The sequence below is a fragment of the Eschscholzia californica genome, unplaced genomic scaffold (genome assembly GCF_041429995.1).
Source record: "Eschscholzia californica isolate CP2 unplaced genomic scaffold, dmEscCali1.0.p SCAF_2, whole genome shotgun sequence".
In the NCBI taxonomy this organism is placed as follows: Eukaryota; Viridiplantae; Streptophyta; class Magnoliopsida; order Ranunculales; family Papaveraceae; genus Eschscholzia; species Eschscholzia californica.
The window spans coordinates 53,120,606-53,191,498 of NW_028238309.1; the positions used below are offsets into that span (position 1 = coordinate 53,120,606).

Below are 70,893 nucleotides of genomic sequence, written 5' to 3' on the forward strand. Positions count from 1 at the left end.
TGTGACCATTAATTTTGGTACACAGAACTCTTATCCACAACTTTTAGAAATCACATTTTGGTAGAGATGTTTAGGTCAATGTTTCAGTATGGGACAGATCATGAAGTTATCGTTGTACCTGCTTTAGACATCCAGATCCAAGTGCACGGATATAGAGTTTTGTTCCTAGCGACTGAACACGAGCACGAACCCATAGTCCAGATTCTGAATGGTCCCACAAACTGAGCTTTGTCTTCGCTTTGATATCAACTTCATTTTTGCAAAATTGTGAAGTTAACATTTTTCGGGTAATTTGTCAAACAAACTGTTTATACAATACAATCATCAGAAAAGTAGTTTGTCCCACTTGGAGATTATCTTACTAGAAGCAGTATATAATAACGTATGGTTTAATGGATAGGTCAGTATCGAGATACAGAAACTAGGTACATTCTAAAAATAACTAGTATTCTTTGTTCAACCAGCTAGATTCAGTCTGCCGAGGGACAAGCCCCCACGCAAATATTGAAGAGCCCAACAAACGTCGTTCAAATGTGTCCCATTAGAGACCTAGTTTTACTTGTACAAGCAATTTAATCCGAGAAACTTTAAATATCTAGGTTTACTTGTATAAGCCACATCCACTTGGCCTGTCCTTGTTTCCTGGCACGTTCTATGTTTCAATAGAGCTCAAGAGAGCGGATCATGGAAGATTTACTATTTGACAACTAACATTTGAGGAATTGATTCAAAAGACATGCGTTTGAACTTTTACGACATAAAATACGGAATCCTCCTAAACTTTTAGGGTTCAATTACACTAATCAGGCATGAAATACAAGACCTCACTAACAATTCTCTTCCTCACCCAGACAAAAAGCATCAGTACCACCACCCCACAGGCGCCAGTTTCCGCAACCCGGCCACATGTTAGCTCTATATAAAAGAGAAAGCATCAACTGGAGGAGGGGAGAAATGAGATAACGAAGTTTACAGTTATGCCAAAATCGAGGAAAGTTAATATAATCAATCTTAACTCTTCACCCTCCCCCATCAATAGAAACTTCCCCCGTAGTAGGCCGAAGCAGCCCCCACCTGAGGAGGAGCTACTGGAGGCTGCTGCTGCTGAGTGATAGGAGCAGTGGCTACTTGACCAAAAAGCTGCTGCTGGTGCTGCTGCGTAAATGGTTCCCAAAAGAAACAATTAGTCTCCTCTTAGTAAATAGAGACATAGCTAAGGTGATTTTAAGGCATGGAAGGTTTCTCTATGGACACAGAAGCTGATTAATCCGCCCAATCGACCTTCTTTCGTTAGAGGGGTGCCTAATTTTGTGGACCTAAAAATAAAGTTTATATCCTTTGCCTTCCTCTCTCTCCTCTCGACCCTTCTGTCTCTCCCCTCTTTCTGCCGTTGGCAGCTCCTTCACAGGTGACGAGGGGAGGGTTTCAGGCAAAACTCTCCAACCTCCCACGAGGTTTTCGACTGAAACCCTCATCAAGGGCTTGAAATCCGTGTTACATTATTTAAGAGCGCCGTCAAGGGCTTGAAACCCATGTTACATTATTTAAGAACGCCGTCAAGGGCTTGAAACCCATGTTACATTATTTAAGAACGCTATAGGAAACTAAACACATTACGGTGTTTCAAAATGAGGGCCCCACTAAATATTTGTGTCCACAAAATCTGACAGCTACACAACTGATGTCTACTGTGCTCATAGCAATTACTATAATTATGTCTAATGATTAATATAATGATACCTGAGTGGCATGTGGAGGATAGGCACCATAGGCCGCTCCAGCACTTGGTTGTTGAGCTGAAGCAACATACCCACCATAAGCAGCCTGTAAACAGAAGAACCCTCACCATTTTATTTAAATATAAAAAAGGAAATCAAGTACCATTTCTACTATCTACTTGAAGAACAAAGAATTCTCAGCTTCACTTCGAGATGATAACAACTAAAAAATGACGAACCTGTTGCGCGTAGCCTGAGGTCCAAGGTTGTCCTTGTGGCTGTGGAGTCTGCACCCAAGCCTGAGGCTGTGCTCCATAACCTGCAACCCATGTGCTCTGAGTAGTTGGATACGCGCCCATTACTGACGGAGCTTGAGGAGCACCTGCATATGACTTGGACACCTTTGTTTTCTCTGAAGCTAAGAAATCTTCGGCACTTCTTTTTCTCATTTGGGATGTGCTCCTGTGGCATAAGAATAGCTTGGCATGCCGATCCTCAGCCTTCTTGATAGACTGCGTGTCTCCAAAGAGACCCAAAAACTACATATAGAGAAGAAAAAAAGAACACATTATTTGAACATCGAAAACATCTTCCATGAAAAAGAGAATTCTTGACAGTTTAATATTTGGTAGTGGGATGCCTAGTCAGATCAGATTTACTAGGCCTTACCTCCAAATATATGCTAGACAGTTCTTCTCTATCTGTGGTACTTGCTGTGCTGGAGTTATCTGGACTAGGCATTATGAATTTCTCCACTAATGAATCTAGGTAATCAATTCTCTTTGGCACTGACTGAACTGACTCTAGATGTATTATAGCCTGCACATTTGAGAGAAGCAACTTAGAGAAGATAAATAAGGAAGTATAGATAAGTAAATTCTGAGAAGATTTGAATATAGACCTCAAGGATTGATTTTGACAACTGGACATGTTCAAGTGCTCCAACTAGAACTTCCCTAGATCTCTCCACATTGCCAGCGACCTACATCAGATGGTTCATGACTCATGAGGCATAATATTTGATGACAAAAAGCATGTGTTTTTTTTTTTTGCTGCACGATAAACAAAATATGATCGCGTATTCTAACATAATAATAATAATAATAATAAGATAGTAATACAAAAAATTAGCCAATACTGTACTAAAAGAAATACAAAGATGATAAAAGTAGTTGCCAATATATACTACTATTTCTATAGCCATATTTAACTTCATATGAGGGATCACTTCAATATGTTTGCAAAGTAAAAGTAAAACATTTACCAAGAATAAAAATCGGGAGTACTGAACAAACAGCATTGGTAATATTTGTGACTGCTCTTTTCCCTTTTCAGTTGCAATAGACTGTTCGTACAATGAAAAGGCTTCCTCGGTATTGCCCTATAAAATCAACAATAACACGTAAACAATGAAGTTACAACATATGATCCAAAGACCATCATTGGAATCTGAAGCAGGGTATCAAGTAGTCTCACCAGTCGATATTCCATGTTGGCATGCTTTGTAATAGCTTCTAGTAAACCAGGAGAAATTCCAGAATGCACAAGTTGATATGCTGCACGAGCTTCTTCAATATCTCCATTCTGCTCTCTAAGTCTAGCAGCAAAAAGGTGAATCTCGGGTTGTCTCTGTAGAAGTGATGACATTAATGAGAAAATAAATACGCATTGTAAAATATGTACTTATCATATAATAATTACAGTGTAAGAAAGAGAAAGACAAAAATATCAAGATTGCAAATTCATGACTCTGTTGCAACCTATTGGAAAGTGGTTCAACTTCAAGGCTTAAAACCACCAAAGCTTGTATGTATACGGAAATTAAATGAATATTATGGTAACAAGTACAATCTCGCCACTAGGTAGTTTATTAATTTTCCAACTTATGGTTCACAAAGGACCCACATCTTGATATATATATCACTATATCAGCAAAATAAAAGAGAACATGATGTCTAAGCTGCTACATAATTTTATTCAGGTAAAGAGACTAAGAGAGGCATGTAATTGCTGATCCGTATCAACAAAACCATCTTTGGTTACACTAATTGCACATATTCTGCTAGTATAGATCTCACAATAACACATGCTCAGCAATAAAGAGAAAATGCATAAGCATATTGATTTGAATTCAAGTGATTGTTGTTATCTTTTTAGTACTACATCAAAGTGAAAAGTGGACCAAAAATCATTGACCAACCTCCAAACAAGTTTAACAAATTATGCAATACCTTGACAAAGACTTGTGTAGCACGAGCAAGAGCATTGTTCGCAAGATCCATACTTCCACTGACTTCCATGCATAAAATATACCTTATCCAGAACTCAGGGTAGTTGGCGCAGGCAATTAGGCATCTTTCATATAATTTGACAACCTTCAATAGCATTAAGAAAATTATATTGATTCGAACTATATCAATGTACTCAATTCATACAAATAAGAGACAAAGAGATATGCATAAGGAGTACTCCGTTGGCTGTACATGGAGGCCCCTCAAATACGGGAGGAGGGACCGTCCTTTCTTGATAGACAGATGGTTAGGAAGATAAAGATACCTGCAGGTATGAGACTAGAATTTTTAAAGAGCAATATTCACTATAGAATATATATGTATCAGGAACCTTGAACATCCACTAACAAATGAGGGTTTGAAGTACTTAGCCTCATAGAAACCAAATGGCAGGCCCATGCTTTAACATCAGTTCAAATTCCCATTTTAAAAGTTGCTTCATCCGATGCTATAACCAATAAAGCATATAACGCAGCAAAATATGACTTAGCTGTAAGTCCATATCCATTGGAAGCAGTACCACAACATATAGTTAACAAGCAGAACTAAAAGTTACGAAAGGAATGTGATTGCCCCAGCTCCTAAAATGAACTTAAGCATACCTTGTTGATATCATATCCCCCTTCTATGAAATCAAGATAGTTATGCCAATTTTCAAGCTCCGACTCGTTGAGTGGCCGCACATGGAAATAAGGCCTCCTAATAGCTGTTTCAAAACCAATGATCTTGGAATCGAACTCCTTTGCTTTCTTATACATCTCTTCTCGAACGGCAACATACTTCTCCAACTCCTCCGGTTCTGTTAATCCAGCACTTACGGATTTAAGGGAATGCTCTGGACCATCAGGATGAACCTCGCCTTCGAGTCCTCGGCTACTAGTATCCACTGCAGAAGCCTCCTCAGCTGTCCTTAATTCCGACAGAGGCCTACTTCCAGCCAATTCCTTGAAGCTATAACAAATACAAACACCGTGAATAGTTTTTAGAGAAACTAGGTTTTGTTGTCAAAACACTCAAGAGGGAAAATCAAGTGATAAATTTCAAAGTACAAGAACTGGGAATTCATTCGCAGTTTAGAAAACAGGAAAAAGAAAAGTATCACTGTTGGAACTATACGTTGGTGTTCAGTCACCAAATGACTATATTCTATATATACTACCTGGACACTCGTCTGCTGATTTGATTAACTAATTTCTTATGCATAATGTATACCAAATAGCCGTACAGCCATACTATTATAAGTAATGTAACAATGTCTATGTTTGGCCTCGCTCCAAAGTCCAAACAATCCTTCCACAGTTTCCGGACTGGCAACATTTGAAACTTAGCCACTAGAAAAATAAATAAAGCAAGACAAATCCGCTAAATAGTATGCTGTACAAACACATTTCAAAGTGCTAACAAAGCAGTATTACCTGTTTAAGTAGCGATCCAGTTGTTGATTAGGACTCTCCAGTATTCTCGTGTAAATGACAGCAAGGCGGCCCCACTCTTGCTGTGAGTATTCGTACTCTATAAATTTGTCCCAAAGAGGATAAGATAGATAATCTGTACCAACATAAGCCAATCCACGTTCGAAAATCCTGAAACATCATGAGAACATTGGATCATTATCTACTTGTGGAAACCACCAACAAAGTAGGGTGCAACCATGAAGGTATATCTGGAATGCTTCTGTTAAACAGTAAAAGAATTTCACTTTAAAAGGGTATCAGACTTCTAAACACCTGGATTTACCTTCCCCAAAAAAATCATATTATGTCTGCACAAAGCGGAGATAGTGGCCATCTTAACCCTTAACTGAACATGATCTTCCAATCAGCTTTTTGATTATCAGCTACCCATGGTTGCCCAAAGTGTCGAAGTTAAGAGAGAAGTAACTCATTGAGAACTAGATAACTACTTTGGACACCTTTGAAGAAAAGTACAATAAGCGAATGCATATAAAGAGTCCACGATATTGCAATTACATCCTAACACAAGGAATTGAACTAAGCTATATGGTCCCAGGATGATGGTATTGTAACTTAGAAATATTTTTCTAAACCGCAATCCCATCAAACCTTTCTGCCATAAATGTGACTACTCGCTGTTGCAGCACACGGAATAGGGTCAGACAGCAACAAAAATAATCAGAAATGGTGGCCCTCGTATTAGCAAAAAATCATTTGAGGAGCACTTGATCCCGCAACAAGTATGTGTCCACAGCCCACCAATAAGGACAAAAAAGGTATTACCTTCGAACAGTGTCTGGATCTCCATAGGTCGACATGGCAAATACACAATAGTGAAGCCAAATGTCCACAGAATAGGTCACTGACTCAACTGCCCGTTCATACACCTCCACAACTTTATCGATAGCGCCCAGACGTGCTTCATGGTCTGCGTACTTCTTCCAGTAACCATAACACAACGGGAACTCTGCTAAAAAGGCATCATACACTTTTCGGATTTTTAATATGTTGACCTGCCAACAAGAAATATGTAGATGGTCAAGTAATTGAAAATAACTACCATGAAACTCTTGTGCATGATATCACCAGGTTAGCCTAGAAAAAGAGCAGTGAGTTTCTATGAGATGTTTCTGGCCCATCATTCCATGAACTAATTAACATAATGAGTTGACAAATGATCATTCTGAGCAACAAAACACTTTCAACCTCCATCTTACACAACTGACAAAATTCAAACGAGGAAGATGGTTATGGTAGGCACTACAATATTACAGATCAGGACGGATGTTTTCAAGCTTATGCCCTATTTCAACGATGATTAGTTACATGTGTCCTCAAAATTTTGGATGCAAATATGCAATATATCCTAAAGCTCGTTCAAAATCCCCACTCGGTAGTCGTTGCGATAAGTGTCTTTTTTAACTAAAAAGTACTATATTAACTGAAGATGAATGACACCAATTCCCAAACTGTGAAATGACAACACTACAGAGTTATTTAAAGTGACAAATTCAGCTCAAGGTTTAGATTCCAAGACAGAAGAAGGAATGTTTGAAATGACTAAGCAATGTCAACCAGATGTTATTACTCAACAGACATAAACAGTAAGCAGTTGATCTCTTGGAACAGCCTAAGAAGAAAAAGATGCTTCATCACATTATTAGGAACTCTGAGTTTACATGATGCCATTTTTAAGTTATGGTGAGGGATGCTTTCTTATTCCTCTCCCTCATCCTCAATTTTTATTCGGGAGTAGCACTTCTCTACTAGTTCTTGTAGAAACAGTGAGAAAAAGAAAAAGATAATACAATTTGTTTTTCTTTTCACCAGAAGTTTGACAAGGGCTGGTCTTAGATAGGAATTAACATTTTCCTGATGCGTTGTGAGATATAGACATGAACAATGAAGCAGGGTGATTCACAGTGAATTTGGCCTTTAGTGTATATAATACATCACAAATGCATCTTGAATGTTCTTTTGTTCTTGCATTTGCTTATTAAGACTTTTAATCCAATCATTTCAAGTTTAGCTCATGCACAATGTAAATATTCATTTAAAGAACGGTCAGGTCTATCAAACAACAAAAAAAATACCTCTGCTGCCTTTTCGGACTCTTCAATAAGTGCAGTCCATGCATTAAAATCCAAGGAATTTGCCTTCACTATGCTCCACAATCGCTCTTCTTCAGTAGAAACTGCCGAATAATTGCCAATAATAAAAGTTAAAATCATCGCTCATCAGATCCCAACAGGGCAAAGAAAGACTTTCATATAGGAACACACATATTTTTCAGCCTACTATCAGAAAAGAAAAGTCATACCGGAATCAGCCCCAAATTGTTGTTCCTCAGAAGCAGCACCACCAGTTGCATTTAGAGAATCTCCATTCACATTGCTACCCATTGGACCATTCCCATTGGCAGAAGAATCATAGACTCCGGCTTGAGATGACTCTGACACTAAGTTTTCCTGGCTAGCATTGTTCTCGCTAGTATCAACCACTCCATCTGTTGCTTTAATGTTATCAGCTGGGGGAGCAGGAGCTTCTATGCTAGAACCATCGGCAGTTGGAACTCCAGTGGGCTCAGTGGCAAAAGAGCTACCATCAGCAACCGGATTGCCTGTCGATGCATACTCCAAAACAGTAGATGTTTGGGCAACCACCATTTCGCTGTCCCCCATTTAACTTTACAAATACTAATTCAACACGTTGAATAGTCGAAGCTGAAATATTGCAACAAAAAAACAAAAACTCTCTCAAATCACTGTTAGATATTTCCATAAGAAAATACAAGTAAAACATCAAAATGCAAAAGAGAAGTAGAGCAAAGAGTGAGAAAATTCAGTTCCTTGGTATTTTCCAACTAAGAGTAAGAACCCAGATATATAAATGAAGCAGAAATCTTACTGAGGTAACCTAGTTCAAGGCATCTATTAATCAATACTCAACCCCTAAACCATCCACCAGAAACGAAAAACAGAAACAGTTTAATCTGAAAAAACAAATGAAGTACTGATTTCATCAAGTAAGCATGAATCAGGTAAAGAGACTATGAAGAATATTGCAGTCTCAAACATTGAGCTCTAAGGCAAAAAAAATATGAAAAAAGAACCTGAAACTGTGAGTTTCCTTGTCCTGTTACTAGGAGATTCTATAGAAGATTAAAACTAATAAGCAGGTTCAGATTCAAATGTTGGAAGGAAAGAACCGGCGGGGTATAAAGGAGGAAACCCTAACATAGTGATTCATAAAGCAAAATGTCAAGTGTTTAAAACCCTATATTTTTGTTAACGACATACTTAGGGTTTTTAAAAGCATGCTAAGAAGTAAAGTGCAGAAAATAAAGAGAGAGGAAGATTAGGGTTTGCTTACAGGTACACTGAAGGATGATGGCGAAGAAAGAAATGAGGAGATAACTGAACAGAAGCGGAGAAGGTTCAAGTTTCTCTCGAGTAGAAGAACTAGTTTCAGACTAGGGCACGGCACACCCAACTTACCCTTTACTACTGCCTGTTTCCGTAATTTACCCGTGTCAATGTATTTTTCTTTAAACAGGAAAATAGAGTTTTTATGCTTACATATTGAAAATGTAAACTATTTAAGCACATAGAGTGTTTTCAAGGAACTATAAACCAAGCGGAATAATCCTGCTAATTGATGATGAAACAATTGATCAGATCATAATCAGACACCGAGAAAATCCTTACTAGTTTTGGCACAGATAGCGTGTTTCAGCTAAGTAGGCACCAAAAGCAAAAGCTCTGCTAGTTTGCCGATAGAACAGTTAGACTACAATCACGCATCGAAAAAAAATTCTGCTAACTTAAAATGGAGAATGCTTTCAGCTAAACAGACACCAATAGCAAAAGTCATGTCAGTTTGACGAATAAACTGTCAAGCTAGAAACCAAGCTAAGAAAAACCCTACTAGTCTGACGATGGAACTGTCAGGCCATAACCAGGCACGAATAAAGTCCCGCTTTGCCAGACAAAAAAACTTGTCCTGCTAGATAAGGAAAACATACTCTACTAAGGATGAAAAGCCTGGTGAGAACAAACCCCAACCCTGAATTATTATGGACGACAAACAATCAACACAAAAATCTCGCTCTGGCAGGCACAAACAACTATATCTTTCATTTTTGTGTTATCCAGATCATCTCGGGGGCGAAACAGAGTATCTCTTAAAAACAAAGTGTTTTCTCAAGCGCGAAAACTCGTAACCAGAAAGTACTTTAGGAAAAATCTTAACGGGAAAGTATGAGTCAGGTGTTAGAGTATGCAATATAACAATGAGCAGGTTAGAGAAGAGTTCAAGGTTTTAAGTGAAGAGAAAAGTTATCCTCACCCCTTTTTTGAAGGAGTTGAAGGAGATGTCCTTCGACCAAGGTGACAATGCGAATAATTTGTCGGATAGGACAATTGATGTAGAAGATCATCAAGTCCGATTGATTTAGGGATCGTAGAGTTGTAGCTAGAGACCAACTACGATCGTCGAATTACGAAGTAATTCGCGACTAACTTCGATCGGATCCTACAACGGGTTACACATAAGAGTGACAAATTGATCTAGGATATGACTAGTGGGAGTGAGATATAATCATGGGAGTGTCCCATAAACATATCTCGTAGGCCTAAAAAGGAATTAGGCAAAGATAGTACAAAAGGCCAAAAACAGGGTTTTTGGGCCTAGACCGGTTCGGGTACTTCTAGGACTCGGATTGGGCTGAATTTTGGAGGGTTAGTTGCTGATATAATAAACATTATATCTGCCAATTTTCGTGGTGTTTGGACACCTCCTCCTTAGGGAATTGAGAAAATATCAATAGTTGCTATTTTCGACTATTTCCCTAAATCTTATTCTAAAGGGTGTTTTGGGAAACCTAAAAGGAGGTGGATTCTTATTAGGGTTCTATATAAACACTCTTAGGGCAGAGAATAAGGTGTGGAATTTCTCTCTAAGCTTTCTTACTCTACCACATCAAGTAGAGAGGAGAAAGTGAGCTAATTCCCATTACTATCTATCTAGTCAATGAAGAAGGTGTTCTTCTTTCCAACCACCATTGGTGTGCTAGCTATACAACAAGGTGGAGATCAAGTTGATTGCTCGTGTCCCAAGTAGAGGAGCTACACTTGAAGCTCTTGGTCTTCTTTAATCAATTCAACTAGTTCGAGGGAAAAAGCGATTAAGGAAACCTACTATCTCCATTAGTTTAATTACTAGTTTTGCATGATGATCTTGGGGATACTAGTGTTAGACATTAGATGTCGTTATCCGCTATAAACACTAGTATAAGGGTATAATTCCCTACAGGGGGTCCGTGTAAACTACGCCTTTGTCTCACCCCCTAAACTAGGGAGGCAGGAAAGTGCCTACAGCTTACCGACTCAATCTCGGAATCTCTCAAAAAATCACAGTCGGTTAAAGATCTGAAGTGTTTAAGCAAGTTTGGACTTCAAGAGTCTCAAAGGAAGAAACATCTCCCAGAAGATCTATTACCTCAACAGGATATCTACGAAGGATCTTTAAACTTAGGAACTTCTATTATCCTAGATACGAGATAACTAAAAGGGAGAACCCTAATTCGGCCTATAAAAGGGCATCACATCACCTTCTTCAAGGTTAGCTGAGTAAGTCTAACACACTCAACCCCCTCCCCCCCCCCCCCCCAAAGGATCGATCAATACTCATTCTTTTATTGCAAAGAGCAATCTGACTGTCTTGAGCGTCGGAGCTGTTTTCTTTCTTTTTGCAGGTTTTCCCCCCAAATTTCTAAGAGCAAGAAGCGGGAATCGAAGGAATATCGGTCATCCAGACGGAATATTCGATCATAATGGAGGTTGTCATGCATCAACTCCCTTTTTCATGTTGATATAACGGAAGACCATTTTTTGTCATCAGCAATTAAGTTAAGACTATTTTCACATGAAAACTTTCATTTTGAATTTCGTTAAAGTTTACTTTGTGATACTCGATTTTTGTGGGTTTATAAAATCGATTTGTTGTAAACATAAATCGATTCTTCTGATGTGTTGACTTAATGCTCAAGGTTAAATCTATTTCACATACACACACACACCTCACGTACACACTTGATAAAACTGTTTGTGCGTGGCAGACACGAGTTAAACCCTTTGTTTATATATATTCGTAGTGGATGAGAAAGACCAACAAATGATGCAAGAGTACTAAAAGATGCTTTAGAGGAAAACTGTGGATTTACAGTGTCGCACGCTAAGATAATAGTTGTTCTTATTAATTCTTATCAATATATTTAGATGTTATGAATATATATTGTGCATCTAAATATTTTTTTTTGTTGTAGGGTTGGGTGGGAATCGGGCAGGTATGGGCATCCACCGACACTTCAAGCATCGGGTCGTGCACCAAACGTCAATGGCTATGAGGGTAAGCGGGTTAATCAGATGGACAAATATGAATTTCGCCTTGCCCATTGCCCGACCAAGCCCATTAGAAGCTCGGGTCATTCGGGTATGGGCGGGCGAGTATTGGCGGACGGGTAAGCTCATGACTTTAAAAAGCTCACTTCTTCCCCTCCATTTATAAAATCTCCAAACATCTTTCCTAATTCTAAAGAGACAATACGAGACTAAAACTAGAAGTTATTTGTTTTGTTCATTTTAGTAATATAATTCCATATTGAAAACTAATATAGAATTCTATAGGATTGTGATGATATAAACTTATACCACTCCTCGCTCAATCAGAGTCAAACACTACTTCACTAACCCACTAGGAACTCTCTTGGGCCATTTTAAAGCAATACATTGGTTCGCGTGATTGTCCTTAAACATATTATTTACCATCTCAACTAGACCTAACAACATGGTCTGTTAGACTTCATCAACCCAAATAATTGAAGTAATTTGGTTGGTTATCACGGAGTGACGCTAAGTGGGTGTGGCATGGGCGGGTGTGCGAGTAGAGGTTTGAACCCGTGCCCCCCACCAAAACTTGGCTAGTTGTACCGCGGGTGTCCATGGTCTTCGTCAGACTCGGGTGTCGTGGGCGGGTTCGGGCCGATGGGCAGAATTCTCACCCTTAGTTGTTGATAAAATTTATTTGGCAGATGTCGGATATCCCAATCGCCCTCAATTTTTATCACCATATCGAGGAGTTTGACACCATTTAAGAGAGTTTCGGAGTAATCGACGTCCAGAAACTAAAGAAGATTTATTTAATCATCATCATTCTTCTTTAGGAACCTCGATAAGAAGAATATTCCGTATATTTAATGCATGAATCAAAATTTCTCTATCATTTCCATTTAAATCACAATTAGTTTTAACATGTGTAGGATTTCACCACTTTATTTGAAGACAATGTAGTTCAAACATTGCTCGAGATGAAGAAGAAACTGATCAGTGTTATGAAGAGATTCAACCTCAAGAACAACAAAGACAACGAGCTGCTGATTGAGAAATAGTATTGTTGAAAGAATGTGGAACGACAGAAACATGTAGTTATGTCTAACATTTGACTCTTTCTGCTTGTCTCTTTTTTTTTTTTTTGTTTTTTTTGTTGCCAAATTTTTGTAGTTATTATCATGTGTTTACGGACTAAAAAATTCATAAAATTTGATTTTTTTTATCGCATCTCGTGGTTACATAAGAATAATGATATAAAAACTTTATGTTTTTCTATGTGATCTCGTTTTTACATAAGAGAGAGACAAAGATAAAAATATGTAGAAAGAGAATTTTTTTCTATGTCGTCTTGTGTTTGAACGACTTAGATTTAGAATGAACCCTTCAAAGATATAAACTCCAAAATCCTAGAGGTCTTAGATTTTGTTTCCATAGAAGGTGAAATCTGGTTATTGAATTTGAGTTATTAAATGTATAATTAATAAGTTTGTCGGGCATTAGAACCTCTTTATTACGTTGTTGGGCTTTAGGCCTCTTTAATTCGTAATTTAATTTCGGCAGTTATCGTGCTTATCACATCTTGATGATGTATAAATACCTTGTAATAACTAAGGTGAATCGTAGTTCATATTAAAAAAAAAAAATCTTTAACTTCGAAAAATAAGTTACTTTTTTACTTATTTAAGTAGAAAAGTAAAAAAGTTAGTCTGGTAACGTGAAAATTTCCGACTTCACTTAAGTTAAAATTTGACTTTCTTTTAAAGTTCATATTTTCAGCTTTTGACTTTAAAGTTAAACAACTTTTCTTCGACATATCCACGAATTTTACTTCACCAATTTTTTTTTCTTTGTTTATTTCCTCTCCACCACACTGTTGTACCACCCCCATCAACACCACTATACACCACCAAACCTCAAACCTCCGCTACCAATGTATGTCAAACACCACCACAGCACCACCATACCTCCCCCACTACTGCACCTCCACCACTACCGTACCTCCACCACCACTGTACCTTTCTACCACCGTGCCTCCACCACCACTGTACCTTTCCACCACCGTACCTCCACCACCACACCTCAACCACCACCACCACCACTTGTATTTCAACCACCACCACCACTATCCCATACGTCCACCACTACCACCGACGTGGCTCCACCAACACCATCCCCATACATCCACCACCAACACCATCCCCATACATCCACCACCGCCATCTCATACATCCACCACCACAACCGTCAACCTCCATCGCCGCCACCGCTGTCACCGCTGCCACCACCAATATACCTCCACCTCCACCACCGCCACTACCACCACTACTATCAAGATCACCACCACCTCTTCCAGAAGAATAATCATGAGAACCATAAATAAATTTAATTGAAATCAGGTATTTTTATAAGAAAATGAAAATAGAAAAGTAAATTACATTACCAAATTAATTTTTCGACTTTTTTACTTATAAGTAACATTTTCGTCACACATACTTATGATTTAATTTTTTATTTTTTTGAAGCAAAATAACTTCTACTTTTAGTTGCCAAACGACACCTTAATAAAATAAAAAGTCACACAAGTCTTTAAAATCTATTGGTTGCCAAACGACACCTTAATAAAATAAAAAGTAATGGAAGTCTTTATAATTTATGACATTTTGTGAAAGCCAATTTGAAGTTCTAGTAAACGGGGGCCCTAAAATCTTAGGTTTCAATCAAATTTTAAAGTTTGAGATTCTTTCCCATTGGAGATGCTCTCGGTGTGTACTTTAAAAGGGCTGCTGCATTTGTTTGGTGAGAAAATTCAGGCGCCAGTAAAACCAGTGGAGAAACCACAGAGAGAGACAATACTTCTTCTTCCATAAGGTATTTTTATATCTATGTTGTAAACCCTAATCCGCTGCTGCTACTACTGAGTATCTGTCCTTTGGGTTTGGGTTTTTTTTTTCTCTTTCAGATCTTCTTCTAGGGCATTACAGATCTAGTGTCATCCGGTTGAAAGGGTTTAGGGTTTGGAGATCATGACGACCTCATCAACTGCTTCCTTTAGTCCTTCTAAGGTTAATTGATTCAATCCCCACTATAGTTTTAATATCATTAAGTAAGCTAAACGTTTGAGATACAGTCTTACAATCTTTCTTTCTCTATTGACATTTGTTGTTTTAGGTTGGTTCGTACTTCGTTGGACAGTATTACAAAGTTCTTCAACAACAGCCGGATTCTGTTCATCAATTTTATACGGATGCAAGCTCTATGCTTCGTGTTGATGGGGATACAAGTCAACTCGCTGACACCATGCTGGTAATTGTTCTCAATCTTCCTGATTTCTGATAATGGGTAGATTTGTTTTGATTAACTACCCTAAGAGTCGATTTGTCTGTTAGTAATATAGATAATTTTCCGTTAACACTTAACTGCGCCATAATTTAGTTTGACGAGCTTAAAGATAAAGAAACCTAAAAAAGGCGAAGACTTTTGAAAGATAATCACATACACTTAAACTATACCTAGAACCCATTAACCAACAAGTGCACCCCATATAAGCGATGTTCCAAGAAATAGATGATTATGAAATTTCACTCCATATAAAATCGTACTTGTTGAGGCATCAGAATTGGGTATATGATATTTTCAGAAGCGAATGGATTCTTGAAAGTATTGGGTTAATGTATAGATGGAAGATTCTGTGTACTTTTTTACTCACTTTATTAGCTATAGAATATGAGTCATAGTTAGTAGTCCTCAATTTGAGCACACAATAAATATGTCATGATCATCACCTGAAAAGTGGTTTATTCAGTTTTCATCTTTTCATTTTAGTTTCTCATAGCCTTTCATCCTTTTTGAATTCCACGTTCGTAAGAAAAGTGGTCATCTGTAAAAGCAACAGTGTGTTCCAAAATGTTTTTTTTTCTTTTGGTTATGCTGTTTTTCAAGATCGTAATCTCAATATGAGTATTTGCTAAAATATATCTGGGACTTGGCAACCGTGTATATAATTTTTACATGTAAGCTTCTTACCCTTTTTATCGCTTCACTTATTTTTCTCTCTAAAGACCTTTATCAAATCGGAAATATGAATACAAAGGTTGGTGGTATAAGAATAGTTCCTAAAATCAATTGAGACTCAGCATAAAGAGTCAGTAATTGCCATTGGTATGAAATGTCAGAGCAGTTGTCGGAAATTTCTTTGTTAAGAGTAATTTATAGTTGAAGTTGAAAGTTGCTTTTTGAATTTGTAAGAGGCCTAATGTCCATTGGACCATCTGATTTAGCATTGTGAAAAAGGTTGGATTTCAACTCAACAATGGATACATGTAAATATTACTTAGTCATTATTCTCTCATAATTGTCATTAACATGTCACGAGATTATGGTGGACGAAGAGAAGTGTTGCGTTCTCAGGCAAAATTCATTCTAAAAGCAAAGATGCTATCTGCATAATGCAGTAAACGTAATTAGGATTTACTCACAATATGGAGTGATTTATCAAGTCGATAAGTGATTTCATATGAGTATTATAGGCAGGTTAGTGGGTTGCATTCTTAGTTTCTTTACTACCTGGATCATGTTCAAGCTGCTAAACATTATCGAAAGTTAATTTAAGCAGAGTTTGATAATTGTTCTGTAATTCCTTCCTCTGCGTGAAATTAATGAAGCTTGTTCTTCTCCTTTTTCAGCAAATCCACACCCTAATTACGTCACTCAAATTTACTGAAATTGAGATCAAGACAGCACATTCTTTGTTATCAGTGAGTAATGGCATTCTTGTGATGGTTTCGGGGTCAGTGAAAGTGAAGGATTACCGAGGTATTAAGAGATTTGCCCAGACCTTTTTCCTTGCTCCTCAAGACAATGGCTACTTTGTTCTCAATGATATCTTCCACTTCCTTGAGGACGAAGAGATACCTGAGCATCCTCAACACATAGAAGACCAAAATCATTATGATTCGCTTGATACTACTGTTTCTTTTGAAGAACCAGGTACTATTTTCTTTCCAAGCTTCCCAATAAACAGTTCATGCAAATAATCTTTTTAAAAGGTAGAACCTAGTAGGATGTACGAAATAAATGGAGTGCCTTAATATTTGTAACGTCTAAGTAGATTTCTTATGTGCAAAAAAATGAATCTTACGGTTTGCGATTTGATTCAGCTATGCGATTTTTAAACCATTAAATAATTCACGTAGTATTACGATTCTAAAAGATATAACATATGAAGTTAATAATATATAAAGTTGATCTGGACTTTGAAGAGTAGATCAGCTTCATGACGAGCAGGTCTGCTTCCTGAATAAGAAAAATATGCAAATAATAAAGTAAAGAAAGCACGAAGGTGAATAAAGATAAGAAAAAAGGAAAAAGAGAAAAAGGAAAAGGGTAATAAAAAGGAAAGAACTGAGGAGAAGGAAGAAGATTGCAGGAGCAAGAAAGATCACTAAGGAGGAAGAAAGATTGCATACAAAGAGAGAACGTAGAAGAAGAAAAAGAGAGAAAATACGAAAGAGCCGTTGCCATAGAAGAGGAGAGAAGTGGATCAAAAAGTCGTAAAAAACCAATGGTTCTGAATCTCCTTGGAAGCCACATCTAGTAGATTTTAGGAAGTCCAGAAAATTTTTTACTTACTGCCTGAACTGAGAAGCAAAAATATTCTGATAGGTAGGCCCCTATCTTATGGAGCATTTGAAATGTAAGAAAAAGCTATCTTAGAGACGTTAGAGCTTCGAGAAGATCAATATTACTTTTCTTACGACTTACCTTTGTGTTTCTTTGATGTTTAAAAACAAATGGTTCTTGCCAATAACTGCTGTAGCTAATAGAAAAGTTGAAACAAAATGGACACCTAGACAAAAGGCCATATGCAGATAATGTATAACCCCACAACTGAATTACCTAGGATGCCTGTGCCACAATTCCTGAGTTACCCATGAACAGTTATAGAAGTGATAACGTGTCACCTGAAGTGTTCAAAAAAAGTTCAAACGTGTCGCCTGAAGTTGACTTTACTATTCACTTGTACCAAAATACTGTAATTTTGGGAAGTATGTTAGTTTTTTACTAGACGATATTAGCTTTCAACAAAAAAAAAAAACTAGACGATATTAGAGATTAAAAAATTATCAATTTCATTTTACTTCCCAATGCTAAATAGTACTAGATCATCTCATTTGAATTTGGAGTATTTTTTGTTAAAAATTACAATCTCTATAACTTGATGTTGCCAAATTGCTCATATTTGATATCTATATGGCCACATTTCTGACAACAGAAAATTGATTGATGTTATAGTTTCTGATTATGCTCAAGGCGGAGAAACTCTGGCCAGGGAGTTTGAGGCCCCCTCTCATGCTGAAGAAAATGATTCAGCTGAAGAATACAGCCCCTCGGAGCACGAGGAGCAGCAGCATCTTCCTGAGGTTGACAAAGTGGAAGAGAGAGCTGTGGAAGCAACTCCAGTGGAAGAGTCGGTCCCTTCATTTCTGAGTGAGATGAACGCTGAGCAAGGCCTTCGTCCTAGCCACCTTGATGAACCTGTTGGAGAACCTCAAAAGCAAACATACGCTTCTATTGTATGCATCAATCACTTTTGATCCCTTTTTGTTTCACATTTCCTTCTTTCCTTTCCTGCTAACAGTTAGTGTTTTGCATTCTTGAAGTTACGGGTTGCTAAGGGTCCATCTCCTTCGCCAATGGCTCCTCAACCTTCAACAAACATGAATGTTCCACACTCTTCTGAATGGCAACATACACAACAGTCCAATCAGCAGGTGTATCCTGCTAGGCTGGGAAGGTCTAACGTAGAACCAGTTGAAGAAGTTGCAGCCTTCGAAGAAAAAGGTGAATTCTGAAAGCTTGATTGAACTATGTTGCAGTGGTGGCACGGGCATTATGTGAAAACTTATTTAAATTCATAACGAAGATTGCATGTATGACTTCTTTGTTGCATCTTCTCAGGTGAAGTAAAATCAGTTTACGTGAGAAATTTGCCCCCTACAATATCAGCTTTTGAAATTGAACAAGAGTTCAAGCACTTCGGTAAACTCAAGCCCGAAGGAGTGGCAATAAGGAACAGAGAGGTGTGCTAAGTGCTAACTTTCTTTCTTTTACTCTTTGCGATGTCTTTATATCTGCAGGCTGAAGCTGCACCTAATGTTAGTTTCCATGTTGAAAAAACCTGAACCTAATGTTTGGCTTTCAGGATATTGGTGTTTGTTATGCATTTGTGGAATTTGAAGATACTGTTGGCGTTCAAAATGCATTTAAGGTTAGTTGTTAGTATCTTTTATTCTCAGCTGTTGTGAATGTTAGTCCATCATATTCATCTGGTACTTCAGTCTATTTCCAGGGATAATTTTGTCATTTTATTCTCTCCCGGCCATCGTTCAATTAAATTCTTTCACTTTTTACGCTGATTTTGTAATTTATTAAAATGGTCAGAGAAATAGCAGCCTGGCAAATAAGTTTAATGAATGTGAAGGGAAGATAAGTATCTCACATTTCCTCTATTTTTATCGAATAATGAACAGCACAGTCAATAGCTGGACTATCTAAACCATAATTAATATAATAATATTATATGTGGATAAATTGATTTGTAGTACTATTTTGAGGCTCAAAAGACATCTGTCTTGTTACTTGTAGAAGTCCATGCTCACGTTACTAGTTCAGTTTTTCAGGAAAAGTGAGGTTTCTTTTGAAAAGGGTCCTACCATATTATGTATATTCTGTGATCCATGAAATGATTTGAAGGGCTCACCGTATCTCTGTCGGATCAGGGAACATGGTTTGTTCACTTGTTTCGGGTTGTGGGATATGATTTTTAAGAGGCATCTAGCAACATAAGTTGGGCATAAAACTCAAATTTTTTACCCCAAACAATTTTGGTTTAGTATATATATAATAATTGTTTGATGAGATGAAGAGGGTAGTTTCACTTGTTCCGATTGATGTAAAAACCACTTCTGTAGGGACTGCTACTGCATTTGACGCAAAGTATTTAGTGAGTGATCTTAATAAAGTCTGCTTCTAGGTCCGTGTGCTTTCTGATAGACATTTCTGTCTTTTTTGTGGCACTTGACTTTTGTTGTTTTTTCTTACATGGCTTGTATTCGCTTGAGCATATAGATTATGGACAAAAGAGAGGACTGCTCCTAAATGTTGTGTCATCTGATTTCTTTGAACTTTTTCGCAGGCATCTCCAATACAGCTTGGTGGACGACAAGTATACATTGAGGAACGTAGAGCAAGTAGCAGCAGCACGTCTCGAGGAGGAAGTATGTGTATCTACCTTTTGCTCTACTATATAAAGTGATCTTATTATTGTTATCACTTTAGAGAATGTGATTCTTTTGGCCTCCAAGTTAGATAGAGGTGTTATATTTGTATTCTCGTATATTATGATTGGACCAGAATTCTAGCTTCTTTTTAATAAATCTTCCTGGTCAATGTTATAAAATGAATTCCTACATAATTTGGTCAAAGTTCTCCTAGATTTTACTGCTGCTTCTAGAATTCTCCTTCTGAATAAGTCATTATACCTCTTACCGGCTAACAAAAAACTTCTCCATGCTTCATGTTTGGTACCTATGTCAGATAGACCACTGACACATAGAGTCCTAACTTCTCTTTTGCGGTATACTGACTGTTGCTTAAACTACAATAGTTTTTACATATGAATGTTATAAAATCTATATCTGATAGTGATACATGTTAAACTCAGAAGTATTAATTGTTATGCCGTATTTCGTATTTTTTTTTTATTTCTGTCAAGTACAATTGTTGTGTTTCTGTCTTCTTCCATTTCGATTTTGAAGTCTCGGTATATAGTCTCGTGCTATTAAATCAATTCCACATTTAAGTGTTTTTACAGTGGTTCATAGAGCTTAATCAATGATCTTCTGGGCACTATCATTTTCTAGTGGGGCTGTGGCAACTATTATGCACAAATACATTTATTTCTTCTGTGCCCACAGATGGGAGTGTATCTTTTGACTTTGTATCCGGTTGTCACTTGAGGAAACCTTATTTTCTAGTCAAACAAAGCCTGGTTTAGTTCATAATGAATGTCTATGAATATGTTTATATTGATTAGAATGTTGACTGTTGGTAGAAATGGATGTTTTTTTTATAGGAGGAAGGGGTAGAGGGAGAGGAGGATACCAGACAGAAGGGGCAAGGGGAGGAGGTCGTCTTGGAGGTGGTCGGAGTTTTGGTAGGGAAGATGGGGACTACTACAACAACAGGTCATCATCCAGGGGAAATGGTTTCCATCAGCAACGTGGCACCCGACAGCTGTAGAGGAAATCGAGTTCTGTCAATCAACGAATGAGCTTAACCCTAATCAGATTAGGTTTTAATTCTCACTGAAAAGAGAGAGATATATGGTTAGATCTTTTCTGGGTACAGACATCCGTTCGACCTCTTACTTTACTATCTTATTTAAGAGGAGAATTCATATTTATGTTGTAATGGACAAATGATGATGGTTGTTTCATCTCAAAGGGGCTTGAGGCTTGAGGCTCGATGGGGTACAAATTTTGCTATGGACAATTTTCTGAGTGTGTAGAATGATTTTTATTTTATGGTTTTGATGTTTGAGGATCCTAATTGAAGTTTTATAACTTGGAAAGTTTGGTTTTGTGTAGACCCTAGCGGTATAGCCCAAGTGAGTCCTCACTCTCCTGCTGCACAGCTCGGACTCATATGGCCCGAGAAAGTGCATGGAGACAGTGGGTCCTGCTACCCAGTTTGGGCTCATCTGGCGCGAGTACATGGGCAGAGACAGTCGAGACTCGGGTGCTAACTTGATCGGACAGCCCGATTCCCACCTCTCATTATCCAAGTGGCTTTTGTTTTTGATAAATTATAAGTGCTTTGATGAATGTATATATTTCTTTATAGGGAGGAAAGGAGAAATCCAAGTTTCTTTTTTCCTCCCTTTTAGTATATATATATATATATAGTATAGAAGCCGTGTATGCAAAGGAAGGAGATGATAATTGGGTAAAGATTAAAGGTATCTGTCTGTATTATTTTCTATAGAGGAAAGAGAACTAAGGAAGAGCCAAAACAACAACCAGATGACAGATGTCATGGCAAGGATAAAAAAGAGATCTAAAAGCAACTATAATCACTTCAATACAGACTAATCCATTCTCCCTTTCATACTTCCATATCTCACCCCCCTCTCTCTCTCTCTTTCCTCTCACAAGTTCCATATTGCTGCACCTCAATTCTCTAACAAAGAATTCAAAACCTAAATATGTAACTTCCGTAATTAACCTCTCTTGCCTTCTAAAAATCCATCTCCTTCCTCCTTAATAATCTGCAAAAGAAATACAAACATATAAAATAACTAACTAATCGATGAGAACTTTCAACAAAAAAAGAACTAATCGATGAGAAAGTGTGCACAAAATCCATTTTAGTTGGGCGGTAACATGTATGTCTGAAACGTTTATTTTAATTAGATACTTCTTTTTTATGCAAGTTGTTAGGTACTTAAATGGTAACATATACGAATATCCACATGATAAACCAGAGTTTGAATCTTACTGTACGAAAAAAAACATGAATTTTTATATTATGGACAACAAGGTTCTAATGTTAACTCTATCTTTTCTCAGTGTCTGAATCGAAACATTCTGAGTAAGATACACCTAAAATCAACCTAAATCAGCTATTCCAACGAGTAAGACAAAAACAAACATTCTGAACTATGAGTCTAATTGATTTTTAAATCTGACTCAGATTTAAGATCTCACTTTGGAAAAAACAAACACTACCTTAATGGTTAAAAGAAAAACAGAGTTGAGTTATTTGGTGAGACTTACCATCACGTTTCTTCATCAAAGATCTTAAAAACAAGAGAAGAATAACAGCAAATCCAGCAGCTGCTGTTCCTCCCACTACAATTGCTACTGTTTTCCCCAAATTCTGTGACCCAATTGTCCCTATTCTTCCTCCTCCTCCTCCTCCTCCACCTATTAATCAAAATCTCATCATTAATCACCACCAATTTATATAGATTCATAAACAGAGGAAGAAAAAAAACCCATTGATTCACTAAAAAACACAAAAATAAAGAACCCCTCCCCATTACAAAGAATCATTAGGTTTAGGGTTAATTAGTTTACCTGATGAAGAAGGAGAATTTCTAGGAACTCCATTAGGGTAATAACTATAAGTAATATAACACTTTTGTAGATAAATCTGACCAGATATTGATCCACCACATTCAACTTGAGCATTTTGAACAGCTGATTTAATACATTCAATACAATCACCTGAACTCAAATCTCCTTCACATTGACCCATTACATACATTGATTGATAACTTGTTGTTGAAAACCCATTTCCATTTTTCAATCCATTTTCAATCAACCCAAAAGCTGTATCTCTTCTCTCAACAAACCCACTTCCAGCTGCTTCAGAACCACCACAAATCTTGTAAATCATTTTAGACCCTGATATTTGAGGAAATCCAGCTACTTCATATAACCCATAACACCCATTTAATTGAATCCTTCCTGCTATTGTATTTCCACAAAGTTTTTGTGACATTTCTGGGATTTTACTCACACAGTTATAGCAGTCACTATTACTTAGATCTCCTCTACACTGAAATAAACCAGAAATGGAAGTTTGGCCTGACCCTGAGTTGGTTTTATAGAACTTTGTTTTAGATGATTGAGAAGTTAAAGAATTGAAAAGATCAGTTAGGGTTTTTGAGTAAGATGGGTCTGTAAATGTTTGATTTGCACACCCTTTATAGACTAAATTTGTGTTATCTTGAGATGATTTTGTTAATGGAAGAAACCCAAAACAGAGAAGAATGGTTATAGAGATAAAAGTATAGGGGTTTTTGTATAAACCCATTTGAGTATTGAGGTATTAAATCATTGCTAGGTTTTTCTTTTGTGGTTATATAGATGGGTTTTTATTCTGTTAGAGATTTTGAGGAAGATTGATAGTTTGGGTATCTCTCTCTCTCTTCTTTCTCTTTCTTGCTTTACTTTATGGCCTACTCTGGTTGGAATTTTTACAGATCCAGAATGGTGAGGGTAGCTTTTAAATGAGAAGGAGGTAGGTCAGGAGGTGTAAATGTGGAAATCATTATATAATAATTATTATAATTAAATTAAATTAAACTAATAATTTTATGCTTTTATTTTTTAAATTGAGGATTACTTGTGTGATGCTCTATGATTAGATTAAGGAAACTCCTACATTAAATTATTGAAAGCTATGTATATTAAAATGGAATCTGATTTTGTGGGGTTGAAAGCATTTTATTATATCTTAGATCTCTCCCCCTTTCTTTCTTTTCCATTTTGTATTAAGTTAGAGAGGTTGAGATGTGGGAACTCTCCCATCATTTTTATTTGGAAATTTAGGGTTGCCCTCCCTACTAATATTTAACTATGTTTACCCCCTTAACTAACAGAATCCGTGAGTTTCAACACGTGCGTGGTTCGCGCTTGTATAAATCGACAAAAATGCCACTAGATGCGTTTCTCCTTCTTTTAAAAGTGGTTTTCTTTTTCTTCTTACTCTACTTTGTGTCGATTAAGAAAGATTGAGCATTCTACACACTCAGAAGGATTGAGAGAGGAAAGAAATGTCGATGGAAGAGAGAGAAGTTGGAAGATCGAGAGAGGTTACTAATTGTCTTTTACGAAAATTAGTAATATTCGACCACATACCCCTAGTCTTTCCACTGTGGAGTAATACATGTAACCACTAGGGGTCAACAAAAATGTGCTCACCAGGTCGAACCAAACAGGACTGGCGGAAACTAAAGTGTTGTTGGTTGAACTCAACAAACTTCATTGATTTGGTTCGACTTCGATTTGAATATTTTGTAGCGCTCAAATGGAACCATCCGATTACATATCATAAATTAGTTTAAAAAGGTCTAGTTTACAATACTTTTACGTAACGAAAATCTTTAAATTTTACAATGAAGTTAAGCCATTTACATATTTCACGATTATATCATTTTTGTAATAATAACATATGTCGAGATAAGAGTATGAAGTTACTGATACGGTGAAATTTATCGGACATTATATTATATTTGGGTGGTTACTGGCTCTTCTTTTTTTTTTGTTAAGAGAGGGTGGTTACTGGCTCTTACTAATAACATCTTATAGTACTAACAGGGTGGTGGTGGGAGGCGTGAGGGGTGATTTCAGATCATGCAAACATTATTGAGTGCACAACTGCACATGCATGCATCATATATATACTCCCAAGTTGAGTATATAATTAATAAGTATTCATATTTTGAAGTCCCATCACAAGACTGGCTGGAATAGCAGCCTCTATCTTAGACTTTATTCTTTTTCACAACAAACTTGCTCTCCAGAGTCGACATGTTTCCATGTGTTGCTGTTTAGTACAAAAGTACAAAAAAATAAATACTATTGTTAATTAATTTTATTATTCCTCTGGTGGAATTTAAACACACAATAAGTTTCTAAACTAGAAAATACAACTAGTGAAGGTTTGAATTTTACCCCACAGTTTTTGGTATTGAACAATTAATTTGATCTAATGAGCCACAATTGAGTTTACAGAAGTTCATCGAATGAACTAATTGGTGTTTGTGATTCTTTGTCGATTCTTTTCCAACACATGGCATGTAGGAAATAATAGTAGGAGCCAAATTCCAGTATTTGAGCAATTTTTTTTTTTTGTAAATGTCAATATACTTTTAAGAGTATGACTCCGTGTCTCGAACTCTTGATCTATAAGGTGAAAACCAACCTGGTAACAATTCCAACCAAAGGTTGTTGACAATATTCGAACAATTCAATGTTCACAACCTCTAATTTCAAGTGTTCGAAGCACGCTGAACATTTCAAAAAGAAAAAAGGAACACTTAAAAGCAAGGGGAATACCAGTCATACAAAGTAGGGCGAGCATAGCAATAACACGACTGTGTATAAGTTTCCAAATTTTGTGGTGCTCTTCTTAGGAATAATGGGAGGTGCCTATAGAACTTTAATTTCGTAATACCGTAATACGTGATGCTCTTTTTGCCACCTATACAAACTTAGTTGAACCGCGTTTTAAGATTATTTAGGGAGATTTTACAGGCAATATCCAAATTTGTTGAAGGCATTCTTGCTAAAGACAATTCCTACTTTGATTAAAGATAATGTGTTTTTAGGAGGCAATGCCTCAAACAATGCCTCAGACAATGTTTGACCTAACGGCGTCAATTGCCGTTAGGTCGTTGTCGGCTAGCGACCTTAACTTCTTCTTCTTCTTCTAATGTTTGAACGTTGTTTTGAAATTTAGAGTAAAAAATTGGGTGAAACAAACAAGTGTTTGCATGTTGTTTTGAGATTTATAGTACCAAATTGCTTGAAACAAACAACTATTTGCACATTTTTTTGACAATTTGGTTGAAGCAAACAGTAGTTTGTTTTCATCTTGTTGCTAAAACATATGTGTGCTTAAAATAAACAATAGTTTGTGTTTATCATTATGTAAAGGGAGATTTAGTAATTGACACCCACTTATTTAGCTATATTAGGACTGCACCTCTAAAATGATTATCGTTTAGGCGTTAACCCCTAGAAACCGATATCTTGTCAAATGACAGTTATATGAGGGGCGAGTCACATGCTTCATCTCAGACGCAAATACCCCTCTAAATCTGATGGTTAGAACATCATAAGAAGATCATTCCAGATCAATTCCTCCCTTCTTCGAGATGTTGAAATATTATTCAAAGATTGCCTCCACCATCCTTCCAATGGTCATCCTCTACAAAACCAATGCATGCCCTCCACCCTTCACTTGGAAATAGGTTTAGTTAGTCAGGTAATGCAAATCTGGACTTTTTTCGAATGAGGGCCCTTCACAAAATACTATATTTATAGTGAGGTGTTTTATCTAACTATAGTTATTACTGTTTATGAAGGATTTCAAACTTTGTTTTTGAATGGGTTGTAAACAAAAGATACAAAATTTGATACTGGTTCTTTTATGCAATGAAGTTTGAGTTATGCTTGTTGTTTTGGTGATTTTAGCATACATATGATGTGTTTTGTTTGTGTACTTTGTAACTTCATTGTTCTTGGGTCTTTGGTGCTCATGTACTGTTAAACTTGATGAAGCTTCCTGCAACTTCATGTAACTTCAAGTGCATTCTTTGTGTACTTATATGGAAATGCAATGGAGAATGCATGGTTCTTGTGTTTCAATAGTTTTGTCATGGCAGGAAATGCAATGGAACTTGAAGAAACTTCATGGAACTTCATCACATTACAGAAAATAGAGGAGTTATACAATAAGTTTACTTCATTACATATGAAATTTATTGTTAAACAGTAACAATTACAGTTAGATAAAACACCTCACTGTAAATATAGTATTAAGTGAAAGCCCCCATTCGTAAAAAGTTCAGTTCACAATACCTGACTACCTAAACTATTTTTGACCCCTCTAACATCAGTTTTAGCGTGAATCAATCGATTAACACTTGCATCTGCTTACCAAGATTTCCAAGTGAAGGATGTAGAGAATACCTTGGTTTTGTGGAGGATGACGGTCGGAAGGAGAGCGGAGAGCAAGCTTGGAATAGTATTCCAACAACTAGAAGAAGGGAGGAATTGATCTGGACCGTTAGATCTTCTTATGCATGAGTAAACCGTCCGATTTGGAGGGGTATTTTCGTCGGAGGTGAATCATGTAACTCACACGCCCGCCACATAACGGTCATTTGACGGGAAATCAGCATTTGGGGGTTAACGTCTAAACGATAGTTATTTTAGGGGGGTAGTCCTAATATAGCTAAATAAGAGGGAGTCAGTTACTAAATCTCCCTTATGTAAACTGAAAAAGATTAGTTTGTCATTGAAATTAGTAGTTTGCTTCATGCTCTACTTCTTTTTGTTGCCCAAGCAAGCTAATATTTGGAGAAAACAAACAATACTTTGTTGTTGAAACATATTCCATGTGACATACATATGTTTGCTGTAAACAAACAATTGCTTGCATATTTAATCTTAATGCATTTTGGTGTTATATGATACACATCTGACTTCCTATTACTTCTTTCAGTGTCCAAAGAAGAATAGTCGAAAGAAAAAAAATCATAAAATAAGCTACTAAACCTCTCAAGTTAACAAAGGAAAACTAGTAAAAATATAACATAGTGTTAAAGAAATAAGTCAAAGCTACAAGTGTTCACTCCGAACACCAAAAGAAGTAATAGGGAGCTTGGCTGCAATGTTGTCAGATAGTAAACAAAAAGCTATGGACGATAGCCCATCTAAATACATGGTCAAAGTACTTTCAGAAGGTTATGAAAACTTCAGAAAATCAAACTATGAAATATTTGAATTGCTTTTGAATTACTAAATCAGGACAAAAACATTTGCATTTGGTGAGTGTCGACGAGGCCTTCGGGCACAAGATGTAGCTCTTTTCTTAGGACTCCGAATAAAAGGTATAGAGTTCAATCCCTCCCCAAAGTACATGAAGGTGAAAGCTTCGAAAGATCCATTCGTAATCGAGTACTTTGAAGAAAATAAGAGAACTTTAACAAGTAGGATGATCAAAACCTAACTGTTCAAATTAGTTGGAAAAGAAGATTTAGATATTCTTGACTTCTTAAAGCTTCTCATTATGTACTTAGAATCAATCATCCTATTTGCAACCAAGTCAGCTAGGTTACTCAATCATGGCATCTTTTGCTTCACTAATCAAGAAAAAAATGAGAGGATCAAAGAGTTGTCTTGGGCAAGAGCTATACACAAATACACAATGAACTTTGTCCATAAGCACCCAAAAGATCTTGTCGAAGTTTCAGAATGCCTCATATTACTTCGGGTAAATCTTTAGTTGTTATTGAGAGACAAAATGATTTTATTTTCTAGATAATTAAAGTATCTGATGATGAATACAAAGGAGATATCTTAAAATCTTCAGCTGTTCTTGAGGGAAAAATTAATTTGTGGTCTAGAGGTATTTTTGGAATGAAAGAGATACAAAATTACCTGATACATAATCGTAGATGTTATTTCACATATAAACTGTAATTTCACATATGATTTATTAGTCATTCAAAAAAATCACTCGATTTTTTATTTGTTTATATGTCTAATATTTTGACCTAAAAAACCCGTTTCTAACACGAATATATATATATATATATATATATATATATATATATATATATATATATATATTTATTGTATTTGTAAGGCTTGAATCCCTTTGGGAAACCAATTTTGTAAGTATCTCTAACCAGTGGCGAGTAGGGACAGATTTAGGATTTTCTCTTAGGGGGTGAGGATTTACTTACCTAAATAATTTTTTTTTTTGCAAACACAGTAATTAATTAAATACTTATATCATTAAGTATATATTAATACATTGACGATTAAAAACGCAATTGACCTCTATGAGAGTTCATATTTTGAAATGTTCGCATAATCGAGTCGAGTCTGGAACTACTAGTGTTGAACTTAATGAACGTGAAGAAAATTTTCTTTTAAAATATATCTCCCTAGTAAGACTAGGGTTCTGAAGAGATAGAGAAAGCTTTCTAGGGTTTAAACCTTTGCTTTTATATAAAGGGTAAAACAGACAACAAGAAGCCCAAGCTCTCAAGGTCCAGCTCAACAATGAAGACAGCTCTAGAGGCACTCCTTATACTTGAATAACAAGAAACAAAGTTAGTTAGTTTAACTAACTTTGGTAATTCTGTTATTAGTTAGTTTAGTTAGTTGTTAGTTGTTACTCTTCTACCGAACTGTAACTAACTATCTTTGTCTCTCTCTAAACTCTATATAAACCAATTGTAATTGAAGTTTATGATTGTAATTGAAGTTTATGATTGATTGATTCAGAGAAAACTCACACTCTATTGCTAGTTGAGCTTGAATACTTGATTAGATGAAGAAGAAGTGATGAGAATTGAGTTGATTTATGGTAGATAACTTGAAGTTTATAGGAGTTAGGGTAGATGAATTGAATTTTATAGGATTTATTGTATATGAATTGAAGTTTGAAGGGTTTACGGTAGATGAGTTGTAATTTATAAGGTTTGGAGTTGTTGAATTGAATTTTATAGAAATTTAGGATAGTTGAAATATTAAAAAAACAGTGAAAATGCTGTTATGCAGTTTCGAACTAATGACCTCATGATCTCAGAACTACTCTCTCATGCGCTCTAACCACGTAGCCATAGACTCCTTTGTGTCCCTTCGTCACATCAGAAAATATATGTTATAAACACCTATATATGTATTAAAAAAAAAACACTACTACTATATCTTTTTCTCGGGAGGATCCAGGGGGTGCGGCCGCACCCCCTCGCACCCCCATGGATCTGCCCCTGGTGGCGAGGTCAGAAATTTTTGTCAGTGGGAGCACATTTTTGAGTAGTTAATAAAACAATAAAGTAAACAAAATTATCAAATAAATATACATCTATAATTGTCTTCGACGAATTTTCATCTTCTGAAACTATAATATAACAATTTTATTATCAATAATATCAAAGATGAAACACAATGAAATAAAAAAAGTTAGTATTATTATTCCCTGTTGTTTTGCATAATTTGGATACCTTTAAACCCTAATGTATAAAAAAAGTTATATTAATACTATCAAAGTTTAAAGAGAGGTAGTGGACGAAAGAGGAAAAAAACACTTCAGTTTAAATTAAAACAGTAGACTTCAATTGGATTGGAATCGAAAACAAAAAGGAATAAATCTCAAAACTTAATGTTGATGAGTTGCACCGAACCGAAGAGAAAACAATAATAAAAACATGCCGACAGACGTAAAACTAAACAACCATAATACCTAATAAGAAAAATGTTAAATGCACTCATCACTTTTGTTATATACACCCACACAATGGTATTTTTTGTAGGGGTGTTCATTTAGTATCCGAACCGACCAATCCAATCCGATCCAAATGGATTTGGACGGTTTGGGGACCGATCCAATAGTGATCCGGATTGGTTAAGATGTTAAATGACAAAACCGAGTGGTTTGGATCGGTTTATGGGTTTGGTTGACGGATACCGAACAAACCGAACCAAACCATTTATTGTTATTTGATAGATGGCTGAGATTTAATAGTTAAGCTAGTTTCATGTTTGTTGATATTGTAGCTTAATGCATGTCTAACAGAAAGTAAATGACGTGGAGAATTGTAACTTAATTCAATAGTTAAGTTAGTATCATGTTTTTACGTCGAAAATGCAAAATTTTGTTTACGGTAAAATGTCACAGGTGGTTCGGTTATCCAACCGATCCAAACCATTCATGCATAGCTCAGATCGGTAACCGAACCAAAACCATGAACGGATTGGTTTGGATTTAAATTTGAAAAAGCGAACCCTTCGATTTGGACTTTGGATTGACCCAAAAAGTCAGTTATCCAACCGATGTTCACCTCTAATTTTTTATTCGAAATCAAAGATAATGTGGGTGCATCTAACAAAAATAGTGGTGCAGTTAATATTTCTCACCTAATAAGTGACTAATGGGTTGGACTTAGAATAAAAGGTGGGGTTAGAAACTTACAATTAAATGGACGGGAATTTATAAAGTTAGCAATGGGTTGGAGTGTGGGTTATAAAAGCTCAAACAAGGGAGGATCGGTTTTAGGGTCCGTTTGATACGTGAAAAAATGTGAGTAAGAAAATCGTTTTCCCAAGAAAATCAGTTTTTCGCTGTTTGGTTGGTCACTTTGGGTAAGAAATCGATTTCCTAAGAAAAAAAGTGTGCAAATGGTCTAATTTTTTTTCCCACCTGTTAGATGAGAAAGTTGATTTCTCACTCTGTCCCTCCTCCTATAACTCTCTCCTCCCGTAACTTTCTCTCTCTATTTCTCTCCTACCGTAACTCTTTCTGTTCATCTCTGTACAATTAATAAATAAGACGAATTAATAAATAAGCTGAAAGTCTAAAGACACCCCTTTAAATTCTAACATTTATATATTGGTTAAAGGCTCAATTAATAAATAAAACCTAATTAATAAACATTTGGCTAAAGGCACCCCCTTAAATTCTAAAGGCACCCCTTAAATGCCTAACGTTTATATATTGGTTAAAGGCCCAATTAATAAATAAAACATAATTAATAAACATTTGTCTTTTTTTTTTTTTTTTTTGGAATTCAACTTCATATATGGCCGACTAAGCGGCAAATGAGATACATAACTATGAAGTTAAATAAGACGAAGATTACAATTCCAACATATAATCAATTGGACATAAATTGCTGGGCTATTTCGTGGGCCTCCTTGTTTGCATCTCTTCGACAGAACTGGATAACACAATTGGATTGTGCCCTAATCCTTTCTCTTGCTAAAAGCACCTTCCTCCTTAGACGCCATGGAGGATCTTCATGGCCGTTGGATACTAATCCCACGATGCTTTCATTATCGCCTTCATATATAAGAGGGACTTGCCCTAGCGACTCCCCAATCTCTAGGGCAAACAGACAAGCCTCCATTTCACTCTCCATGGCCGATCGGACAGTGATGTTTCTTCCTTCTCTTAAGACAATATCCTCTCTATGATTCCTTACCACCACTCCAATAACTGCCTTCTCCTCTGTAAAAGCCCCATCGAAGTTGATTTTTAGTGTGTCTTTCGATGGAGGTATCCACTCTGAAGTGGGATTTGGTGGTAATATTTGTGTTGATGTCTGATTAACCAGTTTACTAGCTTTAAGTTTTGCATGTTGGATAATAAAGTGGAGATCTAGTCTCTGGTTACGAAAGATGTTGTTGTTTCGACCCTTCCAAAATCCCCAAATCAGGTAACTGTAGAACACTAATCTTCTTTCATTTTTGTCTTCTTTGATAAGTTTAGTGATGAGATCTATTACATTTCCGTGAGGTGGGGCTGCTTCAAATGCCGAAGCTTCATGGCATAAATTTCTGAATCTTTGGCAAGAGTGGAACAGATGAAACGAATCTTCAGCCTCTCTGTGACATAACGTACATGTTGGATCGATCTGCATATTCCCTTTCCTAATGTTCATTTTGAGAGGTAAACCATCATTCACTAATCTCCATAAGAATAAAATGACTTTTGGTTCCACATGTTTGGTGTGCCATAATTTGTTAGTATTTGCCCTAATACTCTGTTGTGGTTGGATTATTCCTCGATAATAAGACTTGGCCGAGAATTTACCTTTGTTATGAGGAGTCCATATGAGGTTATCTTCTGTGATGAGGTTATCCAACTGTATTCTTAATATTTCTGTTGCTGATTCATGCTCAAAGTAATCATTTATTAAGTTTACATTCCATTCATTGTTTATCATAAGTTCGGAAACATAGTATTTTTGAGATCTTCTGTTCTGTTTTACTTGTGGAATGTATCCTTCCAATGTAGGTACCCATGGATCAGTCTCAATACGAATGGATTTGCCATTGCCAACCTCCCAACAAATGTTTTTCTGGATATTGTCACGAACCAAGAGCATAGAAGCCCAAATTGCTGATGAGTTTGGTTTCTTTCTTGCTGTCCAATAATCTTCCATATTGTAGTATTTTGCTTGTAATACTCTAGCCCAAAGTGATTGTGGTTGAGTGATGAATCTCCAGGCTAGTTTAGCCACGAGAGATTCATTAACTTTAACCAGGGACCTAATACCTAAGCCACCCAGGTCCTTTGGTTTCTGAATAGTACTCCATGGTAGGAAGTGCATCTTATGTTGCCCCTCATCTTGATCCCACCAGAAATCTCTTTCTAGTCTTTCGAGTCTATTTAGGACTCCATGAGGAATGAGTGAAAGACTGAGAAAATACGTGCATATAGGATTCATAGCTGCTTTTATGAGTGTGGTTCTGCCTGCCTGAGACATTAGTTTCTTCTTCCATCTAGCTAGTTTGGTTTTGAACTTTTCCACTAGAAATTCATGAGAGTTAATCCGATACTTGGGTTTGAGCATCAATGTACCCAAGTACTTGTCGGAATCCTGCATAATGGTAGTATTTAGTTGAGTTTGAAATAATACCCTGATACCTTGGGAGACTCCTGAACTGAAATGGAGTGATGACTTACTGAAGTTGACAGCTTGTCCAGACCATTTTGTTTAATCTTGTATAATTAGTTGGACTGCCTCTAGGTTTTTTGTCGTACATTCTCCCATAATAAGTAGATCATCAACAAATAATAAATGGGATATCCTTGGAGCCCTTTTGGTGACTCTATAACCCTCAAACAGTGATGCACGTTCATATTGATCCACAAGGATAGATAAGACCTGAGAGTTAAGAATAAATAAGAAGGGAGATAGTGGACATCCCTGTCTTAAGCCCCTTGATGATTTGAAATGACCATATTGCTTCCCATTAATCAGAATGCTGAACGTTGATGTTGAGACACACGACATGATAAGAGAGAGAAGTAGTTCTGGAATGCCAATAGCTCTCAAAATTGTTTGAAGAAAACCCCAATTGACTCTGTCGTACGCTTTTGCCATATCATTTTTCAAAGCAAATGCCCCTTTTTTCGATTTCGAATTTTTCATTGAGTGTAAACTCTCATGTGCTATGACCAAGTAATCCGTAATTTGCCTCTTTGGGACGAATGCACTTTGATTACCACTAATGTGAGCATCCATGATTGGTCTAATTTTTGTGGCAATCAGCTTTGTGATGATCTTGTATGTTGTATTACATAAGGCAATAGGCCTGAAGTCAGCTGCCATTGTTGGGTTCCCGGATTTTGGGATGAGGACCAGGTTGGTGTGATTAGTGTGTGGCTCAATGGTACCTTGATTGAATACTCTCTGGATATAACTTGTAATCTCAGGTCCAATGATCTCCCAACCATTTTGGAAGAATAGAGGAGGGATTCCGTCAGGACCTGGACTTTTAAGGCTGCCCATACTAAACACTGCCGTTTTGATCTCATCTTCTGTTGGAATCCTCGATAGGGAGTGCTGATCTTCGGTCGATAATGTCTTTAATTCATGTAATATCTCATGTGGAACTGGACTAACCGGTTCCTCTCTAAACAAGTTCTGAAAGTGGTCCACAATATGTTCTGCAATTTCAACTTCATTTGTAATTAGGACCCCGTCTGACTTGGTGATGGATTGTATATGATTCTTCTTTCGACGCATAGCATTAGCAGAGTGAAATGCCTTCGTATTTCTATCACCGTTGAGTGTCCAAAATTGTCTTGTTCTTTGTTCCATCTTTGTACGTTGCATCTCTTCTAGAAAAAGGATTTCTTCTTGTATAATAGCTTCTCTACTAACAGACTCATTATTAGGCAGTAGTCTTTGGACTCTTTGAAGTTTGTCACGTAACACTCTTAGCCGACGGTCCATATCTCCAAAAGCACTTGTGCTCCATCTTTTAAGGTCTGATTTTGTCTTTTGTAATTTTTCTGTGATGTTGGGAGCATTTTGATTCCAAATATATTGTAAAGTATCCAAATATTTGCTATGTTTAACCCAAAAAGCTTCAAACCTCTCTAGACTGGGTCCCATCGAATTATGTATTGTTGTTTTAAGAAGAATCAGACAGTGGTCACTGTTGTATCTAGGAAGATGAAACAGACCTGCATTTTGATAGTGATCCAACCGACTCGAATCGGCCAAAGCCCTATCGAGCCTTTCTCTAGTTAACTGGGATATATTCCTGTTATTGGTCCATGTATAGGCAGGGCCATTGAAGCCCAAATCTATAAGACCCGCCTCTGAAATAAAATCAGCAAATTGATTACTAAAAGGAACATACCTGGATCCGCCCCATTTTTCTGTTTGAGAACTAAGTGCATTCATGTCACCAATGCACATGTAAGGTACGTTTGAGGCCAATAATGTAGATTTAATCTCTTGCCAGAAACGAGGCCTATCCATTACTCTTGGTGGACCATAAATAGCATATAAGTCCCAATTGAAATTAGAATCATTAATATGTGCATGGATTAGATTCGTAGAAGAAGTTATAATAGATAGATCCGTATGAGAATTCCAGAATAATGCCGTACCTCCACTGTTTCCAATTGATGGTATTATAGCACTATTAATTAGATCAAATCTCTGTAGATTTAGGTTCAAAGGAATTTGATGTAATCTTGTCTCGGAAAGGAAAAGTACATCTGGCTTTACCGATCGGAGGAATTGATGTAAAGTATGGGTTGTCGAGGAGTTCCCCAATCCTCGGCAGTTCCAAGAGAGGACTAACATTTGCCTTGCGGCTCTTCGGGAGCAGCCGCCACGACCCTTAGTTCATTCTCGTCATCTCTTAGTTCCATATTTTTTTTGTAGTTTTGTGGAAGGTACAATTACCTCATTATTGTGAATTCCCCTTTTCAAGTTCCTTCTTAACATACTCAAATTAGGGGAATTTGGTTCTGCCCCGTCATCCTCCTCCATGGTAATATCGGTTCCCGCAATGTTTAATTGTTTGTCCCAAGTTCTCTGGTCCACCTGTTCAGTAAAAACCACGCTTGATGCTTGATTGTGGGGTCCACCTTGGCCTAATTTAAGTAGTTCCTCAAATTGGTGGGTTGTTGAACTGGTTCCATGACTTGAAAAAATTCCTTCATGGGTCCCACCACTACCTCTTTTAGATATAGGTTCTGTAACCGTACCTGCCGGCGGTCTGACAGTTACCGGCGGCTCCTCCATGGATTGATTTTGATCCTGCAAGATTTCCTGTAAGAAAGGGGTAGATGAAGGAATAGATTTACCTCTGTTATTGATCTCCCAGAATTGAAGCACCTTGAATTCATCAGGATATTTTGGTTGAGCCTTTTGATATAATAGTTCCTTTTGGACCTCAGTTAATTTGTCAGACAATAAATCCATTAATTTGAGTCTTTTTGGGAAGAAGACCATTGTGTGTCCTATGAACCCACAGTAGTTGCAGAACCTTCCCAGTCTTTCAAATCGGACAGATATCATCCTTGATGTCTTCCCTTGTTGTAATTGGACCTGTTTTGGTAGTGGTTCGTCAATCCTGATTTTTACTTTTACTCTACCATACACTGACCATTTGGCCGCCTCCTCTGGTTGTGCTGGTATATAATTTCCTAGAACACCAGCAAGGAAATTTACTGTAGACACATTTAATAACTTACTAGGGAGATCATGCAGTTGAATAAAGAACCAAGCATGTGTGAAGTCATGATCAATTGGCGCCTTATCCGGTTCACATTGTTCCACAAGGAACATATCTTCCTTAACTATCCAAGGGGATCGTTTAGAAACGATCTCTACTTCTCCAGAAGTTTCAAGCTTCGCCAAGAAAGTATTGTGTGATATCTCAGTAAACTTGTATGGAAATGGGAGGTTCCACACACCTTTAAGTTTCCTGGTAATCAGATCAGTGGAGAATTGTTTGTAACTGATCACCCTTATAACACATTGTTGTCTGTAATCAGATGTAGGGATGTCTTCTTCACTGCTACGAGCCACCCTAAAGGCTGGTTCATTTGTAGACAGATCGGCCAGTTGTTGCAGAAATGGGTCGTTAGGATCCATGAGGTTTTAGAATTTTGATGGCTAAGTACAGGATGAGAAGATGGGGAAAGATAAAGTAAAAGAAGGTCCTAAAGACCAATAAAGGCCCGATAAGACCACGAAAATACTAAGAGAACTAGAGCACCACCACTAATGGTGTTTACCGGAGACAAAATGCAAAATAACCGTTTTCTCTCTCATAATGCAATAAACATTTGTCTTAATACACTCTTTTTCTTACCTTCTTTTCTCACTATCTTATCAAACACTTAAAATTTGACTTTGAGGTAAGAAGTCCCTTTTCTTTCTAATGGGAAAGAAAGTCGTTTTCTTACTCATATATTTTCTCGCGTATCAAAGAACCCTTAAGTCCAAAATCGAATGATCAATGGGTCTAGAGCCTAAAGATAATCTGAAATAGAAAATAAATCCACTTAGAGTAAATTACATGTCTAACCTTTGATTTTTTATTACTACCTAACCTATCCTAAGTTAAAAAAAAACCCAAATTAAAGATTTATTAAATTATTTCCTCAAAAAAGAAACTTCCTTCCACAACAAAAGTTTCTTTTTCCATTTATCGTAATGACCAAGCTTTTAGTTACACATTTTTTATACAGATTTGGTTAACATAATATAATTTCAAGAGAATTGTGTCAGAATAAATAAGATGTTAGAGAAATATAATAAGTATTGCAGGAGAATCAATGAAATGCTAGAGTAACATAATTTAAGACATGTGCAGGAGAATCAGTGGAATTCAAGAGAAATATTAAAAATTTGGTTAACAAAATATATTTCAGACAAGTTTTGTTAGAATCAATAAGATGCTAGAGAAATATAATTATTGCAGGAGAATCAAAGAAATTCTAGAGAAAAAATGGTTTTTTTTCTTAAATAATATTTTTAGAATGTTGTTAGGATCAATAAGATGCTAGAGAAATGTAATCTTAATTTCAGAAGAATTTATTTTTGTAAGTATATTATTGAACTTGTAAAATAAATAAAATGCTAGAATAAATTTGAGAATTCTGTTATATATAAGAATGTTGTTAGAATCAATAAGATGCTAGGGAACCAATAAAATGATTATTAACCTACTTCTAACATATTCATAACAAATGCCAACAAAATCAAGAAAATGTCAGTAAAATACTGAAAATGTAGCAAAAACAAATTCAGTTTATATTTTTTTATGAGAACTAGATTATAGTGATAGAGATTTCAAAATCACTATGTATGAAAAAATGTTACATTTTAAGTTTGTTATTATAATAAAATAATTTTTTAACAAGATTCTGAGTTTAATCGACATATATACAATTTTCTTAATGATTTCCAAGGAAAAATATGTTTTAGAGATGGAAATGTCGAGGCAGAGATAAAAGCCAATCACAAATTCACAATTTTTTCAAGTCTGAAAAACATAAAGTTAGAGAGAGAGAGAGAGGAACTTGTTTTAGGTAAATCACGATTGTTTTGGTAGATTATTTAGATAAATATAAGTTTTGGAAATAAATATTAACAATAAATATCCACCATAAATATTTCTCTTAAAATTTATGAAAAGAATAAATGTATTAACTCAACCATTAGAAACCTTTGGTTTACCAATGGTTAAATATGTAAGAATGAGAGGAAATAAATGGTTTGATGCATGGGGCCCACTAAATAGTAAATTTTTGGACTTAAAGAAAGAAAAACAAGAAATAGAGAGACGAGACGCCCCCCCCCCCCCACACCCCCACCCCCACCCCCCACCCCTCCAGAAAGTACAAGATTTGGAGGGTTGGAGCACCGGAGAACCCTTGGAGACGCCCTTACATATACACCCCAATAATTCTTAAAAGCAAATTATTATAATTTTTTATTAATTTCAAATGGTGCGGTCATGGGTATAAAGAAATTTTTTCGGGGCATAAAGACCTTTGATCAACAAGATTTAACTTATGTGACATCTTTATTTTGATTCAAAAAATAAACATGACAGTCCATGAAAATAGATCGAACATAGACTAATGTATTGAAAAGTGTATGGTTGGGGAGAATTTCTTGAGTATAACTTGAGAGAGACATATAACAACAATCTATCGAATACCCCTTTGAATAATACTTGCTGCTGGGTAGAATTTCCTGAATACAACAATCTTAAAGAAAGAAAAACAAGAAATAGAGAGACGAGACGTCAAGAAGAATCTAACGGAAGAAAACTATACACTTTATTAAGGGTTAATTCCGTTTTGGCCCCAATTCGTGACCAACTCAACGTTTTGACCTACATAAGTATCCGACAGTTCGATTTGACCCTCAAGAGCCAAAAAAATTTCAAATTTTTCCGAAACTACCCCTTGGAGGTCAAAATGGTTCCCCCTCCCCCTCTTCCATTTCACCACCTCTCTCGTCCACTTCATCTGTCTTGCCACCTCATTGACTTCGTAGGAGAAGGTCGCCGACCGACCATTTTTTCAGCAACCTTCAGACTTTTTCTTCTTCCTCTCATTTTCCCTTTCCATTCCTCCTCTCTCTTCTTTTTCCTTTTTCTTATTTCTCTTTCTCCTTATCTCCACCTCACAATCTTCTCTGGAAACCTTCAGACTTTGACTTTTTTTAAGTTTCCCATTCTTCCTCGTTCTTCTTCCTTTTTTTTCTCTCTCTACTCTAGGGTTTGGGAAACCCAAACCAGAGAAGCTTCAATGAATTCGATTTGAGATTTCCCCAAACCCTGGAGTAAGAGAGAAAGAGAGAGGGCGAAGAAGAAATAAATTTTATTTTATTTTCATTAAGTTGAAAGTCGCTAGAAAAATGGCAGGCCGACGTCTTTCACCAGTAAAGACAATGAGGTGGCGAGATAGATGAAGTGGAGGAGAGAGGTGATGAAGTGGAAGAGAGAGGAAGAGATGAGGTGGCGTTTATGTTTTCAATATTTTTTGAAATTAATTCCAGTTTGGCCCCCAAAGGTTGTTATAGAAAAAATTGAAACTTTTTTGGCTCTTGGAGATCAAATCGAACTGTGAGACACTATAGGGACCAAAATAGTGAATTGATCACAAATTAGGAGCCAAAACAGAATTAACCCCTTTATTAAAGACATACAAAATAATATAATATTTAAGATGCTTATGGATTTTCCTGAACAATAAGTTCTTATGTCGTTCTTTAATTATTCTGAATTCTTTAATTTCTTACGTTTTTATTGCTTTCTTATTACTTTCTTGTTCTTTGAGAGTTTGAGTATTCTAGTTAATTACTTTCTGGGTAGTTAGAATGTTTCTTTAAACTGAGTGTTGAATGCCATTGAAAATCTAAGACATTTTTTTTTTATCGAATTGATACATGACTATAAGAATGAGAACCAGACGAAGAGGAAAGCCCTTGCATACGTCATCTTCTTAAACCAAGTGAGTTGAAGATAAACTCGAATAGATCTGAGATCTATTAGGTTTTTAGGGAGAGAAGGAGAGGGAAAGGACGAGAAAGATAAAGGGGAAGAAAGAAGAGGGAGGGAGGGGAGGAGGAGGAGGAGGAGGAGGAGGAGGAAAAAGAGAATAAAAAAACGGTACAGGTGGAGGTCTCGAAAATTATGGTGGTGGTTGTGGTCGAAATTCGTGGATAAAGGTGAGGTGTAGATGAAGATGAAAATTAAGGGCTAATATTACAAACAAATGTAATTGTGGGCCAAAAATAAATATGCCCTGTAATTTAATTTTGATTAATAAAGTCTTTATTTTCCGAAGATTTTTCTTTATACCCCAAAGACTCCTCTTCAACTTCAGAACGGTGCCCTTTCAAATCACCTACATATATGCCATCACACCCAATTTTTTGTCATCCAATTTTGTGCCATTTCAAGTGGGAGACTATATTAGAACTTCCAGGGTCAAACAAATTTTAAATACGAAAACATAAAAATTTTATGTTGAGAAAGATAAAATATCTTACAATAAAGTTGCAACAACGTGAAGAAATAAATGAAGCATAACTCGTTTTGAAAATATTTATTAATTTGAATTACAAGGTTTACAACTCACAATCAAATTTGTTGTGGAACACATATTTGCCTAAGAGAATATAGTTCGAGGGTATCACATTTCTAAACAACTTTACGCGAACCCATTTATTCAAATTGAAAATCGATTCATACAACTTATAAGGGACAAACGATAACCTTACGTTGCGAATCGTTTTAGAAATCAATGAGGAACAAGCATATAAATAAAAGTTACAAGCCTTTAATAAGAAGGAGGTGATAATGATTAATAGTATGCTGGTGGTGGTGGAGAGTTGTAGACATACTTATCAGCAACTATAGGTGAAGGTGGTGGTGGAGATTTATAGTAATATGGTGGTGGAGGTGAAGGTGAGGGTGGTGGTGGAGACTTGTAGACGTATTTAGGGGCTACTACGGGTGATGGAGGGGGAGGTGATGTGTAATGATATGGCGGTGGTGGTGGAGAATTGTAAACATACGGTGGTGGTGGCGACTTATATACGTATTTTGGAGTTACTACAGGAGATGGAGGTGGTGGAGATTTGTAAACATATGGTGGTGGTGGTGGAGAGCTGTAAACGTACGGTGGTGGCGGTGGAGAGCTGTAAACGTAAGGTGGTGGTGACTTGTACTCGTATTTAGGAGCCACTACAGGAGATGGAGGTGGTGGGGATTTGTAAACATATGGTGGTGGCGGTGGAGAGCTATAAACGTACGGTGGTGGGGGTGGAGAACTGTAAATGTAAGGCGGCGGTGGTGACTTGTACTCATATTTAGGAGTCACTACAGGAGATGGAGGTGGTGGGGATTTGTAAACATATGGTGGAGGTGGTGGAGAACTGTAAACGTATGGTGGTGGTGGTGACTTGTACTCATATTTAGGAGTCACTGCAGGAGATGGAGGTGGTGGGGATTTGTAAACATATGGTGGGGGTGGTGGAGAACTGTAAACGTATGGTGGTGGTGGTGATTTGTACTCGTATTTAGGTGTCGCTGTAGGAGATGGAGGTGGTGGGGATTTGTAAATGTATGGTGGTGGTGGAGGGGAGCTGTAAACATATGGTGGTGGTGGTGACTTGTATTCATATTTTGGAGTTACTGCAGGAGATGGAGGTGGTGGGGATTTGTATACATATGGTGGTGGTGGAGGGGAGCTGTAAACGTATGGTGGTGGTGGAGGGGAGCTATAAACGTATGGTGGTGGCGGTGACTTGTATTTGTATTTTGGAGTTACTGCAGGTGATGGAGGTGGTGGAGATTTGTAAACGTAAGGTGGTGGTGGTGGAGATTTGTAAATGTATTTTGGAGTAACAACTGGCGAAGGAGATGGACATGTACAATGACATGTTGGAGGTGGTGGGGATGTGTAGTGATACGTTGGTGGTGGTGGGGAAGTGTAGTGGTACGCATGAGGTGGTGGTGATTTGTAATTGTATGTTGGAGGTGGTGGTGAGTTGTACACATACTTTGGAGTCACCACTGGTGATGGAGGTGGTGGAGATTTGTAATAATATGGTGATGGTGAAGGTGGTGGTGGAGACTTGTAAACATATTTAGGAGTTACCACTGGTGATGGAGGTGGTGGAGAACTATAAACGTAAGGTGGTGGGGGTGGAGAAGCATAAACATATGGTGGCGGTGGTGACTTGTATTCGTATTTAGGAGTCACGGTAGGAGATGGAGGTGGTGGGGATTTGTAAACGTATGCCGGTGGTGGTGGAGAACTGTATATGTATGGTGGTGGTGGTGGAGAACTGTAGACGTATGGTGGTGGGGGTGACTTGTATTCATATTTAGGAGTCACTGCAGGAGATGGAGGTGGTGGAGACTTGTAAATGTACGGCGGTGGTGGTGGAGAACTATAAACATAGGGTGGGGGTGGTGGAGATTTGTAAACATATGGTGGGGGTGGTGGAGAACTGTAAACATATGGTGGTGGTGGTGACTTGTATTCGTATTTAGGAGTCACTGCAGGGGATGGAGGTGGTGGGGATTTGTAAACATACGACGGTGGTGGTGGAGAGTTGTAAACGTACGGGGGTGGTGGTGGAGAACTGTAAACGTAGGGTGGTGGGGGTGACTTGTATTCGTATTTAGGAGTAACTACGGGGGATGGAGGTGGTGGAGATTTGTAAATGTATGGTGGTGGTGGGGGAGAACTATAAACATAAGGTGGTGGTGGAGGAGAACTGTACATGTATGGTGGTGGTGGTGACTTATATTCGTATTTTGGCGTGACTGCAGGGGATGGCGGTGGTGGAGATTTGTACATATATGGTGGGGGTGGTGGAGAGCTGTAAATGTATGGTGGTGGGGGTGATTTGTACTCGTATTTAGGAGTTACTACGGGGGATGGAGGTGGTGGAGATTTGTAAACATACGGTGGTGGTGGGGGAGAACTGTAAAGATAAGGTGATGGTGGTGGAGAACTGTAAACATATGGTGGCGGTGGTGATTTGTATTCGTACTTGGGTTCAACTGCTGGTGATGGAGGCGGTGGAGATTTGTAGACGTATGGTGGAGGTGGTGGAGATGCGTAAACATATGGTGGAGGAGGTGAAGGTGATGGAGGTGGTGGAGATTTGTATTCATACTTAGGTTCAACGACAGGAGATGGAGGTGGTGGTGATTTGTAGACATATGGTGGTGGTGGTGAAGGTGACGGAGGTGGTGGAGATGCGTAAACATATGGTGGTGGAGGTGAATATGATGGAGGTGGTGGTGATTTGTATTCGTACTTAGGTTCAACTGCAGGAGATGGAGGTGGTGGTGATTTGTAGACATATGGTGGTGGTGGTGAAGGTGATGGAGGCGGTGGAGATGCGTAAACATATGGTGGTGGAGGTGAAGGTGATGGAGGTGGTGGAGATTTGTATTCGTACTTAGGTTCAACTGCAGGAGATGGAGGTGGTGGTGATTTGTAGACATATGGTGGTGGTGGTGAAGGTGACGGAGGTGGTGGAGATGCGTAAACATATGGTGGTGGAGGTGAAGGTGATGGAGGTGGTGGTGATTTGTATTCGTACTTGGGTTCAACTGCTGGAGATGGAGGCGGTGGTGATTTGTAGACATATGGTGGTGGTGGTGAAGGTGATGGTGGTGGTGGAGATGTGTAAACATATGGTGGTGGTGGGGACTTGAAGTCGTATGTAATCTCAGCTGCTGGAGTTGGTGACTTTTCCTGGTAGGCTGGTGGTGGTGGGGAGGAATATCCATCTAGTAGTGGGGTTTTCAAATCTGGGGTGGTAACAGAATCAAGGGAAACATCAGCCATGGCAACTTTGGCTATCAAGAGGATAGCCAAAGTATAAGCCAGGCAAGGCCAGAGCCGAGCCATGTTGGACAACAACTTGAGTACTCCCTGGATGAACAGGGAAGGAAGAGGAAGATGGTGAAGAGAGTTTGATGATATGAATGGGATTTCTAAACCCTTTATATAGTGAAACACATTGACCTTCTCTCTTCCTCTATTCCTTTTGTTTGATTAAATAAACTAAGACAATGTTCCCAATTTGTATTAATTGAAAGAAGGAATAAAAATGGAGTCCCACTAACACCCATGTTCTTCATTTTAGGTTAATAAGTTAAATTCAGAACATTATAGAGACCAATTAGTCAATGTTTTTTAGAGATTAAGACATCATGTGGAGGTGTGTTTTTATATCAAGTAATTTAGGTTGGATGATGGGAATGTACTCCCTACAATTTTCCAACAACAACTAAGCTTATGTTTATCAAATAAAATTGCAGTAGACTTTTTATTCTGACCTAACCAATTATTGAATTGAGGTCCATCAATTCTGGCTGAATTTCTGTTATAACATTATATTATCATAACATAAAAAATATTTCTATTTATACTTAATTCTTTTTTAATTTCACAAAATATTTCGTTTAATCGTTTACTACTAGTGGCAGAGATAATTGTAGCGGCTCGGAGCTTTGGAGGCATGTTTCCTTGTATTATTTTTGAATTTCTTTTATTCTATTTTATGTCCCACTAGGTGAAAAATTATGCAATTTCTTATGTTTTATGCCTATCATCTATAATAGATCAGATGGATAGAAATTTAGCTAACTTAGGATACGAACGTAAATTTTGATTTTATTTTTCATGTAACATTATTTTGTAAGTTTTGATTTTTCTTTTGTGAGGTAACTGTTACTACTATTTTCTTGTAGCTCTTGAGTAACGGTAACAAAATTGAAAATAAAATGATACAAGCTAGGGAAGTTTTATAAGGCCTCCCCAATTTTGTTAAAAGGCCTCCCCATGAACCATTTTACTTGCTAAATTATCACTGAGGGGAGGCCTTTTAACAAAAATGAGGGGCCCTATAAAATCTCCCTACAAGCTATGACTTGTTAACAACTGTTTACACTATTAATTCTTTTTAGCCATAAGGAAATAATTGACAACTGTTTTTAGCTTTTATAATGTTAATTACGTGTAGTCATTACCATTTACTACGGGGTCACGAGATTTTGGCCAAATTAAAGTCTTAAAAGGATTTAGGGTCCTACCTTATAAAAAAATAGATTTTTAGTCTTTCTTTCAAAAATTCTATTCATCTCTCTATTTTGGTCCCTCCACCAGCCCTCCGCTGATGTGACGACATATCACTAGAGTATATTTTCTCACCATTTTCTCTCCAATTGCTCGACACTCAAGTGATATGTAGCCACATCAGCGGAGGGTTGGAGAGGGACCAAAAAAGAGGGATGAATAGAATTTTTCAAAATTTACTGCCTCTCCAAATCCCGCCCAAAACTAAAGCAACAGTACTTTCCATTGTCCTTTCAATTACCAAAACCCTTCCTTGAATACTAAAATCGTACATTTAAAACACAAAATGACTTCTTTTCTCTCTCTTAATCTCTCCAAACCTCTTCATCTTCTTTCACCTGTTGAAAGCAATTTAAAAAAAGCCGGCGATGTAGAAAGCAATTAAAAAAAGGCAGCGCTTTGGAGAAATGAGAATATTTTCCGGAGTAGAAATCAAATCATTTTTTTGAAGTAAAGAAATATATAACTTACAACAAAATAATTTGATGAAAGCGAATTACAGTATGAGTCATATCAGTGAAAATATTTCTCGAAACATATTTATTTGATTCAATATGGAATAATTAAAATGATAAACAAAATACACAATATAACCTGCTGATATAAATCGCAGGGAATTCAAAATAGATCATAAAACACAAGGATTGAGATTACAAGCTAGAAAAGGTGGATATAACGATCAATAATAAAACTTTGGTGGTGGTGATGACGAAGACATACAGACATAGTTACCAGTAACAATAGATAAAGTTGGGGGGCAGGATTAATAGTACGGTAGAGCAGGTGAGGGTGGTGGTGGAGATTTGTAGACGTATTTAGGAGTTACTACCGGGGATGGAGGTGGTGGCGATTTGTAGACATATGGTGGTGGTGGAGGTGAACTATAAACGTATGGTGGTGGTGGTGACTTGTATTCATATTTTGGAGTTACTGCAGGGGATGGAGGTGGTGGGGATTTGTAAACGTAAGGTGGTGGTGGTGGAGAACTGTACACGTATGGTGGCGGTGGTGACTTGTACTCGTATTTTGAAGTTACTGCAGGGGATGGTGGTGGTGGAGACTTGTAAACATACGGGGGCGGTGGTGGAGAACTGTAAACATATGGTGGTGGTGGTGAATTGTAAGCATATTTAGGAGCTACAATCGGAGAAGGAGGTGGTGGGGATTTGTAAACGTATGGTGGGGGTGGTGGAGAACTGTAAACGTATGGTGGAGGTGGTGGAGAACTGTAAACGTATGGTGGTGGTGGTGACTTGTATTCGTATTTAGGAGTCACTACAGGAGATGGAGGTGGTGGAGATTTGTAAATGTATGGTGGGGGTGGTGGAGAACTGTAAACATACGGTGGTGGTGGTGATTTGTACTCGTATTTAGGAGTCACTGCAGGAGATGGAGGTGGTGGGGATTTGTAAACGTACGGTGGTGGTGGAGGAGAGCTGTAAACGTAGGGTGGTGGCGGTGACTTGTATTCGTACTTTGGAGTTACAGCAGGAGATGGAGGTGGTGGAGATTTGTAAACATATGGTGGTGGTGGTGGAGAACTGTAAACATATGGTGGTGGTGGTGGGGAACTGTAAACATATGGTGGTGGAGGTGACTTGTATTCATATTTAGGAGTTACTGCAGGAGATGGAGGTGGAGGAGATTTGTAAACGTATGGTGGTGGTGGTGGTGGAGACTTGTAAACGTATGGTGGTGGTGGTGGAGACTTGTATACATATTTTGGAGTAACGACTGGCGGAGGAGATGGGCATGTACAATGGCATGTTGGTGGGGCCGGAGATGTGTAGTGGTACGTCGGTGGTGGTGGGGATGTGTAGTGATATGCAGGAGGTGGTGGTGATTTGTAATAGTATGTCGGAGGTGGCGGTGAATTATAAACATACTTTGGAGTTACAACTGGTGATGGAGGTGGTGGAGATTTATAATAATATGGTGATGGTGAAGGTGGTGGTGGAGACTTGTAAATGTATGGTGGGGGTGGCGGAGAACTATAAACATATGGTGGGGGTGGTGGAGAAGCATAAACGTATGGAGGTGGTGGTGACTTGTATTCATATTTAGGAGCCACTGCTGGAGATGGAGGTGGTGGGGATTTGTATACGTATGGTGGTGGTGGTGGAGAATTGTAGACGTATGGTGGAGGTGGTGGAGAACTGTAGACGTATGGTGGTGGTGGTGACTTGTATTCGTATTTAGGTGTCACTGCAGGGGATGGGGGTGGTGGGGATTTGTAAACATATGGGGGTGGTGGTGGAGAACTGTAAACGTAAGGTGGTGGTGGTGGAGAGCTGTAAACATAGGGTGGTGGGGGTGACTTGTATTCGTATTTAGGAGTTACTGCGGGAGATGGCGGTGGTGGAGATTTGTATACATAAGGTGGCGGTGGGGGAGAACTGTAAACATAAGGTGGTGGCGGTGGAGAACTGTAAACGTATGGTGGTGGTGGTGATTTGTATTCATATTTAGGAGTCACTGCTGGGGATGGAGGTGGTGGAGATTTGTAAACGTATGGTGGAGGTGGGGGAGAACTGTAAACATAAGGTGGCGGTGGTGACTTGTATTCGTATTTAGGAGTCACTGCAGGGGATGGAGGTGGTGGGGATTTGTAAACATACGGTGGTGGTGGAGGAGAACTGTAAACGTACGGTGGTGGAGGTGGAGAGCTGTACACGTAAGGTGGAGGGGGTGACTTGTATTCGTATTTGGGAGTTACTGCAGGGGATGGAGGTGGTGGAGATTTGTATACATACGGTGGTGGTGGGGGAGAACTATAAACATAAGGTGGTGGTGGTGGAGATTTGTAAACATATGGTGGTGGTGGTGATTTGTATTCGTATTTCGGTTCAACTGCAGGTGATGGAGGTGGTGGAGATTTGTAAACATATGGTGGGGGTGGGGGAGAACTGTAGACATATGGTGGTGGTGGTGAATTGTAATCATATTTAGGAGCTACAATCGGAGAAGGAGGTGGTGGGGATTTGTAAACGTAAGGTGGTGGTGGAGGAGAACTGTAAACGTACGGTGGTGGTGGAGAGCTGTAAACGTAGGGTGGTGGGGGTGACTTATATTCATATTTGGGAGTTACTGCAGGAGATGGTGGTGGTGGAGATTTGTATACATACGGTGGTGGTGGGGGAGAACTATAAACATAAGGTGGTGGTGGTGATTTGTATTCGTACTTAGGTTCAACTGCAGGGGACGGAGGAGGTGGAGATTTGTACACGTACGGTGGAGGTGGTGGAGATGCGTAAACATATGGTGGTGGAGGTGAAGGTGATGGAGGTGGTGGTGATTTGTACTCGTACTTAGGTTCAACTGCTGGAGATGGAGGTGGTGGTGATTTGTAGACATATGGTGGTGGTGGTGAAGGTGATGGTGGTGGTGGGGATGTGTAAACATATGGTGGTGGTGGGGACTTGGAGTCATATGTAGTCTCAGCTGCTGGAGTTGGTGACTTTTCCTGGTAGGCTGGTGGTGGTGGGGAGGAGTATCCATCTAATAGTGGGGTTTTCAAATCTGGGGTTGTAACAGAGGTAACAGAATCAAGGGAAACATCAGCCATGGCAACTTTGGCTATCAAGAGGATAGCCAAAGTATAAGCCAGGCAAGGCCAGAGCCGAGCCATGTTGGACAACAACTTGAGTACTCCCTGGATGAACAGGGAAGGAAGAGGAAGATGGTGAAGAGAGTTTGATGATATGAATGGGATTTCTAAACCCTTTATATAGTGAAACAGAATATTGACATTTTCAAATTTTCATCTCTCTCTCTCTGTTTTATTCGACTAAAGAAACAACTATACTAATTCATTCTAAATGGAGTACCACTAACTCCCATGTTGTTTAATTATTTTAAGTTCCTACTACATTCGATCCAGATCATTAGAGAGAACAAATCAATGATTTTATATCGGTAAACATCGTTCCGGATGTGCTTAAGTTTATCAACCTAGAGGTTTCGGTGATACAAAAGCCTCCCCCTTGAAATAAATATGATTGAATTATGTACGGCTTCATAGAATAATTCTATTTTTATACCAAACTTGGATTTATTGTGTATAGATTTCATTTGATGGTCTTGTACTCTTGTAATCCACCCGATGATCAAATTTCATGAATTTAATCAATAGAGCTTAGTTTTGTGAGGTTGAATATACGAAACATTGTTTTATGTGTCCTAATCTAATATCCATTACTGCTATTCATATTCATATCATAAATTAAATCAAGATCTTAAGTACATTTAGCATTTCTCTTAAACATTTTGTTTTGAATATGAATGTAGTGACTAGCTTATTTTCTACTAATGTGATGTTTAAATGGGAGTATCTGGTTAAGATATAAATTTTCATATGGAATAGAGAAAACTCTATTCTCTCGAAAAATAATGTAGATGAATATAAATTAAAGGATGAAGTCGGCCTTAGCCGTATTTGACACTATTTTTCTCTCAATTCTGCAGTTACAATAAAAGAGAATCCAATACCACTTGTTCTTGTTCTTTGAACTATTTAATCACATACAACTCACACCATACTCTTAACACAATTCTTTTATCCAAATAAAATTGCATTAGACTTTCCTTTCTAACCTAACTAATTATTGGATAGAAGTCCACTTATAATGCCCCCTTAATTTCTGTATATGATAAATTGATAATATTGGTGAGTATATAAAATGATTTTTTTTTTTTAGGTTTGAATACTTATTTTTGAACGATATACTATATTTAATTTTTTTGTTGTAAAGAATGAAATATATTTATGAAAGCTGAAGTCTTACTCCATCTAACTATACCTCAGTTTTAGGTTAAATTGCTTGGCCACTCCAAATTTTTGTAGAAGAATTTGAATCTTAGCCAATAAAACAATTTTAAACCAAAAAATATATAAATTCTCAATTGCAATTTAAGAAAATAGATATTAGGGTCCGTTGGGCTAAATTACGATTAAATTCTTTTAATGGGCCTATCGACCACCCAAAATTTTTATCAGGGGAGATCGAGCCACGTGAGTACATTTCGGCACGTGAGTACCTCCAGAAATGTTTTTGGGTCCATCATCTTTTGATAAATGATGTGCATGTCCCAAACAACCCTAATTTACATAACATAATAAGAAGATTCTATGAATCTTCATAGAATAGTATAAAGTTTAATTCATAATGTAGTATGAGTCTGTATCGTGATGCAACATAACGTATTATGAATAAAAAGCTGATTTGAATGAAAACCTTTTGAATTGTTTCATACATGATTCATAACATATTATAAATTACAAGTTATTGTCATTATTATTTCTTCATGTGTACCCTGTTTTAAAAACATATGCAGCGAGTTCATGACATGATATGTAAATTGTGATTCTCACTTATTGTACATATTACTCAAAGAAATTTGTTTACATAGATCTAAGTTAGTGTTGTTTTGCTTTTCGAAAAAGGAAAAGGTAGTAAGAGAAAACAAAGAAGTCATAAATACGAAGATGTGATGAGATTTAAGAGAAAAGAGAAGACAAACAAAAACTAAATCTAGAACATTTCATGAGTATTTTTGGATCTAACGCTTAATAGATGTAGATCTTAAATCTTATAGGTTTCGCATATAGAAGGTTAAAGTGGGCATTTGAAACAAAATGGGATATCTAGAGATTATAAAGATTTCTTAGGGTTAAGTTAATCAAGATATTGTTTCTATGAATTATTAGAGGAAAAATTTATGTGCAAAATTTATTGTTGTCAAAATTCATCATTAAGGTATTTTCATCATAAAATATATGGAATCTTCTTATAACATTTTTCAATTCTGACAAAAAATTTAAATGTAACACGTTTTCTCACTTGTTTGGTAAAAAAAAAAGTTGATTTTTCAATCATTATAATATTGTTTTCAATAAAAGTATGTTGTAAACTCATATGTATTTTGCTGACATTTTACTAGTTTTCTAGCCTTTTCTTGATTTTATTAGCATTATATGTGTGGCATGTGCTACGACTTAGTTAAAGTAGGTGAACAAAAGTTTGATAATTTATTAACTAGCATTTAGTTGATATCAACAACATACTTACATATAACATACTAGGGTATAGCCCGTGCCGTTGTACTAATCAAATTTAACGAAATTGTTGATGAAATCAAGCAAATTGTCATAAACTTATCTTACCAGAAATGTAATATTTGGCACAAAGTATTAATGTAAAGATAAACCAACAATCGTGTAAAAAATTCTTTTATATTAAGAAGAAATATATATGTTGAAATTTAGAAAAATCAAACGTAACACATTAATCATGGTACATTAAGAAAATAAGAAAAACATATTCAGTTTTAGTTCTTTTACGTAAGTTTTGCAATACCCAAGAACTGGTGGTTTTTTTCTCTTCGTAACACTCATAAACTTGATCTCCAAAAGACCCCATTTGCATTTCCCTGTAGAAGCAACAAACAACATTTCAACAACTATAAAAAAAAAATATAGGTATAAGAGAGTTGTATAAATCAAAATACCAAAATGAATAACTTCTCATTTTTTTCTTAATCATTTCCAGATTTCACTAATATTGGAGAATCAAAACAATAGCTTTTTATTGTATCTCTCTCTGGGTGAATGACCAACAAAACATAAGATGTCAAAAATATAAACTAAACGGAACGAAAATTATGGTAAAACCCGTTTACTAAATATCGCGTTTTACCATAACTGGTGAAGTTGGACTATGGGGAAGCCAAAACCTTAATTAGATAATCCATTACCACAACTCTGGAGTTCCTAGCGGCGATACACCATGTTCACCAGCGCCCACGCGAAGAATAATAATAGCAGGATTTATAGATGCACGTTGGCTTCTCTTTATCTGCAACCAAAGTTCAGAAACATGTCGGTAGAGGAAAGGTTTACCAGAACTCAGAAAAGAAGCTTCACTCTCCATTTATGTTCCTTCATGATGGGTTGGACTTTTTTTGCTATTTTATCGAGAATCTTCTTTGCTTCATCTTTTCCAAAGTTTTTAAGAACTTTAACTTCCGAGACTTTGTTAAGATCACAAAAGATCCAGTACCCGATGAAAAGAAAAAAATTTCATCTAATCCTATAACCAATTAATATATCAAAGTATATTCGACAAATTTATATATCTTACCATAGAAACCCCAAAAGAGTAAAATGCTCAAAACAGACAGTTAAATTACATAAGCGTGATAAAAAAAAAATGAAATAATGTTTTGCGAACAATCATTTTTTCAATAATTGGAGGCAAATTTACATTCAATCTTTCATATAGATAAAATCATCATGATTTAGTCAGGGTTTCAATATTTTCAATCAAAATCTAAATATTTATACAGAAATGAAGGTAATGCCACAACCCAATACTCACATAAGCAAGAAAATAAACCAAAACTGAAATGCGTATTTTGCTGCCTTAAAAATCAAGGACATCAAACGAAAATACTTTTTCAGGGCCCCTTGCATTTGTGTATGATCGGAGAGGACTCTTGTTTGTTACTCTTGCCTTAATTGTGCGCTCTCCCACGTACGTCGCCAGAGCTCGAAAAGGTAGTTCCTTTGTGGGAGTTTTTGGTGATGATAGATCCATTTTCTCGATTGGACAAATTATGATTTGATACCCGTTATAGAAAACTAATCCATTCTATAGCTAGAAAAGTTAAACTTCTAATCAGTTATGTATTGCATTTGTTAAGAACAAACACATACGTTTATGTTAGTAACACAAAGAAGTAATACTCAAAGTGAATCTCATGTTGATTCAAGAACACACTTATTAGTAGTAATCAATCCACTTCATTCGACCACATTGTTGATTCAAGAACCTATATTGATAAGAAATCAAGATGAGTACTGAGATACAACCACATGGTACCAAAAAAACTATAATAGACAACCTCGAAAAGTCTCGTTTCGACACTTGCTTATGGCGGTGGAGGATTTATTAGTTTCTAAAACTGACCACATGAACCTAACGAAACTATAACTTTTCCCAGATCAACAAAAGCTACCTTACATATTTGGGACCCAGATGTAATTATTTTTGTCTTAGAAGCACACAAAAGAAAAAAACAAAAAGTTCAAGTTGACCCCCTATATGTTGATCAGCCTTTTCCCACTCCACGTTTTTCTCTTTATTTTCCTGTCAGCTTCTTCAAAGTACTAAATCATCAAAACAGGGGACCAGAAACAGAACAGGTGTTTTCTAAGCTAGGAATGTGAACTGATGGTATGTTACTAAATATGAACTTCTGATATGCATCCTTCAAACTCATGGTTTCAATTCAAAAAAAGAAAAGAAAAGAAATTAATTAATTTAGGGGTAACATACTATCCTAAAACAAATAAATTTAGAGTAAAAGACCCCATTGATAAAAGAAAAACTGAAATTGTTCCCTGTTTCAATACTTCAATATTAACAGCGAAACCAGTTCCACCAATTCCTTCGGTGACTTCTTCCTCTGTAATCAAACTATAAGAAATATGATATAGTATAATCTATGTAAAAAAAACGAAAATATTTCATTCATTTAAGGTTACCCTATATTTATAATGATATTAAAATATTAATATAAAACAATAGATACTTAAACCAAATTATATTAGGAGATTCAATGTCATAATTACTTAGATGAGTGTCACATGATAATGTCCAATACCATTAATATATTTTAGGTATATAATGGTTTTGAGGAGTATGGTCAAGTGCTAATGAGCTTCCAAAATCAATATCATACAACATTCTAAATTTCTTTTTTTTCGTAAATTCGTTATTTATTTATAAGAAGGAAAAGATTATTGTTTTTTAAATAGATAACTTTATTTCTACGAAGGACTATAGTTTAAATTTTGAGAAGGGCTTCTAGACAATATCCTTTATTAAAAAAAGATGTTTGTCCCAGTCATCGTTTTCCCTTCTGATTTATTATATAGATTTTTTTAGTTGCTTAATTTAGATTAGAACAATTTTTGATATTTTCTAGCATTTTATTGATTTTAACAACATAATCATTTATAACATGTGTTATTACTTGGTCAGAGCAGGTGAACAAAAGTTTGATTATTTATCTAATATTTTATTGATTCAAACAACATACTTAGGTATAACATGTTCTTTGAGTTACTTAGTTTATATTAACAAAACTTTCAATTTTTTTTTTCAGAATTTTACTGATTTTAACATTGCAATTATATTTTAAAATAAATATTCAATCTTGTTTTCATTTAAAATATGCATGCAAACTGATATATTATGCTGACATTTTCAAAAATTTTAGCATTTTGCTGATTCGAACAACATAATATGAGTTGTTAAAACAAATCATAAATATTCTTGTAGCATTTCTTTGATTTTTGCATAAATTTTGGTAACTCTACCAACATCTTCTAAACGTTGAAAAATTCACCATATTTTTACAAACAAAAATAAGTTGGATATAACTACAATAAAAGTATCCAAATTTCTCGCAAAGTTTTACATTTGTATTCTTTTACGTTGGTGCTGTCAAACCATTCAATGTTTATTTATTATGTAAGTGCACATGTATGAAATGAGGAATAACTAAGTAAGAGTCATGTGATCCTATCTTCACCCATGTAGGCCAAACATTATATGGATATACTCAAAGATAATCCAAAAATATTGTCGAAATCGTTGTGGTATTTCTAGCATTTCTGTGATATCTTGTAGCATTTTCCATTAACATTCAACATTTTCAACGTATTTCACGATATTTGTACTAAATCTTAGAGTAATTAAAATTAAGAGAAACTCATTACAACATAATCAATTACAACATAATCCAGTACAAGAACTAATAACTTAATTGTTCAAAAAAAAAGAACTAATGACTTAAACATTTTTTTTCATTTATCCTTAAATTCATCCAGTAACAACCAAGTTAATTCAACTCTCTTCTTTTGCACTTGTATTGTTAAATCTTTGGCTAACATCCTGTGTGAAAAATGTTTATAGTTAGATTCGACCACAAGTTCATCCACGTGCACAATCACATACAACCACAATCTCGTTCGTAAATTCGTAAAATATAAAGTGTTCAAACAAGTGCTTGTAATTCATGGAATGATAAAATAAAAAAGGTAAAAGAATCGAAATGTAAAACTAGAGTAATTTTGCGTGTAATGCTGTTATGTTTGTAAAATATTTTATTTTTTGTCAGAGTTCAGAAAATGTTGGTAACATTTCCACAATTTACGCAACATCAAAGACGTGCTACAAGTAATTTAAGGGTGTTGCCGACTGCAAAACAAACACACTCATCTAAAATTACAAAACGTAAATGATTTTCTAGGTAAGTCGGAAAATTACAAAATGTAAATATGCTGTTAGAATCAACAAAATGCTATGAGAACATACAAAAAAATTTGCAAAATATATAATTACTTTTCATGCAAATTTTCTTGAGAAAACAAGATTGTAGAGAGAGAAAGAGTGGACAAGATCTGAAGTATTTTTTTTTAAAAAAGATTGATATCCTAGCTTTGAGAATAAAAACGACAAAACCATGCACGGTGCAACAATCTATCCTTGAAAAATAAAACGAGGATATTGTAAAAGAAGAAATTTAATCCATTAAGATAATGTTCTTTTAGGTTTTCTCCGGGTGAAGACTAAGAAGTGTGGATGAGTTTTCTTTGTGATTCTCTAGGTTTTCTTTCGGTGAACTGAAGAAGAGAGAGTTATGATCGATTTTCTTTGGCAAAATATTCGGGAAACATTCTTTTAAACGGGAAAGACAATTTTTTTAGAGTTGAAAACTTCTTATTGAGAAATAATTTTCATGAAACCGAGAAGACTATTTGTTCTTCTAATCTGGGTACTTTTATTTAACCTGAGATAGGTTAGGTATTGGTAGAAAAAAGAGAGGTTAGACATGTAAATTACTCCTAATGAATTTATTTTCTATTTAATACTTGGGCTCTAAACCCATTGACCCTGTGATTTTGGACCTAAAACCCATGCCCCAATTTTTTAAACTTTGTCTCCACTTTACTAATTATATTATCATAAATTTGTAATGTCTATACTTAACAAAAGCTTGAGTCATACCATAAAGTGAAGTCAATACTAGATTTGTGGTAGGATAATAAATATCGAATAATAAATTGGTAGCTTTATAAAATTCTGTTAGAAAATCTAAAAATGAATCGCATTTTTGAAATTCATACATATTCAAATCAAATTGATTTTCAAATTCAATAAAGTCAAGAATTACTTCTTTATAACCACCATATGATTTTAACATTAGATATGTTGCATTCCAACGAGTAGGTTCAATCTTCATAATTTTTTTTGGGTCTTAGACCCCTATCTCTACACAATTTCGAATAATGTTGTCAGCTAGAAGTTGAAGTACAAATGTACACAACAACATCAGAATTCTTTTTCAATAAAATTAAGATCCTCATCAAGAGCAATTGTTTTAATACCATCTTGAACAACTAAATTAATGATACGACATACACACTTAACAAGAACTTTTTGGACCGAAAATTCATTGATGTAGAACACAGCGGAATTTAAGAATAAAATAAACTAATACGAAGAACGATAAAATAACTCTAAATAACTGTAAACTCGATTAAACTTGATTGGGTTTTCTCTTCAACATCAGAATAATGGACAAACTAGATATCCTTTTATAGGATTCTGGACTTTCCTAGATAGACTTGAATTAGACTTTCCTAAATAATTAAAATACTGCAACTTCCTAAATAACTAGACTCAAATCTGGACCTTTCCAATTATTGGAAATACTAAAATAACATAATTTCCTAAACCTAAATTCTCTAATAATCATACTAAATTTGGGACTTCCTAAAACTATTCTCCATGGCCGGTTGGCCCATGGCCCGGTTTGGTCATGGAAAAAGCCTCCACGCCGGGTGCCCCTGCATCAGCTTCCCCTTCTCCCACGAGGTTCGTCCCGAACCGTTTCGACGAAGAAAATAATGTGAGCCGCCCGTATACGCTGAATTCCGCCATGGCGATTCGTAATTCCCACTTCGAACGATTTTTACATTGAATCTGAAGGAGACGAATTTGGCAAAAAGGGCCAACTTCAATTCCAATCTCATATGCCACTGAATCAATTATAGTTTGAAGAGCTACACGTCGGTCTACTTCCAATAAATCAACATACGGAAAAGGGGGACGTTGGCGTTCATGTGCAGCTACATCCTTACAATATTCTCTAGGGTGAAGTATGAAATTAGGGATTGAAATAGTTCTAAACTTCTCACTTCCAACATCAAATGCAATTATACATGCACGTCGATCATTTGCACCCAAAAGAAGTGCTCTAGTGCTCCAATATATAGAACCACTAACATAAACCGAAGGACAGCCAGCAGCAACAAAATAAGGTGCCACTTCATTGATCCTTCTCCGTCTATTAAGCTTATTACAATTGTCTTCTCTCCCGACTCTAGCGGCTAAAACTGTCAACACCTCACAAACACTATATGATATACTCTTATCTAAGGTATAAAATTGATGTAAACCAACCAACTTGTATTCACTGCAAGCAGGATCGTATCCAAATTGATAGTTTGATTGTGAGATGAGTAAATTGTTATATGTTTCTTTGTTTACTACCATTGGTTTAACCAGTGGTGATTCTTCTCGAGTACTGATATTGTACAAACGAGGAGTACAACCAAACCTTGAGTCAATAAAACAAATCAGGCCATTAATGGAGTTTGTTATTATTTGAGGATAGAATGACATTGCTTTCCTTATGTTGTAAAATTGAATGGAGGTCGCTGTTGCTGCTCTTGTTTTTCCTTCTTTATAAAAATCTTCAAATAAGTCACATGTCAAGAAGATGTCCCCATCATATTCTGGTTTATAATTTTGATTTGGTAGTGTAGCGATTAAATAGGGATTAGGTTTACGTGATTTTGATCTGGAAAGGTGTAAATCAATGAAGTTTTCATCTTTTTGAATAATAGAGTTCCAACTTTTCCGGACATATTTGAAACGAAGAAGGGATTTGACTGGTAATCTGGTTAGTATCTCATATACTATTGTATAATCATGAACAATAACATCACTGCCACTACTGTTAATAGGAGAAAGATATGGAATAATAACAATACCTTCACTGTTCTTCTTCTTCTTGAATTTGTTGTTGTCGTCTTTGTTGTTGATAGTGGAAGAAACTGCATTCATCATCGTGTTGGGAGGTGCCATTCGTAAAGATGGAGCAGAATGATGGAAGAAAATTAGGGTTTCCTTCTTTATTGATGGAAAAAGAGAATGATTCACCATTGTTAATGGGATGGAAGATGAGGGTTCAATGTCGGACTGAAATTGTTTAACAGTTTGACGACCATCTTCTAGGTTTTGTGTTGGAGTTGGCGTATTGGTTGTCGGTTGAAAAGTAGACAACGATGAGGTTTGTTCAAATATGGTTATATGAGGAAGTGTTTGGTCTCTAGTATCCTCGAGTTCAACGTGTGGACCTTCTTCATCTAGATAGTCATCTTCTGTTTCTTCATGTTCTTCTTCTTCTTCTTTAACTTCAACTTCTTCTTGAGCATCTTCTTTAACTTCTTCATACTTTTCTTTTTCTTTTTCCTGAGGAAAAGATATAATCGACGAGGAAGATGGCTGACGTATTGTTTTGACGTCGTTACAATTATGTAGTATCTTATCCAAATCGGACTTTAGGGATAGAACCTTCTCTGAAAAACACGGTTGTGGTGGAGGTGGTGAGTAGTAAAGAAAAGATGATTGTGTTGGTGGTGGCGGTGCCGAAGATGGTAGAGGCGGTGAACACGGTTGTGAATAATAAGAGTACGAAGTTGGTGTATAAGAAGAATATGGATGTGAAGCTGTATAAGACAATGGTGGGGGTGTTGACGGTGATGATGAATACGGTGGTGAATTCGGCGGTGGTGAATGATTAGAGTACGGAGGTGGTGTAGAAGAAGAATATGGATGTGAAGCTGTATAAGACAATGGTGGGGGTGGTGACGGTGATGATGAATACGGTTGTGGAGGGGTTTCTCATTCGATTTCTCCCGGATTCCAATGATAATTGTACGAGTCGCTATTCGCATATAAACATGAAGAACATGAGCATTGATTCGTTATCTCTTGATGAGTATAATTTGATTGAATATAATCATCTTGACGAATATAATACGATTGATACTGATGTAACTGGTCTGGAAAAAAATTTCCAGAATCATTAGCCAAAAACTTTGGTGGCTCTGAATACCACATGATGTAGAACGCAGCGGAATTTAAGAATAAAATAAACTAATACGAAGAACGATAAAATAACGATAAAATAACTCTAAATAACTGTAAACTCGATTAAACTTGATTGGGTTTTCTCTTCAACATCAGAATAATGGACAAACTAGATATCCTTTTATAGGATTCTGGACTTTCCTAGATAGACTTGAATTAGACTTTCCTAAATAATTAAAATACTGCAACTTCCTAAATAACTAGACTCAAATCTGGACCTTTCCAATTATTGGAAATACTAAAATAACATAATTTCCTAAACCTAAATTCTCTAATAATCATACTAAAATTGGGACTTCCTAAAACTATTCCCGGTTTGGTCATGGAAAAAGCCTCCACGCCGGGTGCCCCTGCATCATTCATTAACATGCCGAGTTTGAAATTAAGACATTGCACTTGTATTAGCACTAGCATTATCAAAAGTAATACTAATACATATACCAATAACACCACATTCTCTAAATATGTTACATATGCTTTGATATATTTGACTACCATCATGAGGGTGACTACAAAATCGAAGACCAATAATATGTTTACACAAAATTCAAGTCTCGGGATTAATATAATGTGCGATTACAACTAGATAACCAAATTTGTTGATACCAATCCATATATCAGGAGTAAAAAAATTCCTCCTTTCACATTTTTTAGTTCATATATCACAAAGTAAAATTTGGTTTTAAAAAGTTTCATGATGTATTTTCCTAGTGGGGTCCGTGTCTCTACTAGTTTTACGATACAGGAGTTGAATGGATTTTTTAATCCGACGTTCTAACTTTTCGTCTTCGCAAATTGTAAGGGTTGTTCACGATACACTATATATAAAGCTAATGCTTCCTCATTTTACGACTATTATATGTAAATAATGGATGGGTACTACTAGTTCCAACTATGGTTGTTTGTGTTGGAGCACCTTCTTCATGCTTAGGTATGCAAGTTTGTAAAAGCCGTTTTGAAGTAGATAACCCTTTCGAAGGGTATTCGACATTATCTCTTTTGCAAAGTTTACAAATGACCCTCGTGTATTTATTCCCTTTGATCGTTCTTTCTTCCACCGTAAAATAAGTCCACACATCGGATTTCGATTCTCTCTTAGATTGTTGGGTTCTAGGAGTTAGGCTTGTTACACTCAGTCTTTCACCCGACTTAGGGACATTATCATGTTCCAAGGGACTATCAAAATCATAGTTATCTAAATTAATATTAACATTATCAAAGTTACCATAACAAATGAGAGGGTAAGAGAAGAGAATTGGTTAAAAAATATAAATAGCTTGATAAAGAAATAAATTAGTTACATGGTAAGTTCATATAATTAATTGAAGTCTTTGAGTAATTGATCACTACTTCACTAGAATAATAAATTGATCACTTGTAGTCTTGAATAATTTATCGCCAAAATAATCAATTGAAACAATAGAGCTGTTTATATTACTTGAAAATTGAAACATGGTAGAAAATAAGGGTTGATAAATGAAGACTAGAGAGGTTGAAGATGAAATTTAGAGAAGTAGAGATGAGAATTTTGAGTGAAAATGGAGTTAATATGATGGGATATTTATATATAAACGAGGGGGGGGGGGGGGGGGGGGGATATCCCCAACAACAAAAAAAACGGCTAGGTGGGGCCAAAAACCCCCCAAGTAGCCGTTTGCCACAAAAAATTGAAAATCTGACCGTTGAGACGGACATGGGACGGGTCAGGCTATCGAGCCTGGCCCGTCTCAAAAACCCGCTAGGTCGGGCCTAACTCGGGGGTTTTTCGGGACGGGCCTAGCCGGACGGTTCAGAAACAGAGGCCCAACGCGGGACCAGGTAGAAACTTGGGTTTACGTGGCCCGTTGTCCGTTCGGGTCGGACTGGTTGTTGATGTCAAAAAATGGCTTTCCGTTTATCAGTCAGAGAATTGAGACTTGATGCATGGATATTCTGTCTAGGTGATCGATATTCTTTCCTCTGACTCCGAGAATCTTGGGGGGGGGGGGGGGGGGGGAGAAACCTGCAAAGGGTTCGAAAACCTCTCCGACGCTCAAGACAGTCAGATTGCTCTTTGCAGTTAAAAGATTGAGTATTGAGTGATCCTTGAGGAGCAATAATGCTTACCTTGGTGAAAGTGATGCGATGCCCTTTTATAGGCCGAATTAGGCCGACTGTGATAGACGGTGTAGATGAGGTGGTTATAATCCACCGTTCGGGATTTAGTCTACTGTTCGTAGTTAAGGTTTGTCTTTTGGTTTATCGCGTATCTAGGATAATTGGAAGTTCCTATGTTCAAGGATACTTCGTAAATATCATGCCGAGTTGATAGATCTTCGAGGAGATGTGTCCTCCTTTGAGACTCTTGAAGCCCAAGTTACTTAAACATCTTTAGGAAGATTTGAGATTAAGTCGGTAAGCGTGCATGCGCTTCTGCCTTCACATGTTCAGGGTGTAAGGTATCGGCCTGGCTTACGTGGACCTCCTATAGTTCTTGAGAATCCCAGGACAGAGCTAGTTGTGTTTTAGGCAGAATGGACTGGAGCTCTTTAGCTGATCTTGCCGACCTCCCAGTTCTGGGCTTAGCTGACAGATCTTTTCGGGCCCAGCAATCTTGATGCCTTGAGACGGGTTGACTTGTTGGGTTCCTGGTGTATTTTTGACTTCTTAACGTCAGTCAACGGTTGACCATTTTACGTATCATCAGACCCAACCCGGACTGCCCTTTTAAACACCATTACCTATTTAATACATAACCACAATGTTTACACAGAATTCTAACAACACCCAACAAGTAGGCATGTATAGGTTTGCATTAAAATTCTCAGTTGCAAATTTTCATGTATATTAAGTAAACAAGAAATTGAATTTTTCTAAAAATTTATTAACAAGAAAAATTAAGTTTTTTGTTTTTAGGCACCACATAAATTCTCAAAATATTCTTCAAAGTCAAATTTATTATTTAGCCTATTTGTCAATGACGATAATGCCTCTATTTTAACAATAAAATTCCTCCTAACCCAAAGAAAAGAAATTTGAAAGCTCGGAGAACTCAATAGTAGAGGATGAATTCAACTTTTTTGAGCCAATAAAGAAACTCCTCCTCGTCTGGTTGCAAAACCTGTAAAGAACTCGAAAACCTCTCTAACACTCAAGTCAGTAAAAGATTCTTGCCGTTAAAGAATTGAATCGACTGTAGCTTTATATAGGCTCGTTTGGCCCATCGTTCATAGCGGTGGAAATCCACTGTCTAAGAAAGAAACTATTATTCATTTATTTGTAGTCATGAGTAAGTGTTTCCTTGTTTTGGGTTTATCCCGTATATTTGATAGATCGTATTATCGATCTTGTAGATTTCGTGGGGAAGTTTCTTCGTAAGAGATTTTTTAGTTCCAATTTATTTAGATTCTTGATATATTTTTCTCCCCAAATCTTGGATTAAATGCAAGCTTAAGTCGGAAATACCTAATTATATTTAGAGCCTTGGCCGGGTTTAGGCGCCTAAGACACTCGTACCAACCCTCCAGTTCTGGACTTAAGTGACAGAGCTCTTCCGGATTCACCTCCCTGATGACTTGAGAAAGGTTGACCCACTGGAGTCTTAGTATTTTCTTGACTTATTGACCTAGTAAACTGATGACCAATATTTGGATCATGACTTTGCCAGAGCTTGCATACAACTTGCATTTGCAAGAGTTTGTAAGAGCTTGTAAACTGTTTGCTAGAGCTTCAAGCATTTGGAAGAACTTGCAAGAGCTTTGGAAGATCTTGTAAAAGCTTGTAAACTACTTGCAAGCAATTTGAATTGAAGCATTTGTATTAAACATAGAAGATCATATATTTTCGTTCTCTATAGTGGCAAGATCAAACGCTTAACAGAAACGACAATGAGGAATCTTATATTTTAGGTTTGCAAGCTATTATAACCTTGTTTAGAAAGCATTACAAACCATTATAACTTTATCACAAAGGATTGAAAATAATTTGCAAAGCATTGCAAACAATTGCAACTGCTGCTGCAAAGTATTGCAAAGGTTCACAAACCATCGCAAAACCTACTATAAAGCATTCCAAAGTTTCGCAAACAGTTGCAAAACCTATGACAAAGCGTTGCTAAGGGCTTGTGAACTATTAAAACTGAATTTAGGGTTAGGTTATCTTCCTTTTGGTTTTACCTTCAAAGTTAATGGATAAACAAGCTTATTTTAGGGTTCTGAATCATTTTCGAACTTTCAAATGAAGAACAACAACCTAAAAGAGATTGCGAAGATTTAAACAACAAAATGTCATATATATATTAAAAAATCAAAATAAAAAATCAACAATCTCACCCATATTAGAAAATCAAAGAGAATCATTAATATCCTTAAGTTTGTTCAGTTTTAGAGAGAGAGAAAGGGAGAGGGAAATCATGTTAGGTGGAAAGAGAGAAAGGGAAATTTAATCTCAAGGTTGTTTTGTCTTTTCACTATGCTAGAAATTTACGAAAATGCCATAGGAAGATGGAGACATTAATGGATCATTTTTAACAAAGAAAATTTTATTTAGGGAGATTTAACCGAATTTCCCACAACTAAATGTGTAAAACTTTATTTTTTTACAAATTAAATGTTATTTCTCTGGTATAATGAAAAACTAAGAATCTGATCTTCCTGTCTTAATGAAAATAGGAATACACTTTGTAGTGTGTCCTTCTGGAATAAAATTCTTACTTATTTCTAAAACTAATTCTAGAAACTTTTAAATTAAAAAAGTATAATTTAAAATAAAAATTAAAAAAATTAAAGAAAGAGAAATCTGAGACGAGTTATCTCTTTCTTTAAGGCAGGGAACACTCTGGTATTAGTACCAAAACCAGTCAGGTGTTTGTCTCCCAAGATACAACGACTATATATATATACCTTTCAGTTTGACGACTAAGAGTACTTCAAATTTCTGAAAGTGTGTGAACTTTGAACAAGCTAAAAGAACAACAAATGAAATTGACTTCTTAAAAACTCTAAATGTAACTTTGAATGCTAAAAATTTCTTATTTAGTTTGCTGAATTCTATTCGATATTTATAGAAGTATTGGCAACATTTCAAATGCGTGCCTACAGAGGAATGGATGCTTCCCAACAATCATTTTTGAGTCTTGGCTTCGGGTGCGATCTTGACTGTCAGATCTCAAAGGATTTATCTAAATCTCGGGCCTGTAACACCCACTGTTAGATCCTCAACGGATCTATCTTAAGGGGGAGGGGCGGGGGGGGGGGGGGGGGGGATCAGATCTATGATCGTAAAATTAAAGGCTCAATCGCTCATTGTTGCGATGCGTACGTGCGAAGTGCGTTCCTTTAAAGCTCCATAAACGCCCACACCACGCGTGCATGATGCAATCAACGCAAAACACCATATCATTTCAAGGACTATAGGACACATACATGGAAGAGTCTATATAAAGAATAACACTTACCATATATTTTAGATGTGGGACTAACTCAATAATCCCGGTTTAGAGTTAGTTGTTCTCATACCAAACTAATTTATCAACAACTCATTCATATGAACCGGATTTAGACAAACTTTAAGTCTCAATCCAAGAGCTCCGACGAGACGAATCCAACAAGACATTTTACTCGAGAGTTTAATTACTCTAGTGCCCTCAAATTTAGAAAGTACCTGTCAAGCAGCTTTTGAGTTAGTTACTGATTCCAATATTTAATGCCATAGGAGGTCTTTGGTGATCTTACAAATTGACAGTGAGACTGATAATTGTATTTGCGAGTTTTATTATAAAGCTAGTAATAGAGTTTTATTTTCAAATTCCTTCTAAACAAAACTTCGAGAAAAATATATTATCCGTACTGATACTCACTGCAGTAAACTAATATAAGATATTATGTAGTCACAACTTCGTCGATGTATAAAATCAAAAAATAGATGCCTCAACTAAAGAGCATAGCTTATTTTTTGTAAAATAAAGAAATATAAAACTCACGCCGAAAAATAACTCTGATGAAAGGGACACTTGGGGGTATCATCATATTACTAAACATATTTATCGAAACCCATTTATTTAATATTGAATAATTGTCATGATAAATAAAATACACAATATAACCTGCGGGTGCAAATTACAGGGAAATTCAAGAAAGGGAAACACAGAAGGATTGAGACTACGAGCTACAAAGGTGGAAATAGTGATTTATAATAAAATGTTGGTGGTGATGGAGACATGTAGACAAAGTTATCAACAACAGTGGGTAAAGGTGTGGGCATGATTAATAGTATGGTAGAAGAGGTGAAGGTGAGGGTGGCGGTGGTGATTTGTATTCGTACTTAGGTTCAACTGCAGGGGATAGAGGTGGTGGAGATTTGTAAACGTATGGTAAAGGCGGGGGAGAACTGTAAACATAAGGTGGTGGTGGTGACTTGTATTCGTATTTAAGGGTCACTGTGGGGGATGAAGGTGGTGGGGATTTGTAAACGTAAGGTGGTGGTAGTGGAGAACTGTAAACGTATGGTGGTGGTGGTGATTTGTACTCGTATTTTGGAGTTACTGCAGGGGATGCAGGTGGTGGAGATTTGTAAACGTATGGGGGTGGTGGTGGAGAACTGTAAACATATGGTAGTGGTGGTGACTTGTATTCATATTTAGGAGCTAAATCGGAGAAGGAGGTGGTGGGGACTTGTAAACATATGGTGGAGGTGGTGGAGGTGGTGGAGGTGGTGGAGGTGGTGGAGAACTATAAACGTATGGTGGGGGTGGTGGATAACTGCAAATGTATGGTGATGGTGGTGACTTGTATACGTATTTTGGATTTACTGCAGGCGATGGAGGTGGTGGAGATTTGTAAACATATAGTGGGGGTGGTGGAGAACTGTAAACATATGGAGGCGGTGGTGGAGAACTTGATTGCTCCAGTAGCTAAATTAGTTACTGCTAGAGTTTTTCCCTCCATAGCCGCCATCAGAGACTGGTATCTTCACCAACTTAACAACAATAAAGCCTTTCTCTAGGTGATCTAAATGAACAAGTCTATATGAAACTTCCTCCCGGATTCTCCTCTCAAGGAGAGTCCAACGTTTGTAGCCTCCAAAAATCATTTTATGACCCTAGACAAGCATCCCAGGAGTGGTTTTCCAAGTTTTCTTTCGTTCTTTTATCTAAAGGTTTATCTCAATCCAAAAGTGATTTTTCTCTATTTACGTATTGTTCGGCTTCCACTCAGATATTCATTCTCGTCTACGTCGACGATATAATTTTTACATGCAATAATGATGTTTCCATTTCGCAACTCAAAACTTTCCTTGATCATACCTTCTCTGTTAAAGGTTTAGGCCGCTTATAATATTTCCTCGGTATAGAGGTTTCTCGATCTTCTAAAGACATTTTTCTTTGTCAGCAAAAATATGCCCTCGATATAGTCAAAGAATTCCGGACGCACTGCTTCCCGTCCCTCTGGCTTTCCTACGGAACAAAAACTGCGTCTCAGTCCTTCTGATGGGATTCCTTTACAAGACCCATCCTTTTACCGTCGACTCATTTACCTCACCGTCACACGCCCCAACATCACTTGTGCAGTAAATAATTTGTGTCAATGTATGTAGACTCCAAGTCAAATCTACTTAGATGCTGCTCATCGTGTGGTTCGTTACCTAAAAGGCTCCCTTGACATGAATCTTTCTCTTCACTGACAATTCTCTTCACATTACTGATTTCAGTGATTCGGACTTGGCGGGTTGCCCATCTACTCGTCGCTCTACCACTGGCTAGAGAGAGATAGGGAGGGAGAAGATGAAGATTAAGGAGCAATGTCCATGAGTCGATATTTATTGACTAAATTTTTATTCCTCAGAGAATTTTCTTTATTCTCCAAAGCCGCGACCTATTGAGAAAGAAGGAATAAGAAACCTTTTAGGTTCCTAAAGGGATGATCCATATATAAAAGGTTAAAGTGAGTATTTGAAATAAAATATGATGTCTGCCGATCTATAATGAAACATAGAGATCTTGTATAAGACTTTATAAGGGTTTAGAAATATTTATGGACCTTGGATTGGTTTTGTTTCATACGTTGAGCTTAAGTTCTTCATGGGCTCAATTATTGGACCCAACGTAATTTTATTTAACAGGGAATTGGCCGAAGATTCAAATTTTTTTCCCAGTTAAAAAGATAAGGTATAGTTTTTTTGGTTAAAAATCCAAAATTTGTATTTTTTGGTTAAAAATCCAAAATTTGTATTTTTTGGTTAAAAATCCAAAATTTGTATTTTTTGGTTAAAACCTTAATATAGTTAGCAAAGCACATTGCAAGCTGTTGCTGTAAACCTCTTGCAAAGTTGTTGCAAGGTGTTGGAAATCTCTTGCAACATCCAGGGAGTTGAAGACTAAAAATAATTGAGCGATCTTTCTTTCTCCAACCGAAAAGTTTATAGAAAGTTTTGACAAAATTTCTTATGTGTAAAAAATCTTTCCTTTTTCTTACCAATTAAGTAGCATAAGACGCCTTTAGTGATCCTACAAAGTGCTAGTGAGACTCATATTTGTATTTGTGAATGTTGTTGCAAAGCAAGTTTAGAGCTTTGTTTTAAAATTCTGTCTAAACAAAAAATGCTGAAAAATAACATCGGTGGTACTCAATGAAGATAACTAATATATGATATTACCAAGTCACAACTTGGCCGATATTTCAAATGAAAAATAAATGCCTCAACGAAAAAAAATGACTTACTTTTCTGAAGTAAAGAAATATATAACAAACAACAAAAATAATTTTGATGAATGCGAATTAATGTACGAGTCATATCACTGAAAATATTTCTCGAAACATATTTATTTGATTCAATATTGAATAATTGAAATGACAAACAAAATACAACATATTAACTGCTGGTATAAATAGCAGGGAATCCAAAAAAGACCAGAAAGACACAAGAATTGAGATTACAAGCTACAAAAGCGGAGATAACGATCAATAATAAAACTTTGGTGGTGGTGGTGATGAAGACATGCAGACATAATTATCAGCAGCAGTAGATAAAGTTGGGGGACATGATTAGTAGTAAGGTAGAGCAGGTGAGGGTGGTGGTGGAGATTTGTAGACGTATTTAGGAGTTACTACCGGGGATGGAGGTGGTGGCGATTTGTAGACATACGGTGGTGGTGGAGGTGAACTATAAACGTATGGTGGTGGTGGTGACTTGTATTCATATTTTGGAGTTACTGCAGGAGATGGAGGTGGTGGGGATTTGTAAAGGTAAGGTGGTGGTGGTGGGGAACTGTAAACGTATGGTGGCGGTGGTGAAGTGTAGTCATATTTAGGAGCTACAATTGGAGAAGGAGGTGGTGGGGATTTGTAGACGTATGGTGGGGGTGGGGGAGAACTGTAAACGTATGGTGGAGGTGGTGGAGAACTGTAAACGTATGGTGGTGGTGGTGACTTGTATTCGTATTTAGGACTCACTATAGGAGATGGAGGTGGTGGAGATTTGTAAATGTATGGTGGGGGTGGTGGAGAACTGTAAACATATGGTGGGGGTGGTGACTTGTACTCGTATTTAGGAGTCGCCGCAGGAGATGGAGGTGGAGGGGATTTGTAAACATATGGTGGTGGTGGAGGAGAGCTATAAACGTAGGGTGGTGGGGGTGACTTGTATTCGTACTTTGGAGTTACAGCAGGAGATGGAGGTGGTGGGGATTTGTAAACATATGGTGGTGGTGGTGGAGAACTGTAAACGTATGGTGGTGGCGGTGGAGAACTGTAAACATATGGCGGTGGTGGTGACTTGTATTCGTATTTGGGAGTTACGGCTGGGGATGGAGGTGGTGGCGATTTGTAAACATACGGGGGTGGTGGTGGAGAACTGTAAACATATGGTGGTGGTGGTGACTTGTATTCATATTTAGGAGTTACTGCAGGAGATGGAGGTGGAGGAGATTTGTAAACGTATGGTGGTGGTGGTGGAGACTTGTAAACGTATGGTGGAGGTGGTGGAGACTTGTATACATATTTTGGAGTAACGACTGGCGGAGGAGATGGGCATGTACAATGACATGTTGGTGGTGGTGGGGATGTGTAGTGGTAAGTCGGCGGTGGTGGGGATGTGTAATGGTATGCAGGAGGTGGTGGTGATTTGTAATAGTATGTTGGAGGCGGTGGTGAATTGTAAACATACTTTGGAGTTACAACTGGTGATGGAGGTGGTGGAGATTTATAGTAATATGGTGATGGTGAAGGTGGTGGTGGAGACTTGTAAACGTATGGTGGGGGTGGTGGAGAACTATAAACATATGGTGGGGGTGGTGGAGAAGCATAAACGTATGCAGGTGGTGGTGACTTGTATTCATATTTAGGAGCCACTGCAGGAGATGGAGGTGGTGGATATTTGTATACGTATGGTGGTGGTGGTGGAGAACTGTAGACGTATGGTGGTGGTGATGGAGAACTGTAGACGTATGGTGGTGGAGGTGACTTGTATTCGTATTTAGGTGTCACTGCAGGGGATGGAGGTGGCGGGGATTTGTAAACATATGGTGGTGGTGGTGGAGAACTGTAAACGTAAGGTGGTGGTGGTGGAGAGCTGTAAACATATGGTGGTGGTGGTGGAGAGCTGTAAACGTATGGTGGTGGGGGTGACTTGTATTCGTATTTAGGAGTTACTGCGGGAGATGGTGGTGGTGGAGATTTGTATACATAAGGTGGCGGTGGGGGAGAACTGTAAACATAAGGTGGTGGTGGTGGAGAACTGTAAACATA

The 70,893-nt window shown here is 36.9% G+C and overlaps 8 protein-coding genes across 10 annotated transcripts in view; 2 read left to right on the forward strand and 6 right to left on the reverse strand.

Annotated features, from left to right (window-relative positions):
• LOC147558982 (putative folate-biopterin transporter 9, chloroplastic) overlaps nt 1-77 on the forward strand; it is a 3,642-nt gene extending 3,565 nt beyond the window's left edge. Inside the window, exon 2 of the mRNA XM_086660750.1 lies at nt 1-77. This exon is cut by the window's left edge and continues 1,579 nt beyond it. The gene's annotated coding sequence lies outside the window, so the exon portion shown is untranslated.
• A 622-nt stretch (nt 78-699) lies between these two features.
• Nucleotides 700-9,359, reverse strand: PRP39 (Tetratricopeptide repeat (TPR)-like superfamily protein). 2 transcript variants are annotated; one of them, XM_086660748.1, is made up of 14 exons: nt 8,836-9,359; nt 7,784-8,186; nt 7,557-7,657; nt 6,247-6,476; nt 5,425-5,592; nt 4,612-4,960; nt 3,950-4,093; nt 3,195-3,347; nt 2,983-3,099; nt 2,620-2,700; nt 2,388-2,537; nt 1,958-2,257; nt 1,741-1,824; nt 700-1,155 (listed from the first exon to the last, which is right to left on the reverse strand). In XM_086660748.1, exons 2-14 carry the CDS (start codon nt 8,142-8,144, stop codon nt 1,033-1,035), a joined length of 2,361 nt encoding a protein of 786 aa, XP_086516874.1. In that variant the 5' UTR covers nt 8,145-8,186; nt 8,836-9,359; the 3' UTR covers nt 700-1,032. The 2 variants fall into 2 exon arrangements, with proteins under 2 accessions (XP_086516874.1, XP_086516875.1); XM_086660749.1 differs by having other exon boundaries at nt 700-1,152; nt 8,836-9,200.
• Nucleotides 9,360-14,450: 5,091 nt separating this feature from the next.
• LOC147558984 (nuclear transport factor 2-like) lies at nt 14,451-21,458 on the forward strand. Its single transcript, XM_086660744.1, has 10 exons — nt 14,451-14,720; nt 14,812-14,914; nt 15,021-15,155; nt 16,535-16,838; nt 18,144-18,424; nt 18,512-18,692; nt 18,810-18,931; nt 19,054-19,119; nt 20,047-20,128; nt 20,986-21,458. Exons 2-10 carry the CDS (start codon nt 14,876-14,878, stop codon nt 21,150-21,152), a joined length of 1,377 nt encoding a protein of 458 aa, XP_086516870.1. The 5' UTR covers nt 14,451-14,720; nt 14,812-14,875; the 3' UTR covers nt 21,153-21,458.
• Nucleotides 21,459-21,853: 395 nt separating this feature from the next.
• LOC147558985 (plasmodesmata-located protein 2-like) lies at nt 21,854-23,971 on the reverse strand. Of its 2 annotated transcripts, none has more exons than XM_086660746.1 (3): nt 22,991-23,971; nt 22,688-22,837; nt 21,854-22,179 (listed from the first exon to the last, which is right to left on the reverse strand). In XM_086660746.1, exons 1-3 carry the CDS (start codon nt 23,730-23,732, stop codon nt 22,172-22,174), a joined length of 900 nt encoding a protein of 299 aa, XP_086516872.1. In that variant the 5' UTR covers nt 23,733-23,971; the 3' UTR covers nt 21,854-22,171. The 2 variants fall into 2 exon arrangements, with proteins under 2 accessions (XP_086516872.1, XP_086516871.1); XM_086660745.1 differs by having other exon boundaries at nt 22,688-22,831; nt 22,991-23,882.
• An 8,126-nt stretch (nt 23,972-32,097) lies between these two features.
• LOC147558986 (uncharacterized) lies at nt 32,098-37,350 on the reverse strand. The gene is made up of 3 exons (XM_086659130.1): nt 36,154-37,350; nt 34,114-35,904; nt 32,098-33,825 (listed from the first exon to the last, which is right to left on the reverse strand). The coding sequence occupies exons 1-3, from the start codon at nt 37,348-37,350 to the stop codon at nt 32,098-32,100; spliced, it is 4,716 nt and encodes a 1,571-aa protein (XP_086515256.1).
• Nucleotides 37,351-41,298: 3,948 nt separating this feature from the next.
• Nucleotides 41,299-44,797, reverse strand: LOC147558987 (uncharacterized). The gene has a single exon (XM_086660751.1). It carries the CDS (start codon nt 44,652-44,654, stop codon nt 41,583-41,585), a length of 3,072 nt encoding a protein of 1,023 aa, XP_086516877.1. The 5' UTR covers nt 44,655-44,797; the 3' UTR covers nt 41,299-41,582.
• A 1,612-nt stretch (nt 44,798-46,409) lies between these two features.
• LOC147558988 (uncharacterized) lies at nt 46,410-49,581 on the reverse strand. The gene has a single exon (XM_086660752.1). The coding sequence runs from the start codon at nt 49,510-49,512 to the stop codon at nt 46,648-46,650; it is 2,865 nt and encodes a 954-aa protein (XP_086516878.1). The 5' UTR covers nt 49,513-49,581; the 3' UTR covers nt 46,410-46,647.
• Nucleotides 49,582-68,954: 19,373 nt separating this feature from the next.
• LOC147558989 (uncharacterized) overlaps nt 68,955-70,893 on the reverse strand; it is a 3,250-nt gene continuing 1,311 nt past the window's right edge. Inside the window, exon 1 of the mRNA XM_086659131.1 lies at nt 68,955-70,893. This exon is cut by the window's right edge and continues 1,311 nt beyond it. Coding sequence (XP_086515257.1) covers nt 69,193-70,893 — 1,701 coding nt within the window. The 3' untranslated portion in view covers nt 68,955-69,192.

Excerpts from the sequence above, each read along its gene's own strand:
- PRP39 (XM_086660748.1), bottom strand. The coding sequence starts at position 8,144 with ATGGGGGACAGCGAAATGGTGGTTGCCCAAACATCTACTGTTTTGGAG. Across the intron at positions 3,100-3,194 it reads CCAACATGGAATATCGACTG|GGCAATACCGAGGAAGCCTT; the intron begins GTGAGACTACTT and ends TTGATTTTATAG. Across the intron at positions 1,156-1,740 it reads ATCCTCCACATGCCACTCAG|CAGCACCAGCAGCAGCTTTT; the intron begins GTATCATTATAT and ends CCATTTACGCAG.
- LOC147558984 (XM_086660744.1), top strand. The coding sequence starts at position 14,876 with ATGACGACCTCATCAACTGCTTCCTTTAGTCCTTCTAAG. Across the intron at positions 18,932-19,053 it reads TGGCAATAAGGAACAGAGAG|GATATTGGTGTTTGTTATGC; the intron begins GTGTGCTAAGTG and ends TTTGGCTTTCAG. Across the intron at positions 19,120-20,046 it reads GCGTTCAAAATGCATTTAAG|GCATCTCCAATACAGCTTGG; the intron begins GTTAGTTGTTAG and ends ACTTTTTCGCAG.
- LOC147558985 (XM_086660746.1), bottom strand. The coding sequence starts at position 23,732 with ATGGGTTTATACAAAAACCCCTATACTTTTATCTCTATAACCATTCTT. Across the intron at positions 22,838-22,990 it reads AAATTCTCCTTCTTCATCAG|GTGGAGGAGGAGGAGGAGGA; the intron begins GTAAACTAATTA and ends TTTGATTAATAG.
- LOC147558986 (XM_086659130.1), bottom strand. The coding sequence starts at position 37,350 with ATGGATCCTAACGACCCATTTCTGCAACAACTGGCCGATCTGTCTACA. Across the intron at positions 35,905-36,153 it reads GGGGAATTCACAATAATGAG|AGATTTGATCTAATTAATAG; the intron begins GTAATTGTACCT and ends CTAAATCTACAG. Across the intron at positions 33,826-34,113 it reads TATTTATTCTTAACTCTCAG|GATTCCGACAAGTACTTGGG; the intron begins GTCTTATCTATC and ends ACCATTATGCAG.
- LOC147558987 (XM_086660751.1), bottom strand. The coding sequence starts at position 44,654 with ATGGCTCGGCTCTGGCCTTGCCTGGCTTATACTTTGGCTATCCTCTTG.
- LOC147558988 (XM_086660752.1), bottom strand. The coding sequence starts at position 49,512 with ATGGCTCGGCTCTGGCCTTGCCTGGCTTATACTTTGGCTATCCTCTTG.